Raw genomic sequence first — 55,909 nt, 5'->3', positions numbered from 1 at the left:
ACTATTGTTGACAAGACAATTTCACACCCAGCATATCCACAGCAGTCACAACTGGGTTTCCTAACCGCCCAGGTTGGGGTCCCACCCCCCCACACACACACCAGCACGGCCTCAACAGTCATGGACAGACCATGCAGCCAGCCCGGCTAGTCCCACAAGTCAGTGCACCCCCAGCAGTCACGGCCCCACCACAACAGCAGGGCTTCATAAGAAATACTAAAGGGAACTCTTTAAGTGGAAACGAAAGGGCCACTGCTAGAATTAAGAAAATAGATGAGAGGAAAAAATCTCCCAACAAAGGCAAACATACAATAAAAGTAGTGGATCAATCACTTATAAAATTAGTGTGAAGGTTAAAAAACAAAAATAGTAAAATCAACATCACTGCAATAACTAGCTAAGGGATACGCAAAATCAAAAGACTTAAAATTTGCCAAAAACATAAAACATGGGGGGATAAAATTGTAGAGCTTTTAGAATGCATTGAAACTTAAATGACCAACAATCTAAAATAGACTGCTATATACACAGGCTGTTATACATGAGCCTCCTGTTAACCACAAACAGAAACACCTATGATAGATACACAAAAAATATAGAGAATAGAAGCCAAACATTACACCAAAGAAACTTATCAAATCATAAGGGAAGAGAACTAGAGAAGAAGAAAAGAACAGAGAACTACAAAAACTATCAACGACATGGTGTACGTACCTGTCATGACGTTAACACCTTAAATGTAAATGAACCAAATGCTTCAATTAAATAAATAAATAAATAAATAAATAAATAAATAAATAAATAAGGTGAATGAATGGATTAAAAAAAAAAAGACCCAATTGGGGCGCCCGGGTGGCTCAGTCAGTTAAGCATCCGACTTCGGCTCAGGTCATGATCTCACAGTTGGTTAGAAGACGTCCAAGTTTGGCAAAGCTAATAAATTATTACCTGTACCCCATTATCTCAATGTGAAATGTTCTCCAAGATATTTTATAATGAAATTATCAAATATCAACAATAAAGAACAAATCCTAAAGGCATTCAGAGGAAAAAAAAAAGTGTGTAAGTTACAAAGGAACCACTATTAGTCTATCAGTGAATATCCTGTCAGAAACCCTACAGGCCAGAAGAGTGTAATGATATGCTCAAAATGTTAGAAGACAGTAATTGCCATCCAAGGATAGTCTATGGCAAATTTTGCCTCAGATATGAAGGAGAAATAAAGACATCCCCAAACAAAAGGTGAAGGAGCTGATCGCCACTAGACTCGCTTTATAAGAAAAAATAAAATGAGTTCTTAAAGCTGAAATAAAAAGATGTTAATCAGCAACATGAAAACATATGAAAGTATATAACACAACTGGCAAAAGTGAAAAATATATTGTCAAATTTAGAAAAGTTTAATTCTATAAAAGGGTAGTGTGTTAACCATTTAACTCTGATATAAAGATTAAAGGAAAAAAGAATATTAAAAAAATGACTATAGTTATTTTAATTTGTTAACAAACACACAACATAAAAAGAGGTAAACTGTGACATCAAAAATATAAAAGGGGAAACTATATAAAAGGGAGGAGTAAAAGAGTAAATAAAGCTTTTGTAGACTATTGAAGATAAGTTGCTACCATCATAAAATGGACAGTTTTAACTATGAAATGGTTTATGTAAGTCTTATGGTAACCACAAGGCAAAAATCTAGAGTAGATTCACAGAAGATTTAAAAAAAGAGGAGGAACAGAGCATACCACATGTAAAATCACCAATTTACAAAGGTTGGCAGAAACAGAAGGAAAAAGAAACAATACAAATACAAAATAGCAAGAAAGCAATCAACAAGAATACATTAGTAAATCTTTATGTATCAATAATTATCCCATGTAAGTGGATTGAATTCACAATCAAAAGGCACAGAGTGGCTGAATGACTTAAAAAAAAGGGGGTGGGGGGAGTGCCTGGGTGGCTGAGTCAGTTAAGCGTCCGACTTCAGCTCAGGTCATGATCTCACGGTTCATGAGTCCCGCGTCAGTCTCTGGACTGACAGCTCAGAGCCTGGAGCTTGCTTCAGATTCTGTGTCTCCCTCTGTCTGCCCCACCGCTGCTTGCACTCTGTCTCTCGCATTGTCTCAAAAATAAATAAACATTTAAAAAAATTAAAAAAAAAAAAAACAGATCCAAGTATATGCTGCCTACAAAACATTCACTTTGATTTTAAGGACACAGGATGAAAGCGTAGGGATGGAAAAAGGCATTCCATGCAAGTAGAAACCAAAAAAAATAAAATAAAATATGTGTAACCAAAGTTTGACAAAATACACTTAAATCAAATGGTAAGAGACAAAGATCATTACATAATGATAAAGAGGTCAACTCATCAAGAAGATATAATAATCAAAAATATACATAAACCCCAGCATCAGAGTATGTAAATATATTAAGCAAATGTTAACAGACCTGAAGGGAGAAAGACACAATAATACAACAATTGTAGGAGACCTCGGTACCCCACTTTCAGCAGTATATAGAAAACCCAGAGAGAAAATCAACAAGGAAATATTGGGACCAAAAGAACCTAACAGACATTAATAAAACATTCTATCCAGCAGCAACACAATACACATTCTTCTCAAATATACATGGAACATTCTCTAGAACAGATCATATGATAGAATGCAAAATAATGGTCATAACAAAGTTAAGAAGAATGATATCATGCCAAGTATTTTTCTGACGATAATGGTATGAAACTAGAAATCAAAACACAAGGAAAGCTGTAAAATCTACAACTGTGTGGAAACTAAACAACATACTTCTAAACAACCAATGGGTCAAAGAAGAGACCAAAAGATAAATCAAAAAAAATTTGAAACAAATGAAATGGAAACACAATATACCAAAATTTATGAGATGCTGCAGTTCCTAGAGAGAAGTTTATAGTAATAAATAAATATATTAAGAAATTAGAAAGATTTCAAATAAACAACTTTACACCTGAAGGAACTAGAAAAAGAATACACTAGCAGACTGGATATAGAAAAAACGTACCTCGACATAATAAAGGTTATATATGACAAATCCACAGTACACAACATACCAAATGAAAAATGAAAGCTTTTCCTCTAAGATCAAGAACAAGACAAGGATGCTCGCTCTCACCACTCTTATTCATCATAGTACTGGAAGTCCTAAGTAAAGCAATTAGGCAAGACAAAGAAATAAAAATTGTCCAAATCAGAAAAAAAAAAAAAAACCTGAGTAAAATTGTCATTGCAAATGATACAATTTTGTATGTAGAAAAACCTAAAGACTTAACCAAAAAACTATTAGAACTAATCAAGAATTTAATAAAGTTACAGGATATAAAATCTATATGCAGAAATCAGTTGCATTCCTATACATCAAAAAACATGAAACATATGAAAAGGAAATAGAGAAAACTATCCAATTTACAACATGGTCAAAAACAATAATATCTAGGAATAAGTTTAACCAAGGAAGTGAAAGATCAATAAAACAAAAGCTACAAGACTATGCTGAAGAAATCAAAGAAGACATAAATAAAAAGATATCCGTATCACGGATTGGAATAATTAAAATTGTCAAAATGTCAATACTACCCAAAGCCATCTATAGATTCAGTACAATCCCTATGAAAATTTCAATGGCACTTTCACAAAAATAGAAAAAACAATCCTAAAATGTTATGGAACCACAAAAGACCCTGAATAGCCAAAACAATCATGAAAAAGCAAAATAAAGCTGGAGGCATCACACTTCCTGGTTTCAAACTATAATACAAAGCTGTAATAATTAAAACAGTAGAGTACTGACATAAAAATAGACACACACAGCAGTGGAACAGAATAGAGAGCCCAGGAATAAATCCCTGCGGATATGGTCAATTAATACAAAAAGGAGGCAAGAGCACCCAAAGAGGAAAGGATAGTGTCTTTGACAAATGGTGTTGGGAAAACTGAATACACACATGCAAAAAGATGAAATTAAACCCCTCTTTTATGCCACTCACAAACATTACTTCAAAAAGGATTAAAGACTTAAATATAAGACCTGATACTATAAAACTCCTAGAAGAAAACACAGAGAAGCCCCTCAACGTTGGTCTTGACGATGACTTTCTGGACATGACACCAAAAGCACAAACAACAATAGCAAAACCAACAGGTCAGACTGCCTCAAACTTAAAAGCTCTGCACAGCAAAAGAAACAGTCAACAAAATGAAAATGCAACCTATAGATAGAATGGGAGAAAATATTTGCAAGCCAAATATCAAGTAAGGGGTTAATACCCAAAATATATAAAGAACACGTGTAACTGAAAAACGCAAAAACAAACAATCCAACGAAAAGCAGGGCAGATGAACTAAGTAATATTTTTTCTAGAGAAATCCAAATGACCATCAGGTACTTGAAAAAATGCTCAACATCACTAATCATCAGGGAAATGCAAATAAAAACGGCAACCACATAACATCTCACACCTATTAGAACAGCTATCATCAAGAAGACCAGGGGTACAACATGTTGCTGAGAATGTGGAGCAAAGGGAACACTTGCACTCTATTGGTGGGAACGTTAATTGGTTCAACCACTATGGAAAACAGTACAGAGGTTCTTTAAAAAATTAAAAATAGATCTCTCACGTGATCCGGCAATTCCACTTCTAAAGAAATGAGAACAGGATATCGACGAAATGTACGCAGTCCCGTGATTATTGAAACATTATTCACAATACCCAAGATATGGGAACAACCCAAGTGTCCATCAGTGGATGAGCGAATAAAGAAGATGTAATAAAAATGGGATAATTTTGTATATTAAATTAATTGATTTTCTAATGTTGGCCCATCCTGTCATTCCCAGATAAGTACTGCATGGTCATGATGTATTATTCTTTTACTTTGAAGTCAAATTCAATTTGAAAAAAGCTTATGTAGCATTTGTATCTACATTGATAGGTTGGTATTTTTATCTTTTGCTGTCTGTAGTAAGTAGTATCTAAGGTAATCCTCAACTATCTCTTCCAATAGGTTCACACTCACATGCAAACCTGTCCCCTTGAGGGTGAGCTGGATTTAATTACTCAGATATAATGAATAGAGTCTATTACCTGAGATGGGATGCCATTTTCAAAGTTAGATAAAAAAGACTATGGCTCTTATTTTGAGTATGCTCTCTCACTCTTTCACAGATGACTTGCTCTTGAGCAAGGCAGTTATCGTGTCATGATACAAGAAATCACTGATGCAACAATCATGTCATGATACATGATACATGATACACACTGTATCTCTGTGAAGAGGCCCATGTGGCAAAGGACTGAGGCCTGCCAATGACCACATGAGTGGGTTTAGAAAGAAAACTCCCCCAGCCTTCAGATAAAAATACAGCCTCAGCTGGCAGTTTTGTCTACAACCTCACAAGAGACCTTGAGCCAAAGTCACCCAGCTAAGCCACGCCCAGATTCTTGATCCACAGAAGCCATAAGGTAATAAATGTTTGTTGTTTTAAGCCACTACGTTTTGGGGTATTCTGTTATGCAATAATATGTAACTAATACATCGTCCTTGTGACATTTCTATAATGTGGTTATTCTATTTTATAAAATGTGTTGAGTAGCTATCTTATTCTATCATCTGAATTATTCTCATAAAATGGAAATTATCTATTCCTTGAAAACTGTGAATAAATTCTAGCTTGGATGTGAAAAGATAGAACTTTGACTACTTGCAACTTTATATTATTGGCCAACTTTATTGATTTATACTTCCCTAAAGGTTTCCATTTCATTCAGATATTCTGGGAGTTTGTAGTATTGTGTTATAATATTTAAACTCTTCTCTACCTGTTATTTTAATGGAAAAGAAATAAAGCAAAATAGTAATGATCTTTCAAGTGGTAGAATAATGCATTACATTTATCATCATCTTAATTTAATGGGTTTTCTAATTTTAAAATAAAAAAATACTATTTAGAAATCAGAATAAAAAATAAAATGTAACAGAGAGTATACAAGTATCTATGTGTGTATATGTGAATACATATTTGTTTATATACAGAGAAAAAGTTACTAATAACACAAGTATATTCAGTAGAAAAACAAGAGAAGATGTCAGAAACCTGTAAGGTAAGAAGTGAATGGAAAGAATTGGAAACAGAGCATATACTACTATTTTCCTGAGACGAAGGCGGGGACATTGGGGTTTTACATAAAAAGTAAACTAAAGAAAAGAAAGGTTGGGGCTCCTGGGTGGCTCTGTTGGTTAAGCATCTGACTTCAGCTCAGGTCATGATTTCACGGTTTGTGAGTTCAAGCCCCACATCGGGCTCTGTGCTGACAGCTCAGAACCTGGAGCCTGCTTCGGATTCTGTGTCTCCTTCTCTCTCTGCCCCTCCCCCACTTGTGCTCTCTCTCTGTCTCTCAAAAATAAATAAATGTAAAAAAATAAATAAATAAAATAATTTTTAAAAAAGAAAGGTAATTTTATGTTTTGTTTTTATTTTTTTTTTTCAACATTTTTTATTTATTTTTGGGACAGAGAGAGACAGAGCATGAACGGGGGAGGGGCAGAGAGAGAGGGAGACACAGAATCGGAAACAGGCTCCAGGCTCCGAGCCATCGGCCCAGAGCCTGACGCGGGGCTCGAACTCACGGACCGCGAGATCGTGACCTGGCTGAAGTCGGACGCTTAACCGACTGCGCCACCCAGGCGCCCCTGTTTTGTTTTTAAAGTACAGGAACTTGAGGATGTTTAGAGACTGCAAATAAGGAAATATTTGATTAAGAAAGATTGCAGCAACAAGAAGGAAAAGAAATCACTGATGCAACAAGGACTCTAAAGCTTTCAACACTACTGAGTACAGGGAAGGAAGATAGACAATTAACACTTGATTATAAGTTATTTATTGAGTATCTAGCGCCTTTCTTGAGAGCTGTATCCAATAAAACCCAGTAATTCCTAGGTCTAATTTTACTATTTCATGGTAAATTAACTCCTTTATCCTTCTGCTGTGGCAATGTGTACTTGCATAGCTTGATAGCTATCTGGTTTTCTTCTCTGTGTTCTTTTAAGGAAAGGAATTTAACAAAGTGCCTTATTTTTTCTTTCTGAGGCCCTAAGCAATTTGGTGATAAGCTACCTTTCAACATTCATCTTGTGCCCACCAACCCACCCCCTGAATGCAGTGAACCTTACTCCTGCCCTTCCTTTGATGTCCCTGATTGCCAGCCCATGGATCACATAATGTTCTTGGGCTTCCCGGGCAGCCTTCCAAGCCCACCTCCTGGCTCCAGATCTACCTGGATGGGAAACAAATATTTATAGAAAATGTCAAAGCATCACTGAAAATTCTGCCCTCAGTGTTCCACAAGGAAACTTGGAAGACTTGTGCTCATGAATTTGATTGTTTTGCAACACAAACTATACTTCCAAAGCTTTTCCTCATAATCAAGAAGACAAGAATTCCGAGACACATGAGAAAAATCAGTAACTCCTGAATTGATGATCAGAGATGCTAAATATTCCAGGTCAGACAGGTTTAAGTAAATGGTGCAGTCATCAATAACCAGGACATATCCCAATGACCCTCCAATCCCTCTGTGGAGTTTTTAGGATACTGGGAGGCATTTATTCCCAGGTACTATTTTCCCAGTAACATCAGGGGAAAAAACATGAACCCAGACTTAGGGAAAGTCATCCCCAGAGCTCTCAGCCCACGTGGCCCTACTAAGGCTAAGGCTTTTGAGGTTTACCTCTTTCAGGACCTCCAGTAACAGCACTACACGCCTCCACCAATCCTGTATCCTGAGTTAGCTCAAGATGTCATTTTCAAAGTCTCAATAGTCAGGGAGGACCCTCTCAAATAATGTAATTATATGTTCCATTCAATGAAACCCTGAAGTAGAAGCAGCACCTAAAGGAAGCACAGCAGAAAGGAGCTGGAGTAAGACCATCTAAGAAATATAAAGATCAAATAAGATCATGAATGTGAATGCACTTTGCAGTTGCTAAAACTGATATTTTTACTATGTCTTCTTTAAGCATTCCCTAGCAGCTCCCAAACTACTCTGGTGTTCCCTTATGTTCATTTCCTTCGTGTCTATGAGGTAATTTGTGCCACTTTGCCAGACATATGTTCATATTGCATTGCCATTGATTTTTCTATATTACTTGCTGTCCTAAGTGCATCAAAGGTGTGCTCTTCCTCTTTGATTCCTCTCACATTGCATATAACTGTGATGTGTAAACAATTTGTATTCACTAGGACTTTAGATATAAACATTAGTTGATTTAATTTGGTCGGGTGGACAGAGAGGCAATCAAGCAGAAGCTTTTCTATGTCTCAGTAGTCTGTGTATGGTTTCAAATGTAATTGCATTGTCTAAGTCTGCTAATACAGACTCAAAAAATATTAATAAATAGACATGCTGTTATACTAGTGTCTCTTCCCGTTGTTGGGAAATAAACTGAATACTTTAACTCTGTAAATGCCTTAACCTTTACAGTTCTGTCAGTAACCATAAGACAATGATTTTTCACAGACTATCTCTTCTGCCTTCACCATAGCTGCTCCTTCTCTGTAAGTGCTTTGCATCCTATGATCTTCATCTACACCCTGTCAACATTTGACAAATGTACTTTGAATGACCGATAGTCCTGTCCGTTGCATGCTGTCTCCTGATATGAAGGCTCATTGGAACACAGAAATGTTCCTGCTACTAAAAGGTTCAATAAGCATACGGCAACTCATCTCTTGAGTACTAAATACACGAAGAAGTTCTCTTCATCCCAGCTACTGATTCTCTCTAACTGGCTTATTCAACATGAGGCTCTTGCATTCCATCCTTGGAGTCCTTGCCTTGCTGTCCATAGTTCCTCAAGGTAAGACGCAAGCCTTTCATTACAAAGACATGAAAATATAAATGAAGGAGAATACAAAATCTCCTAAGAGTTAGACAGGTGCAGATTGTACCACACAATGTGAGAGAGGAGTGCATTGGCCCTCACAGGAATGGAGGGTTGGATGGATGCGAAGGGCAGATTCATAAGGTGGTTCCTTTCAGTGATTTCACTTGTTTGTGAACTCTAACTTGAGGACTGTCATTTGATCCAAAGATGGTGAGAGGATGTTCACAGAACAGAGGAGATTGGGGGAATCAAAACAGTGGAAAGTGAGTAGTGATTAGAATGGCCAAGGGTGAAGGGGAAGCTGCCCCGTCATACTCTGTGGGTTGCAGAACTCTGATCACAGATGAAGGTAAAGGCCTCAGTGGAAATTGCTTTGTGTATGATGGGAATTAAGATCCCATCTTAACAATTATCCAAATTACCACTTATACAGGGGATATTTATTGAATAATCAATCTAACCTTCCCAAGTTAATTTTTAAATCCACTAATACTACATAATAAAAATATATTAATTATTGGATTTACAACTGGGATTTACATTATTATCTATTGACTTATCTATCTTTTCTGAGGCACACATTGCCTCAGAGCACATTTTAATAGCTAACAATTCAAGATTTCCCTCATTGTTCTTGTTTATTTGTATTTGTATTTTTCATGATATACAACACACTCTTTTGAAGTCCGCAATGTCAGTGGTTTCCTACGTATTCATAAAGTTGTACAACCATCACCACTAGTTCTAGAACATTTCACCACCCCAAAAAGGAACTCCATGTTCACTAGCAGCCATTACCCATCCTCCCCTCTCCTCAGACCCTAGAAGCTGCTAATCTATTTTCTGTCTCTATTAGTTTACCTGGTTTGATGTAGTCATACAATATATGACCCTTAGAGTCTTTTTCTTTCCCTTAGCACGTTTTTCAGAGTTCATCCAAGTTGTAGCATGCATCAATGCCTTATTTCTTTCAAGTGATGAATGGAAGTCTATTGCATGGATCCACTACCTTTCATTCATCTATTCATCAGTTACTGGACATTTGGGTTGCTTTGGAGCTATGATGAATGATGCTGCTGTGCACACTTACATCCAAATTTTTGTGTGGATATATTTTCACATCTCTAGGGTACACAACTTGGGATAGAATTACTGTGCTATACAATAACTATGTTTAACTTTCAGAGAAGTTATCAAACAATTTTCCACAGTTGCATGCTTCCTTTTACAATCCCACCAGCTATGCATAAAAAGCCAATTTCTCCACATCTTCACCAACATTTGCTATTGTCCATCCTTTTTATTATCATTATCTTAGTTGCTGTAGCAATATCTCATTGTAGTTTTAATTTGCATTTAATTTGCAATTTAATGATGTTTGTCATCCTTTTTTTATGAAATTTATTGTCAAATTGGTTTCCATACAACACCCAGTGCTCATCCCAAAAGGTACCCTCCTCAATGCCCATCACCCACTTTCCCCTCCTTCCCACCCACCATCAACCCTCAGTTTATTCTGTTTTATCTTTTCATGTTTTATTGGCCATTTATATATCTTCTCTGTAAAAGCTTCTATTCAAATCCTTTACTCATTTTTTAATTAGGTTGTCTTTTATTGTTGAGTTGCCAGTTCTTTATATATTCTGGACACTAAACGTTTATCACATATAGGTTAGCAACTCTTCTCTCCCATTCTGTGGGGTTTTTTTAAATATTTTACTGGAAATGCTTGCTGTGCCAGTGGGTTTCCAGGTTCCATCTACAAACAACTCAAATTCAATTGGCTTAAACAATAAAGAAAATATATTATTACTCACAAGAAACCTGAAGGTCAGACAATTCTGAAATTGGCTAATGCAGCAGATCATCTATACCATCATGTGTTTGAAGAGTGTCAGATTTATCCTTAACTAGCTTTTCCCATGGCCTCAAGATAGCTGCCACTGTTCTAGAAATCATATCCGGACCCACCACATTACACTAGAGTAAAAGGAAAGCATTTCTTCTCATACCAACAAGGAACACTTTCTCTCAAGTTCCCCAGAAATGGGTTACATACCCACCCCCAAACTAATTGCTGGAAGAGAAATAGAGAACACTATCATTGGCTTACACTTAATACAGATTTATGCCTAGGATATCTAGAAAAATGGTAGACAACCAAACATTAGGACTCTGGCCACAAGAACATATATTAGGATTATGGCACCTAAGCACATATATGGATACACTATTGTTTAGTTTTGTCACCTTGCTTTAAAATTGATATAAATGAAAGTATGTATGTACATTTTGTATCTGGCTTACTTTACTCCATATGACATGTATGAAATTCAACTATGTTGCTGTATATGACACATTCCTATATAGTGTTCAGAGTAATATGCCACAATTTATTCATTTTACCATTGATGAACATTTAGATTGTTTCCAGGATTTGACTGCTATAAATACTATCACTGCTATGAATTCTTGATAAACGATTGTTTTTTTTTATCCCATAGGCCCCATTTTATTTGAGTTTTTAAACAGAAGCCCCACAATGAGCACGGGACTATGCATACAATTAACATTAGTTGTCTAAGAACTTTATTTTTTTAATATGAAATTTATTGTCAAATTGGTTTCCAGACAACACCCAGTGCTCATCCCTACAGGTGCCCTCCTCAATGCCCATCACCCACTTTCCCCTCCCTCCCAACCCCTATCAACCCTCAGTTTATTCTCAGGTTTTAAGAGTCTCTTATGGTTTGTCTCCTTCCCTCTCTGTAACTTTTCTTTTCCCCTTCCCCTCCCCCATGATCTTCTGTTAAGTTTCTCAGGATCCACATAAGAGTGTACAACCAATCCCTCAGAAATACAAGCAATTAGCAGGGAATAGTATGAAAAAGTATATGCCAACAAACTGGACAACCTGGAAGAAATGGACAGATTCCTAAGCACCCACACCCTTCCAAAACTCAAACAGGAAGAAATAGAAAATTTGAACGGACCCATAACTAGTGAAGAAATTGAATCAGTCATCAAAAATCTCCCAACAAATAAGAGTCCAGGGCCAGATGGCTTCCCTGGGGAATTCTGCCAGGCATTGAAAGCAGAGATAACACCTATCCTTCTCAAGCTGTTCCAAAAAATAGGAAGGGAAGGAAAACCTCCAGACTCATCCTATGAAGCCAGCATTATGCTGATCCCTAAATGATTCTTGTTGTATATGTGAACACCTATTTATCAGGTATATAACTAGGAATCAAAGTTTTGTCATAGAACATGTATATCTTCAACTTTAGCAAATAATGCCAAAGAGTTTCTCAAGTAGTTGATCAAATTCACACTATGTTCAGCAGCAAAGAACAGCGCTGACTGCTCCACATCCCCAGTAAGTTTATATGATCAAGGTGTTAAGTTATAACCATTCAAGTATATGCATGGTAGTAACAGAGTCTACTTTACATTTAAATTTCTATATTAGTAATAAAATTGAAGACAGTTTCATTTGGTTTTTGGCCATTTTAATATCAATTCTCAAAGTACCTTTCAAGTATTTTTTTCATTATTCATTGAGCTATTTGATATTTTCTCAGTGATCTGTAGGGTTGCACTATAAATTCTGGATGCAAATGCTTTATTATGTGCTTTGTAAATATCTTCTGCTCTATGGCTTGCCTTTTTACCCCCTTTATGATGTTATTGTATAAAAAGGAATTTTCAATATTAATGTAAGTCCAATTCATCAGACTTCATTTTACCTTGGGCTTTTTGTGTTCCTTTTTCACCTAAAGGCCATAAAGATATTCTCTGAATATCCTCTTCAAAATGCTTTTCTTTTTTTCAACGTTTTTTTTTTAATTTATTTTTGGGACAGAGAGAGACAGAGCATGAACGGGGGAGGGGCAGAGAGAGAGGGAGACACAGAATCGGAAACAGGCTCCAGGCTCCGAGCCATCGGCCCAGAGCCTGACGCGGGGCTCGAACTCACGGACCGCGAGATCGTGACCTGGCTGAAGTCGGACGCTTAACCGACTGCGCCACCCAGGCGCCCCCAAAATGCTTTTCTTTATCTTCCAAAAGGTTTATTATTCTCCTGTCAAATTTAGATTGTAAATCTCCACCTCGTATTGATTTTCATGAAATTGGGGTCAAATTTGTTCTTAAATTTGTTTTTTACCATATATGTAGCTAATTGACCCAAAAATTTTTCTGGAGAAAACTTTTTTCTCAATGACTTACAGTGCCCTTTTGTCATAAATCTAGTATATATTCTAGGCTACCTACTCTGTTCCATTTGTCTTTCTTGGTACAAATAATATACTATTCTAATTAATGACAATATATAATGTCTTCATATATGGTAGAGAAACATATCTACATTTTTTTCAAGGAGTGTCTTGAATATTCTTGCCCCTTTGAATGTCCACATAAATTTAAGAATAAGGTATTCAAGTACACATACATATTCAGTAAGAATTTTCATGAAGATTGCAGTGAATCTAGAGGTCAATTTCAGGAAAGAGGACATCTTTCCAAAATTAAATCTTTCTGCAGCTTTGTAATATTTTGAAATCAGGAAGTGGAATGCCTCCAGCTTTGTTTTTGTCTCCCAAAGTTGCTTTGGCTATGCAAAGTCTTTTGTGGTTCCATATGAGCTTATAAAGGAATACTATAAAAAATTATATGCCAACAAATTAGACAACCTAGAAGAAATTGATAAATTCCTAACATACAATCTTTAATAAAGTAGCAGAAAGACAAATAAAAAAAATCAACCTCATTTACAATTCCACAAAAAAAGTATAAAATACCTAGGAATAAACTTAAACCAAGGAAGTGAAAGATCTGTACTCTGAAAACTATAAAACATTGATGAAACAAATTGAAGCTGATATAAACAAATGGAAAGATAGACCATGCTCATGGATTGGGAGAATTAATATTGTTAAAATTTCCATATTACCTAAAGCAATCCACAGATTCAGTGCAATCCTTATCAAAATATCAACAGCATTTTTCACAGAACTAGAAAAACTAGTTCTAAAACTTCTACAGAACCACCAAAAATCCCAAATAGCCAAAACAATCTTGAGAAACAAAACTATAAAGTTTGAAATATCACAATGCCAGATTTCAAGATATATTATAAAGCTGCAGTAATCAAAACAGTATGGCACTGGTACAAAAATAGACACATAGATCAAGAGAACATAATAGAGAGCTCAGAAAGAAACCCACAGTTACATTGTCAATTAATTTATGACAAAAGAGGCATGGATACACAACAGAGAAAAGACAGTCTCTTAAATAAATGCTGCTGGGGAAACTGGACAACTACACACAAAAGAATGAAACTACCACTGTCTAACACCATACACAAAAATAAACGCATAGATTAAGGACTAAATGTGAGACCTGAAACCATAAAAATCCTAGAAGAGAACACAGGCAGCAATTTCTTTGACACCAGCCATAGCAATATTTTTCTAGGTGTGTCTCCTAAAGCAAGGGAAGCAAAAGTAAAAATAAACTATTGGGATTATATCAAAATAAAAAGGGTTTGCACACTGAGGGAAATCATCAACAAAATAAAAAGGCAACCTACTGGGGGCACCTGAGTGGCTCAGTCAGTTGAGCGTCTGACTTTAGCTCAAGTCGTGATCTTATGGTTCATGAGTTCAAGCCCCACATTAGGCTTGCTGCAGTCAGCACAGAGCCTACTTTGGATCCTCTCTCCCCTAATTGCTAACCCCCCCCCACTTGTGCTCTGTCAAAAATAAATAAACATTTAAAAAAAGGTAACCTACTGAAAAGGAGAAGATATTTGCAAATGATGTATCTGATAAGGGGGTAATATGCAAAATATATAAAGAACTTACACAACTCAATGCCACAAAACCCACAAATAATCTAGTTAAAAATTAGACCAGAATAGACATTTTTCCAAAAAAGACACACAAATGGCCAACAGACACATGAAAAAGATGCTCAAGAGCATGAATCATCAGGGAAATGAAAATCAAAACCACAATGAAATATCACCTTATACCTGTCAGAAAGCCTAAACTAAAAAGATAAGAAATAACAAGTGTTGGCAAGGATAGGGAGAAAAAGAAACCCTCATAACACTGTTGTTGGAAATGTAAATTGGTACAGCCACTTTGAAAAACAATATGTTTTAATTCTATTTAAAAATAGAATGCTTATATGATCCAGTAATTTCACTACTGGGTATTTACCCAAGGAAAATGAAAACCCTAATTTGAAAAGATATATGAACCTTATGTTTATTGCAACATTAGTTATAATAGCCAAAATATGGAAGCAACCTAAGGGCCCATCAACAGATGAATGGACAAAGAAGATATGAGATATATGTAAATACACACAAACACACACAGACACACACACGAAATTTTCACAGCTATTAAAAAAAAAAAAAGACAAGATCTTGCTATTTGTAACATGGATGGACCTATAGATTATTATGCCAAGTGAAATAAGTCAGACTGAGAAAGACAAATACCATATGATTTCTTTCATATGTAGAATCTAAAAAAATAAAACAAATGAGTAAACAAAAAGTAGAATCAGTTCTGTAAATACAGAGAACAAACTGATGGTTTCCAGAGAGAAGGGGAATGGTAGGGGGAGGGGTGATGGACAAAATGGGTGAAGGGAAGTGGGAGATACAGGTTTCCAATTATGGAAAGAGTAAGTCACGTTAATAAAAGTCACAGCATAGATAATATAGCCAAAGATATTGTAACTGCATTGTATGGTGACAAATGGTAGCTACGCCTGTGGCAAGCATAGCACAATGTATAGAGATGTTGCATCACTGTTCATACACCTGGAACAAATGTAAACTATCCTTAAAATGATTTTTTAAAAAAGAAAACAGAAATACTTCAAATAAACAAGCTCACTCTATATCCAAGAACTAAAAAGAAAAGCAAACTAAGGCCAAAGTCAGCTGAAGGAAGGAAATAAAAAAGACTAAAGTGGAAAGAAATAAAATAGACACCAGAAAAAAAATAGAAAATATCAGTGAAATGAGTTGTTTTTCTGAAAGTATAAAATGTACAAACCTTTATCTAGACTACCTAAGGAGGAAAAAAGGGGTTTTAAATAAATAAAATAAAAAATGAAAGAGCAAACATTGGAACTGATACCACAGAAATCATTGGATCATAATTGTATCATTGATCATTCACTATGAATGATTATATGCCAAAAAGTTGGATAACCTAGAAAAAATGGATAAATTTCTAGAAACATACAACCGACAAAAACTGAATCAGGAAGAAATAGAAAACCTGAACAGACCAATAATAAATAAAAAATTGAATCAGTGATCAAAAACCTTCCACACAAAGAACCCTAGGAACAAATGGTTTCATTGGTGAGTTATACCAAATATTTAAAGAAAACTTAACATCAATTCTTCTCAACTGTCCAAAAAATTGAAGAGGAGGGAACACTCCCAAGCTCATTTCATCTGGCCAGATTTACCCTGACACCAAAGCCAGGTAAAAACACTACAAAAAAGTAATAAAACCACAGTCTAACATTCCTGATGAATATAGATGCAAAAACTCTCTACAAAATATTAGCAAACTAAATTCAACAACACATTAAAAGTATGCTACACCATGATCAACTGAGATATATTCCTAAACTGCAAATATGGTTCAACATATCCAAATCAATACATATAATACACTAAATTAATACAATGAAAGACAAAAATCATATGATATTCTCAATAGATGCAGAAAAATCATCCAACAAAGTACATCTATTAATGATAAAAACCCTCAACAAATTTTGTATAGAAGGACAATAATATGGACCACATATGACAAACCCACAGCTAATATCATACTCAACTATAAAAGGTTGAAAGCTTTTCCTCTAAGATCAGGAATAAGACAAGAGTTTCCACTCTCACTATTCTTATTCGACATAGTTCTGAAAATCCTAACTAAAATAATTAGGCAAGACTAAGAAATGAAATGCATTCCAAATTGAAATGGTTAAGTAAAATTGTCATTATTTGCAGGTGATATAACCATAGAGCAAACCCTTACTCAGCCAAAACCTTTTGGAATTAATCAACAAATTCAGTAAAGATTCAAGATATAAAATCAACATACAGGGGTGCCTGGGTGGCTCAGTTGTTTGAGCGTCCAACTCTTGATTTTGGCACAGATCATGATCCCAGGGTTGTGGGATTGAGCCTCACATTGAGCTCCATGCTCAGCATGGAGCCTGCTTGAGAGTCTTTCTCTCTCCCTCTGCCCCTCTCCCCCACTCTCTCTCTCTAAAATTAAAAAAAAAAAATCAAAATACACAAAACAGTTGCTTTTCTATACACAACAACTAAATATCAGCAGAAGAAATAAAGAAAATTATCTCATTCACAATATCTCTAAAAAATGTAGGTTTAGTTCAAAATGGTGGCAAAGGAAGATCCTGAATTTACTCCATCTCAAAGATACAACAAATATACAACCATATATGGAATAATTTCTTCTGAAAAAAACTAGGAAACTGGCTGAACAGAGCATCCACAACAAAGGACAAAAAGAACAGCATTGAGATGGGTAGGAAAGGCAGGGCATCATCTGGCCAAGTAAGCCCCACCCTGGGTGTGGTGATCCACAATTGGGAGATCTCAAAAATATGGAATTTTTTCCTGAGAAGTAAGGGATGTGTGCTCCACATCAGGGACTACAACCCTTAGATTTTTCACAAGCCCCCTAAATACTAGTCTTTGAAAAACCAATGTGAAATATGTCCAGGAAAACCATTGAACTCTAGGGAATATGAACCCATTCTTATAGGGTTTATGGCAGACTTGCTCACCCTGGGAGCCAAGGCAAAAATAACAACATGAAAAGAGCCTAAACCATATGTGAAGAAAATCTAGTTATTAATTTTAAATTGCCTGCCAGAACTTTCCCAGGGATAGAGACACTAGTGGATGCCATATTTGTGACCTCATTCTAACTTGCTAAGGTTGGCACTGGCATGTGACATTTTGAAACTATCCTTCTAACTTTCGGGAGACAGTGTGCATAACCAGCTGAGAACCCTACCAATCCTTGTAATACAAATACATAGCTGGGTCAGGCAATGGTTCAGCCCACCTCCATGTCCCAACACAGCCATGTGTCACAGTCAGGCTGACACCAGCCCTACCCAATCCCATAGTGCAACTATGGGTCGCAGCCCCACCCACCCTTCTACCACATACACACTCCACAACAGCAGACAGGTGTGTGCAGCCCACATAGGAGAAAACCTTTGAACATGCCAACTCTAATAGTCAGAGGACATTGCATTCCTGGGCTCCAAGTGACATCTCCTAAAAAAGGCTGCTCCTTCAGGACTAGGAAAGGTACTTAATCTGACCAATAAATAGAAACAAACAGAGCCAGGGAAAATGAGGAGACAGAGAAATACATTCCAAATGATAGAACAAGATAAAACATAAAAAAAAAAAAGCATTAATAAAACAGAAATAAGAAATCTACCTGGTAAAGAGTTCAAAGTAATGATAATAATGATGTGCAGTGGACTCAGGAGAAGAATGGATAAACACAGTAAGATCCTCAACAAAGAGATAAAAAATATAACAAAGTTCCAAACAGAAGTCATAGAGATGAAGAATACAATAACTGAACTAAAAAATATAGTAGGGGTTCAACAACAGACTGGGTGAAGCTGAAAATCATATCAGAGAGCTAGAAGACAAGCAATAGAACTCATCCAGACAGAGCAGCAAAAAGAAAAATAATAATAATAATAATAATAAAGATAACTTAAGGGACCTTTGGGACATCAAATGTAATAACTTTTGCATTACAAAGAACCAGATAGGAAAAAGAAAGGGCCAGAAAACTTATTTGAAGAAAGAATGGCCGCAAACTTCCGTAATCTGAGGAACAAAACAAACATACAGATTCCCAGGAAGTTACACATATGATGAACCCAAAGAGACCCAAACCAAGACACATTATAATTAAAATGATAAAAGTTAGGGGCGCCTGGGTGGCGCAGTCAGTTGAGCGTCTGACTTCAGCCAGGTCACGATCTCGCGGTCTGTGAGTTCGAGCCCCGCGTCAGGCTCTGGGCCGATGGCTCGGAGCCTGGAGCCTGTTTCCGATTCTGTGTCTCCCTCTCTCTCTGCCCCTCCCCCGTTCATGCTCTGTCTCTCTCTGTCCCAGAAATAAATAAAAAACGTTGAAAAAAAAATTTTTTTTAAAAAATAAATAAAATGATAAAAGTTAAAGATAGAAAGAAAGAATCTTAAAAGTAGCAACAACTTATTACATACAGAGGAAACCTCATAAGGTTATAAGCAGACTTTTCAGCAGAAACATTGTAAGCCAGAAGAGAGTGGCACAACATATTAAAAGTGCTGGAGGAAAAAAGTTCCAGCCAAGAGTTCTCTACATGGAAAGATTTTAATTCAGAACTGGAAGAGAGATAAAGAATTTCAAATACAAGCAAAAACTAAAGGAGTCCATCACCACTAAATCAGACTTATAAGAAATGTTGAAAGGTCTTAAGTGGAAAGAAAAAGGCCGTAATGAGAAGAAAATTATGAATGGAAAAAAAATTCCCTGGTAAAAGCAAATATATACTAAAGTCAGTAAACCAACCATTTATAAAGCCAGTATGAATATTAAAAGACAAAACTAGTAATCAATAATATCGACAATAATTACTTAAGGGACACCCAAAATAAAAGATGTCAAATGTAACATATACACAAAATATAGAATGGGGAGTAAAAATGTAGTTCTTTTAGAATATATTTGAACTTAAGTAATCATCCACTTTAAATAGACCTCTATATACATAAGATGCTTTGTATGAACCTCATGGTAATCACAAACCAAAAACCTATAGTAGATCCAAAAAAATAAAGGAAATCAAGTATAACACTAAAAAAGTCATCAATTCACAAGGAAAAAGAGCAGGAGAAAAAGAAGGGAAAAGAGAACTACAAAACAACCAGAAAGCAATTAATAAAATGACAGTAAATACATTTAAGTATAATAATTACTTAAAATGTAAATGGATTAAATGCTCCAATCAAAAGACATAAGAGGTCTACATTGATTTAAAAAAAAAAAAAGATTCATCTCCATGCTGCCTAAAAGAGACTCCCTCCAGGCTGAAAGACACATACAAACAGGAAACAATGAAAAAACTTTCTATAGCAGACTTCCCTGGTCCAGCCAGTGAACAGAATTTTCATTCCAACATTTGAGCATATTTAAAGCTAATTATTGGAAAATTGATTTTCCTTACTATAAATATTTGCCAGAATCTGCCATTACAGAAAGAATTTAAACAGTTTATTAACCTTCAGCAAACCATCATCTTTAAGATGTATGCTTGGAATTTATTCCTCTTAGTTCTTTCATTTCTACCCCCTTTCCAGGACAGTAAGAATTTTTTTTTTTTTTTTACGTTTTTTATTTATTTTTGGGACAGAGAGAGACAGAGCATGAACGGGGGAGGGGCAGAGAGAGAGGGAGACACAGAATCGGAAACAGGCTCCAGGCTCCGAGCCATCAGCCCAGAGCCCGACGCGGGGCTCGAACTCACGGACCGCGAGATCGTGACCTGGCTGAAGTCGGACGCTTAACCGACTGCGCCACCCAGGCGCCCCAAGAATTTTTTTTATTCACTGTATACTCCAGTTTCTATAAACATGACAAGCATATAAGCTCTGTGCTCTCATTATTTGTGAAACAGGTGAATCATTATCATATACTTGCTAAAATCCTAAACTTTTAATTCTTTTACATATAGTAGATAGAAATACATTAAAATATATTCTATAAATTCATTGCAACAGCTCATATAAATTTCAGCAATCAGTCCACTGTAAAAGTGCATATGTAAATTATATTTCTTGGGTTTCTGAAGAGTTCTTTAAAAACAATATTAGACTTGGGACTCCTGGGTGACTCAGTTGGTTAAGTGTCCGACTTCAGCTCAGGTCATGATTGCACGGTTTGTGGGATGGAGCCCCACATCAGGTTCCTGCACTAACAGCTCAAGAGCCTACTTGTGCGTTTCCCTATCCCTCTCTCTCTGCTCCTTCCCTGCTCATGCTTGCTCTCTCTCTAACTCTTTCTCTCTCAAAATAAATAAATAAATAATTTTTTTACTAAAATAAAACTGTTTGGGAAACTTTCTTCTGGTTTCTGGTTTACCATGTAAGGAGCTTAGAACCATAACTGCCATTTTCACAGAAAGAGAAAAGCGGAATGAACTGAAAGCCAACAACTCTTTCTTTCGTCTCTCAGAGAACTGAAGTCACAGAGCAAACCACAGCCCCCATAATTAGAGAGATAGAAAAGTGGATACAGAGAATTAAAACTTACCAGGACAGAAGCTCATGTGCATTTTCCATGAGAACAAGTACCAGGGTAATTGACAAATTTCAGGAAACTCAATATAAATTCGAGAGTTAAAACCTAGAAATTAAGAAAAAAAGTCTTAGGGGTGCTTTCACACTACTATGAATTTTACTTCCTGGAGTGCTAACAGGTTTTTACAATGATTATTAGGAAGAAAATCCTTTCATAGGTCCAGCAGAAAGAGATGAGAGTAGTCATTTTGAAATATACCCAGATGAATCTGTTCTTAACAAAGCCTGCCCTCAAAAGAAACTATATCACCAGAACCTAACCAACTGAGGTTTTACCAGGGCCAGAGTGACCAGGTGAAAGTGAAATACCCAACTCTAGCCTGATCTAGGTTTCCACATGGGGGAAGGAAAATGCCCAACTCCAGTCTCCTCTAGACTCTTGTCTCACCTAAGGATGGGAGAGGGGAGTACTGAGAAACAATTTGTGAAGGTCATAGCCCTTCAAGGGGCACAGTATCACTAACAACTGATATCTAATCATAGGACTATAAAATGATTTCTCTGCCCCCCACACCAAAATATTACAAAAGGGGAATACAACTGGAAGAACTGCGTGTCTCAGACCTTATTCAAGAAGTCATCTTGAGGTAAATCCAAAGGCATTTGGGAATATAAAAGCAAAGAAATCAGAAGAAATTTTCACTTCTAATAGCTACTGTTAAAGTGAAAAGTAAAAACAGCTTAACCCCTAGCAAGAGAAACAGAAAATCTCACACTAAAGATTTATTTATCTCAATTCCTTTAGCCCATTACATCATGCTCAGCTTTCAGTACAAATTTATAAGATAGTTTGTACCCTTTGACCAACATTTCCCCATTTTCCCTACCCCTTAGCCCCTAGTAATCACCACTGTATTCTCTGCTTCTATGAAATCAGCTTTTTTTAGATTCCACATAGAAATGATAACATATATTATTTGCCTTTCTCTGTCTGATTTATGAAACAAAAAATATCTATGACAAACAAACTTGAGGGAATGTGTTACTAGTAGAAATGCCTTACAAAAAAATGTTAAAAGAAATTTTTCACTTATATTGAACAGTAAAAAACCGAAAGTTTTCCTCTAAGATAAGGAACAAGGCAAGGATGCTCACTCCTGCCATTTCTATTCAATATAGTACTAGGAATCTTTACCAGAGCAATTAGGCAAATAAAAGAAATAAATGGTATCCAAATTTTAAAAAATTATCCTCATGCACAAATGAAATGATATTGTATGTAGAAAACCCCAAGACACCACCTACAACTCTTAGAAGTAACAAAAGAACTGAATAAGTTATAAAACACAAAACCAACATACAAAAACTGTTGCATTTCTATACACAAACAACACTATTCAAAAAAGGAACTATGAAACCAATCCCATTTATAATAACTTCAAAAGAATAAAATGCTTAAGAATACAAATTAACCAAGGAGATGAAAGATTTGTACACTGAAGACTACAAAACATCGATGAAAAATTAAAGAAGACACAAATAAATGGAAGAATATCCCATGTTTGTGGGTTGAAAGAATATTGTTAAAATATTCATACCACCCAGAGCAATCTACAGATTCAATAAAGTCCTTATAAAAATCCCAATGTCATTTTTTACAGAAAGAGAAAAACAACACTAAAATACTGTTTAAAGAAATACTTACAACAAAGATTAAAAATTTTTAAATAGAAGAAAATGAAAGAATGAAAAGAAGGAAGGAAGAAAGGAAGGAAGAAAAAAACTCTAAAAGTCAGATGAAACCACAAAAGTCTGTGAATAGCCGAAGCAATTCTGAGCAAGAAGAACAACGCTGGAGGTGCTCTTCCTAATTTCAAAATATATTACAAAACTACAATAATTTTTTAAAATGATACTGGCATAAAAAGACCTGTAGACCAATGGAAGAGAATACAGGACCCATAAATAAGTCCATGCAGATACAGTGAACTGATATTTCACAAAAGTTCTAAGACTACATAGTGGAGAAAGGATAGTCTCCTCAACAAATGGTGTTAGGAAAACCAGAAAGCCACATGCAAAACAGTATGTATATAGAGAGAAAAATCTATTCAAAATAGATTAAAGATTCAAACATGAGACCTGAAACTATAAAATTCATAGAAGAAGACAGAGGAAGAGCTTTATGACATTGGTCTTCTTGGCAATGATATCTTGGATATGCACCAAAGCACAAGCAACAAAAGCAAAATTAGACACGTAAGACCGCATCAAACTAAAAAGCTCACAGCAAAAGGAACAATCAAGAGACTGAGAGGACAGCCTGCAGAATAGGAGAAAATACTCAATAAAGGGTTAATATTCAAAATATATAAGAAACTCACGCAACTCAATAGCCAAAAATAATAATAAACCAATTTAAAATCAGGCAAAAGATCTGAATAGATATTTTTCCAAAGAAGATATACAAATAACCAGGAGGAATACAAAAAAGGTGTTCTCTATCACTAATCATAAGAGAAATGCATATCAAAACCACAATGAGGGGCGCCTGGGGTGCTCAGATGTTAAGCATCTTACTCTTCATTTCAACTCAGATCATGATCTCACAGTTTTGACATCGAGCCCCAAGTTGGGCTCCACACTGGGTATGAAACCTGCTTAAGATTGTGCCTTTCCCTCTCTCCCTGCTCCTCCCTGCATGCATGCATGTGTGCACACGTGCACGGGCGCTCTCTCTCTGTCTCTCTAAAATAAATAAATAAATAAATAAATAAATAAATAAATAAATAAAATGTTAATTAAAAAAACAAAACAACAGTGAGATATCACCCCACACTTGCTACAATGTCTGTTATCAAAAACAAAAACAAACAAAAAAAGACTGAAAATACATCTAGTAAAGGGAACCTTTGTATGCTTTAGGTATGCATGTAAATTGGTGCAGCCATTATGAAACCCAATATGAAGTCTTCTCAAAAAATTAAAATTAGAACTACCATATGATCTAGTATGTCCACTTCTGAGCATATATCCAAAGGAAATAATATCAGGATGTTGAAGAGATATCTGTACCCCCAGGTTTACTGCAGCATTTTTCACACTAGCCAAGATATGAAAACAACATAAGTGTCTGTCAGTCAGTTGATGAACAAAGAAAGAAACTGTGGTGTGTACATTTATAAAGGAATATTTATTTTTGAGAAACAGAGAGACAGACAGACAGAGTGAGAGCAGGGAAGGATAGAGAGAGACAGAGACACAGAATCCAAAGCAGGCTCCAGGCTCGGAGCTGTCAGCATGGAGCCCAACACGGGGCTTGAACTCAACAACTGTGTGACCATGACTTGAGCGAAGGTCAGATGTTTAACCAACTGAGCCACCCAGTGCCCCTATATATAAAGGAATATTATTCAGCCTTATGAGTATTAAGTGGGGCACTTGTTTTAATGAGCACTGGGTGTTATATGCAAGTGACAAATGACTAAATTCTACTCCGGAAATCAATATTGCACTATATGTTAACTAACTAGAATTAAATAAAAATTTGAAGAAAAAAAAGGAACCTATTCCATTTGCAACAATATGGACAAACCTGAAGAACAGAATGCTAAGTCAAGTGAGCGAGACACACAAACACCAATACTGTGTGATCTCATTTACCTGTGGACTATAAAAAAGTTGAACTCAAGGAAGTAGATAGGATAATGGTGGTTGCCAGGGTGAGGAGAGCAAGGGGAATGGACATATTTTGGCCAAAGGGTACAAAGTTTCAGTTATAAAACGAACAAGTTCTAGAGACTTAATGTAGAGCATCGTGACCATAGTTAACAGTAATGTACCATATACTTGAAATTTGCTGAGAGTAGATCCCAAGTGATCTTCCCCCATTTCCCCCCCCAAAAAAAGAAGGTAACTATGTGAGATGGTGAGTAGGTTGATTATCTTGTGGTGGTAATCAATTCATAACGTATATTGTATCCAAACATTGCACTATACATTTTAAATTATACCATTTTTCTTGATCATTCCTCAATAAAGGTAAAACACACACACAAGAAGAAAATGTGATACATACAGAAAATAAATCATTATTCTGAGAAGGAAATTTTGCCATTTGTGACAACATGGATGAACATTATGCTAAGTGAAATAAGCCAGACACAGAAAGACAAATACTGCATGATCTCACTTATATATGGAATCTAAAAAAGTCACCCTAATAGTAACAGAGAATAGAATCATTGTTACCTGGGGCTGGTGCAGAAAACAGGAAGTTGTTGGCTAAAGGGTACAAAGTTTCATTACACAAGATAAATAACTTCTGAAGTTCCACTACACACAGAGTACTATAACTAACAATACTATATCATATACTTACAAGAGGCTAAGAGGATAGATCTTACACTAAGTATTCTTACAATAATGACGACAACAACAACAACAACAACAGTAATAATAATGGAGATGGGAAGAAATTTTGGTAGTTGATAGCTAGGTCTATGGCCTTAATGATGATGATGGTTTTACAGGTATAGACCTGCCCCCAAACATATCAAGTTGCATATATCAAATATGTATAGCTTTTCGTATATCAGTCATAGCATAATAAAGTGGTTAAAAAACAAAAATAGATTAAAGAAAGTGTCTCTTTATTTTTAAAAAGTGTCTATCAAAATATTACAACAATGAAAGACATTATATAATTACAGTATCTCCAGTATGCAACCCCCATTGTATTAATGACTGTAGCCATTGTGCATCAATAGCTGCTATTATCTCCAAAAGAGAGACAACTAGACATTATGCGCCCTCCTGACCAAACACCTACACACAACACCAACTACAGTACAGCTAGCTCCGGGAATCAACCAGTCTCTGAACCTAGCTGGCAATCTGCCAAAATATGAAGGACACAAGAACATGTTGAATTCTCCAAAAGTATGCAATCAAAAAAGTATAAACTGTGGGAAACATGGCAGCTTAAATATCTCAAGTTCTTTAACATAAAATTGTAAAGAAAGGATTTGGAAAGACATGGAGATTTAAAGGGAATACCAAAAATTATAAGAAAAAACCTAAACTTTAGTGTCTAGGCATGAAATCCAGGTAACAAAACTATTTTCCAAAACAGGGATGAGATTCACGAATAACTAGAGAAAGTCTTCTGATTCATTAGAGTTAGTTCTAAATGTTATCAGACAACATAACGTCAAGCAATCTTTTGATCATAATTTCTATTTTTGAAATACTGGTTCATAAAAAATCACAGTATTATCCACTGGCAGGATAGTAGTAAATTAGATTGGAATCTACATCTACAAAAGACACTTCTGAATGTCATTGTTTCAGATTTTTAATACTGCCTTAAAAAGGCCTGTTACTCTTCAACTATGTCAGTATACTTTGAAATATAAAATAATTATAATTGGAACAGTTATTGTAAATCTAAGTAGATAATTCCTAAGGCAGTATTTGTTTAGTCAGAACATATTTTCATTTCAAATATATAACTAAAACTTCTCACAAAGTCAGAACACAACTCATAGTTTGAACAGAAACTTCAGTGTTTAAATCTTAACATTCAGTAAAATAAACACTACACATTAGGTTGCTCTGGAATATAAATCACTCATTTAAGTAAATGGGATATCATTCCTAACTTGTGTTAAAAGTGAAGAATTCCTTTTTTATGTGAAGGCTTGACCAAAACCAGTTAGTCCTATTACGGTACAAATCAAACTCTACTTACACAACACATTTATTAGAGATTTGGATACAGATATAACTACAGTTGGAAACTAGATGCTCCTTAGCTTGGGGGCAGTGAAAGAAAAAGGCATACTATGGATCAGGCCTCCGTTTTTGTTACTTTATTAATAACAATGCTTACTTTATTTAATTAAGAATGTCTCTTCCACTGGAAATACTCTTCTAATTTAATAATGCTAGACAGTGGGGAAAAAAAAGATGGGCCCACTTTTTAAAAAATTCATACTTTATAAAGTTATGTAACCATATTGATTAAGTATAGAATGACTCTTCATTTTATGCTCTGAAGACAACCAATTTTTTTTATGTATTGACTTGTCAATTCATCTTTCACAAGTGATTAAGAAAGATAAACAGATCTTCTGACTTTACAAATAAGAATATGTGAATAAGAATATATATATTCTGAGAAGTTATGTCCCATGATCTGACTTATACTTCTGATTTATAATGTAACTAAATTTTTAATAAACTGCATTAATTTTACATTTTAAACTTAAATCATCCTTGCTATATACTGTTCTCATTCACTTTACTTTCAATTTTTACATTTCTATAAATACTCAAAAAACAAAACTCCTCAATTTAAAACCAAATTACATTGGAGTTCTGAGGTTAGAGTATAATTTTTAAGATATTTTGTTAAAATGTAAAAACCCTGAAATTACAAACAAAAAATTGGTAATTTTACAATATATATCTAATTTTTTTTAATTCTGAATTGTTTTTATACAAGTAATCAAGTGTTATTTTTTTCAAATTAAACTCCTTTATAGGCTAGAAGAAGGTGTGTGGTTTTGCCCATTAAAAACCAATATAAATATCATTTTTTTTATGCTGGCACTTCAACTATTTCAAAGTAGTCATTTGGTAGAATCACATAGCCTCTCTCTGATATGTCATCCTTCTCCTTCTGGAAGTGAACAACCTCCTTTAATTTTTCAAGTTGTCATTCTTGTCTTCTGCATCAGTGCTGTGTGGTCTTAAGCTTCTTTCGGAGTTTTTCAACCTGTTGTTCTAGCTGATGAATCCTTTTTCTCTGGTGCATTGTATCCTCCACAGTATAGTTGTGGTCACATAAAACCGAGAGATTATCAGGGGTCTGAAAGGGAGGCATTAGTAATCCAATAGCAGCATCAACCTGGGAAATGGGAGGTGTTAAAGGAGGCAGGGGAAGCTGTTCTTGTGGCTCCAGAAGATCTTCCTTCTTGTCGTGGCTCAGTACGGAGAAATATCATGGGCACTGCATTCTCTTTCAGCAACTTGTTGTTGCACTCCCTCTTAAAGCAGTCTGGAGTAAAGTGTTCTGAACAAATACTGCTATATTTGGTGGGTTTAAAGTTTTTTCTTCTGATAGCTGCCTCCCATTTTTTACAAAGACTGGGTCTTGAATCAGGAAACTTGTGGAAAGAAACAGGCTTATCCTTATATTGGATCTTGCAGCCGTAGGTGGAATAGGACTGCACCATCCTTCCAGTTTTCAGTCACTTCACTTCTGCTGCTCCAGCAGGCAGAAGCTATCAGTGTTGTCGCACTGGGCTTTGACACCCTCGCTTCTTGTGTAGCTTTGGTCACCAGATACAGTGATGATAACCTCTCTCCAGTGACTAATGTGCCCATTTTGTTGTTTGCATTAGCAGAAGAACCATAGCCATCGCCCATCTCCAAGATGGTGGAGGCAGCTTCACCCTCATCTCTCTTTTCTTTTCTTATCTTTCCTGTTCTTCTTTAATCTACCAAGCTTCTTTCAACAACCAAACCAAACCACTCCTGGGATCCAGCAGCTTTTATTTGATTTTTTGGTATTGTTTTAAATTTTTTAATTTTTATTGGTTACTCTTTAATTCCTTTTCTTCCTTCAAAGTGATGAAACAAAAGAATTTACCCCAAGAGAAAGAACAGGAAGAAATGACAGCCAGGGACTTAATCAACACAGATACAAGAAAGATGTCTGAACCAGAATTTAGAATCACTATAATTAGAATACTAGCTGGGGTTGAAAACAGATTAGAATCCCTTTCTACAGAGATAAAAGATGTAAAAGCTAGTCAGGATGAAGTAAAAAATGCTATAGCTGAGCTGCAATCTCAAATTTATGCCACGGTGGCCAGGATGGATGAAGCAGAGCAGTGAATCATAGATGTAGAGGACAAACTTACGCAGAATAATGAAGCAGAAAAAACTATTGAAACTTAGGCAAAAGAGCATTATATAAGAATTAGAGAGCTCAGTTGCTCATTTGAAAGGAATAACATCAGAATCATAGGTGTCCCAGAAGATGAAGAGAGAGAAAAAGAGGTAGAAGGGTTGTATGAGCAAATCATAGTGGAAAACTTTCCTAACCTGGAGAAAACCCAGACATCAAAATCCGAGAAGCACAGAGAACTCCCATTAGATTCAACAAAAACCAACAATCAACAAGGCATATCATAGTCAAATTCACAAAACACTCAGGCAAGGAACGAATCATGAAAGCAGCAAGGGGAAAAAAAAAGTCCTTAACCTACAAGGGAAGACAGATCAGGTAAATAGTAGACCTATATACAGAAACTTGGCAGTCCAGAAAGGAGTGGCAGAATATATTCAATGTGCTGAATTGGAAAAATATGCAGCCAGGAATTCTTTATCCAGCAAGGCTGTCATTCAAAATAGAAGGAGAGGGGCGCCTGGGTGGCTCAGTCGGTTGAGTGTCCGACTTTGGCTCAGGTCATGATCTCACAGTACATGAGTTCGAGCCCCACGTCAGGCTCTGTGCTGACAGCTCAGAGCCTGGAGCCTGTTTCAGATTCTGTGTCTCCCTCTCTCTCTGAACCTCCCCCATTCATGCTCTCTCTCTCTGTCTCAAAAATCAATAAAGGTTAAAAAAAATTTAAAAAAACAAAACAAAACAAAACAAAATAGAAGGAGAGATAAAAAGTGTCCCAGACAAACAAAAATTAAAGGAGGTCATGACCACTAAACCAGCTTTGAAAGAAATTTTAAGGGGGACTCTCTGAGGGGAGAAAAGATGAAAAAAAAAAAGAACAAAAGCAACAAAGACTAGAAAGGACCAGAGAACACCACCAGAAACTCCAACTCTACAGGCAACACAATGGCAATAAATTCATATCTTTCAGTACTCACTCTAAAAGTCAATGGACTAAACACTCCAATCAAAAGACATAGGGTAACAGAATGGATAAGAAAACAAGATCCATCTGTATGCTGTTTACAAGAGACCCATTTTAGATCTAAAGACACCTTCAGATTGAAAGTAAGGGGATGGAGAACCATCTATCATGCTAATGGTAATCAAAGGAAAGCCAGAGTAGCCACACTTCTATCAGACAATCCAGATTTTAAAATAAAGACTCTAACAAGAGATGAAGAAGGGCATTATATTAATTATATTATAATTATATCATAATTAATATGATATATACATATATGTATATATGATATATACATCTTCCACCAAGAAGATGTAATAATTGTAAACATTTATGCTCCAAATGTGTAGCACCGAAATATATAAATCAATTAATCACAAACATAAAGAAACTCATTGATAATAATACCATAATAGTAGGGGACTTCAACACCTCACTTACAACAATGGACAGATCATCTAACCAGAAAATCAACAAGGAAACAATGGTTTTGAATGACACACTGGACCAGAAGGACTTACAGATATATTCAGAACATTTCATCCTAAAGCAGCAGAATATACATTCTTCCCCAGTGCTCATGGAACACTCTCCAGAATAGGTTCCATAGTAGGACACAAGTCAACCTTCAAAAAATACAAAAAGATGGAAATCATACTGTGCATATTTTCAGACCACAACGCTATGAAACTCGAAATCAGCCATAAGAAAAAATTTGGAAAGATAACAAATACTTGGAGACTAAAGAACATTCTACTAATGAATGAATGGGCTAACAAGAAGTTAAAGAGGAAACTAAAAAGTACATGGAAGCCAATGAAAATTATAACACCACAGCCCCAAACCTCTGGGACCGAGCTAAGGTGGTCATAAGAGGGAAGTATATACCAATCCAGGACTTCCTAAAAAAGGAAGAAAGGTCTCAGATACACAATCTAACCTTACACCTTAAAGAGCTGGAAAAAGAACTGCAAATAAAACTCAAGCCCAGCAGAAGACAGGAAACTATAAAGATTAGAGCAGAAATCAATGCTATCAAAACCAAAAACAAAAAACAAAAAAAAAAACAGTAGAACAGATCAATGAAACCAGAAGCTGATTCTTTGAAAGAATTAACAAAATTGATAAACTCCTAGCCAGTTGATCAAAAAGTAAAAGGAAACTACCCAAATACATAAAATCAAGAATGAAAGAGGAGAGATCACAACCAACCCAGCACAAATGCAAATAATAAGAGAATATTGTAAGCAATTATATGCCAATAAAATGGGCAATCTGGAAGAAATGGACAAATTCCTGGAAACATATAAACTACCAAAACTGAAATAGGAAGAAAGAAAATTTGAACAGACCCATATCCAGTAAAAAAATGGAAATAGTAATAAGAAATCTCCCCCAAAAACAAGAGTCTAGGGCCAGATGGCTTTCCAGGGGAATTCTACTGAACATTTAAAGAAGAGTTAACACCTAACCTTTTGACTCTGTTCCAAAAAATAGAAATGGAAAGAAAACTTCCAAACTCATTATGAAGCCAGTACTATCTTGATTCCAAAATGAGACACAGACCCCACTAAAAAGGAGAACTACAGACCAATTTTCCTGATGAACATGGATGCAAAAATCCTCAAGACACTAGCCAACCAGATCCAACAATACATTAAAAGAATTATTCACCACGACCAAGTGGGATTTATACCTGGGATGCAGGGCTGGTTCCATATCCGTGAAACAATCAATGTGATACATCACATCAATAAAAGAAAGGATAGGAACCATATGATCCTCTCAAAAGCTGAAGAGGAAGTATTTGACAAAATACAGCATCCTTTCTTGATAAAAACCCTCAAGAAAGTAGGGATAGAAGGATCATACCTCATATCATAAAAGCCATATATGAAAGATCCATCGCTAATATCATCTTCAAAGGGGAAAAACTGAGAACTTTCCTCCTAAGGTCAGGAACAAGACAGGGATGTCCACTCTCACCACTGTTATTCAACATAGTATTGGAAATCTTAGCTTCAGCAATCAGACAACACAAAGGAATAAAAGGCATCCAAATCGGCCAGGAGGAAGTCAAACTTTCACTCTTTGCAGATAACATGATACTCTACATGAAAAAAATTCCACCAAAATACTGCTAGAACTGATCCATGAATTCAGAAAGTCACAAGATATAAAACCAATGCACAAAAATGGTTGCATTCCCATACACCAATAATGAAGCAGCAGAAGGAGAAAACAAGGAATCGACCCCATTTACAATTGTACCAAAAACCATAAAATATCTAGGAATAAACCTAACCAAAGAGATGAAAAATCTATATACTGAAACTATAGAAAGCGTATGAAAGAAATTGAAGAAGACACAAAGAAATGGAAAAACATTCCATGCTCCTGAATTGGAAGAACAAATATCGTTAAAATGTCGATACTACCCAAAACAATCTACATATTCAATGCAATCCCTGTCAAAACAACACCAGCATTATTCACAGAGCTAGAAAAATCCTAAAATTGGGATGGAACCATAAAAGACCCCAAATAGTCAAAGCAATCCTGAAAAAGAAAACCAAAGCTGGAGACATCACAATCCCAGACGTCAATACATATTACAAAGCTCTAATCATCAAGAAAGTATGGTATTGGCACAAAAATAGACACTCAGATCAGTGGAACAGAATAGAGAACCCAGAAATGGACCCACAAACACGTGGCCAACTAATCTTTGACAAAGCAGGAAAGACTATCCAATGGAATAAAGACAGTCTCTTCAGCAATGGTGCTGGGAAAATTGGACAGCGACATGCAGAATAATAAACCTGGACCACTTTCTTACACCATACACAAAAATAAACTCAAAATGGATGAAATACTTAAACATAAGACAGGAAGTCATCAAAATCCTAGAGAAGAGGGGAAGCTGGGTGGCTCAGTTAGTTAAGCACCAACTTCGGCTCAGGTCATGATCACACATTTTGTGAGTTCAAGCCCCTGTGACAGCTCAAAGCCTGGAACCTGCTTTGGATCCTGTGTCACCCTCTGTCTCTGCTCCTCCCCCACTCATTCTCTCTCTCTCTCTCTCTCTCTCTCTCTCTCTCTCTCTCTCTCAGAAATAAAATAAACATTAAAAAAAATTTTTTTAATCCTAGAGGCAAAAGCAGGCAAAAAACCTCTTTAACTTCAGCCACAGCAACTTTTTACTCAACATGTCTCCAGAGGCAAGGGAAACAAAAGCAAAAATGAATTATTGGGACATTATCAAAATAAAAAGCTTCTTCACAGCAAAGGAAACAATCAGCAAAACTAAAAGGCAACTGACAGAATGGGAGAAGATATTTGCAAATGACACAGCAGATGGGTTAGTATCCAAAATCTATAAAGAACTTCTCAAACTCAACACCAAAAAAAGAATCTGGTGAAGAAATGGGCAAAAGACATGAATAGACACTTTTCCAAAGAAGACATCCAGATGGCAAACAAATACATGGAAAAATGCTCAACATCACCCATAATCAGGAAAATACAAATTAAAACCACAATGAGATACCACCTTACTCCAGTCAGAATGGCTAAAATGAAAAACTCAAGCAACAACAGATGTTGGTGAGGATGCAGAGAAAGAGGATCTCTTTTGCACTGCTGGTGGGAGTCACTCTGGAAAACAGTATGGAGGTTCCTCAAAAAATTAAAAATAAAACTACCCTACGACCCAGCAATTGCACTACTAGGTATTTATCCAAGGGATACAGGTGTGATGTTTTGAAGGGGCACATGCACCACAATGTTTATAGCAGCACTATCGACAATAGCCAAAGTATGGAAAGAGCCCAATTGTTCATTGACAGATGAATGGGTAAAGAATATGTAGTATATACACACTATGGAGTATTACTTGGCAATTGGAAAGAATGAAATCTTGCCATTTGCTACTATATGGATGGAACTAGAGGGTATTATCCTAAGCAAAATTAGACAGAGAAAGACAAATATCATATGACTTCACTCTTATGAGGAGTGTTTTAAGATACAAAACGTGAACATAAGGGAAGGGAAGCAAAAATAACACAAAAACAGGGAGGGAAGGGTGCGTGGGTGGCTCAGTCGGTTCAGTGTCCAACTTCGGCTCAGGTCATGGTCTCACAGTTCATGAGTTACAGCCCCACATCGGGCTCTGTGCTGACAGCTCAGAGCCTGGAGCCTGTTTTGGATTCTGTGTCTCCCTCTCTCGCTGCCCCTCTCCCACTCATTTTGTCTCTCTCTCTCAAAAATAAATAGAAATATTAAAAAAAAAAAAAACAGGGAAGGAGACAAAACATAGGAGACTCTTAAATACAGAGAACAAACAGAAGGTTGTTGGAGGGGTTGTGAGAGGGAAGATGGACTAAATGGGTGAGGGGCATTAAGGAATCTACTCTTGAAATCATTGTTGCACTATATGCTAACTTGGATGTGAGTTTGAAAATTAAAAAAAAAAAACTAAAAAAATAACAATAATAAAATTTTTAAAAATTAAATTAAAAAATAAAAGTAAAGAAATGATCTCTATAAAACTTAGATTTCTTGGAGGGCAAAAGATAGAAGGAAATGCCTATGTGACATAGAAAGAGAGAGAGAAGTGGGGGTAAGAACTGGAAACCGAAGTGAGAAATTATGACTTACAGGAATTTGTGTAATCTTAGAAACTTCCTCAGTAAAGGAGATATGGCTTTGAGCCTAAATATACTGGACAGTTAGAACCAAGATTCAACTTCCTTATTGTCAGTTGATGATTTCTTTTTATTTCACCAAGAAAGTAAAAGCACCAAGAGATAACTTCTGCATTTTCCCACCACCATATGTCTTCCCCTAATTTTACCTTCCTCTGCCTTCTCTTCATTTTCTGGTTTAAAGTTAGCCCTCCACGAGGTGTCATGGTTGCCTCGAGAGACTAGTAGGAGTTTGCACCTGTGGTGGAGAGAGTCCCAAGCCCACATCCAGGAGGCTGCGTCTTGGGAGGAGATGACTTCTCCGATTCCTCGGTGATGGCTGCATCTGGGAGTGGTATGGCTCAGAAAACCTGGGAATGGGCCAATAACGTGCAGGAAGCATGTTGTTCATGATATCGATGAAATCTAGAAATGCAAGAAACAGCAGCAAGAAATTCTGATGGCGAAGCCCTGGACTAATGATCGCCATTGCTTTAAGTACTGCAAAATCTCAGCATTGGCCCCCTGCCAGATCAGGAAGCAACTGATCTGAAGTGATGGCCTAATGCTAGGAAAGGTGGATGGTGAAACCATGATCATTATAGACAGTTTTGCTTTGCACTGAAACCCGAGTAAATAAGTGCTCAGGCTGCATATGAGTACATGGCTGCATATATAGAAAATGCCAAACAGGTTGGCCTCCTTGGAAATGCAATTGGCTGGCATCATAGCCAACCTGGCTGTGGCTGCTGGCTTTCTGGGATTGATGTTAGTAATCAAACACTGAATCAGCAGTTCCAGGAACCATTCCTAGCAGTAGTAATTGACCCATCAAGAATAATATCTGCAGAGAAAGTGAATCTTGGAGACTTTGGAACACACCCAAAGGGCTACAAACATGCAAACAATATTATGCCTTACAAGTGTCATATTTCAAATCCTCCTTGGATCGCAAATTGTTTGAGCTTTTGCAGAATAAATACTGTGTGAATATGATGAGTTCCTCTAGCTTTCTTCCGAATGCAAACTATACCACTGGTCAGGTCTTTAATTTGTCTGAAAAATTAGAACAGTCAGAAGCAAGCCCAGCTGGGATGAGGGAGTTTCATGCTGGGTTTGGAAACACATGACAGAAAGAAGACAAACATGCCAAGGCTAAAGTGACAGATGTAGTAAAACTACCATAGAAGCTACCCATGGATTGATGTCTCAGGTTATTGAGGATAAACTGTTTCACCGAATTAACATCTCTTAAACAATCACTAAGTAGTACTTTTGACTGAAAGTCAGTGTGAGAAAAATACTCAAGGAACACTTTAAAGCCAGTTACCAAAATTCTGATTTTAACTAGAAGGTGCTCTGAAGTATTCCGATTATAACATCCTGTAATAAAACTCTTTAAAATGAAAAATAATGTAACTAGATTTCATCCCCACTCACTTGTTAAAGACTTCACTGCTGAAATGGAACATTGTTTCTTGCATCATGAATCCCCACTACTAAACAAACTACCCATTTTACACAGAAATATGCTGTCATATTGTCAGGAAAAACTCTCCTCTTTAGCTCACTGCCCCATTTATCTACCCTATAGAAGAAATCCTCATTTATTGTTATTCACTATCTCTACTTTTCTCTTCTGCCTTCTTTTTGTTGTTGTTATTTTTTTCTGAGCAAGTTCTTTACTGATGTTGTTTTAATTTATTATAAAACACTTCAGACATTAAAATATACAAATAAAAGTATAACTTTTTTTTCTCTTTTCAAAGCCAGGACCTCATTTTTTAAAGACATATGTTCCTCAAAACACTATCACTGCAGAATGAAGTGCAATCCTGATGAACATGCAATTAAATACTGTGCTGACTGGACCATCTGCTGCAAACCAAAGAGAATTCAATTTAGGGAAAAAAAGTGGTGAAAAGTCTATCTCCACCTTCTTCAGATTCTGGGAAAAGAAACTAAAAATGTTTAAAACTCTTTTCTATGTAAGAATAATTAATATGATGGATAAAGGAAATTCATGATAATTATATGTTTAAATGACAAGGTTAAAGTAAATATGAATTTTATAAAGGCTTACACTCTATTTTCATGTGTGTGCTTTTACATTAATTTCTTTAATTTATATCCACACCCATGTTGTTGTTTCACCTATAGTACTATATCCCAGCCCCACAATTTACTGTCTGACCTTGAGCAAGTTCTTTACTCTCTCTATATATCAGCTTCCTTATCTACAAAATGAGATAACAATGATACCTACATCATGGTGTTATGGGGATTATATTACTTAGTATGTGTAAAGGTCTTAAGCAGCACCGACCCCGTGTATGTTCTATATGTGTTAACTATAATTTCATGGAGCCAGAGAATGTGACCTGTTCTATAGCTTTTGGAATTTATTAAAAAATTCTTTGTGATCTAAGTTAAAATTAATATTTGTGAAAATTCCATGTGTTTTTTAAGTAAGGTATATTTTCCATTTATGAGATATACAACCTTATAAAACACAATATATTTATTCAGCACTATTCTACTGCAGTAATCTAGGACTGGGACACTGGTACTGAGGGCTAAGAAGAAAGAAGATATTCAGGATGGATTTCAAAAATAAGATTGACAGAATTTAATGGCTATATGATATAATAAGAAGAAAGTATGAAAGATGCTACTGTGATTTCAAAGCTGACAAAGAAATGGGTAGCAATACAATTCACTAAACTAGAGAGGCCAGAAGAGAAGGTAGGTTGGGAGTGCGGGGAGTGTCAATAAAGAGATGTTTTAGCATAATGGAGTCATGCAAGGGATATGGATATCAGTTCACTGGACATATTTTTAAGAGTCTAATTTTATTTTTTTTAATTTATTTTTGAGAGAGACAGAGCACGAGTGGGGGAGGGGCAGAGAGAGAGGGAGACACAGAATCTGAAGCAGGCCCCAAGCTGTCAGCACAGAGCCTGATGCGGGGCTCGAACCCATGAACCATGAGTTCATGACCCGACCCAAAATTGGATGCTTAATGGACTGAGCCACCCATGCACCCCAACTTTATTCTTTTAATAAATGAGCCTAATTCCTATTATGAACCTCATTCCCCTTCGTCACAGAAACTTAAACTCAGTGTATTCAGAGTTGTTTCCCTAGAATTATTTGGAAGTTTGAGAGGACTTGAGTGGTGAGGCATCTGGGAGAGCATTGATTATGCTAACATTACTAAGATATCATTATCCCTACTTGGTCTTGAGTCACTAGCCAATGTACAACTGCTAAGGTGCTTCTTGTTCTTAATAACATTCTTAAAATTCTTTTGGGGGGCTTGGGGGACAGCTGGCTGGCTCAGTCAGCTAAGCATCCGACTTTTGATTTCAGCTCAGGTCATGATCTCAAGGTTTGTGAGATCGAGCCCCTCATCGGGCTCTCTGTCTCTCCCTGTCTCTCTGTCCACCCTCACTCTCTCTCTCTCTCTCTCTTTCTCTCTCAAAATAAATAAATAAACATTTTTTTTAAAAAACCTCTTTGGGAAAGGCTCATTCTTTTGTGCATAGGATAATTCTGCCACTCAAGCATCATTCTAGTTTACCAGAAATTCCAGTGGGAATATCTATCACTCTACCACATCCTATGGTGATCTCAGTCATACAAGGATTCTACTCTTACTCCCTTCCCATGCTGGGGGAACCCGTGTGAGGGAAGACTACCTCACAATGCTGTGAGAATCTCAGACCTATCTACCAAAGAAAACCAATCAATCAGTGCTATGCTACGCTATGGCCTTGCCACCTCTCTGAGCTCCACTCACCTAAGCAAACACTAGTGTCTGTCCTCCATTACCTGTTCCCATTTCTCTCCCCTCCCACTATATGAATTCCAGAATTGGAGACAGAAACAGTGATGCCCTTCCCCCCAATATCTAAAATATTCATTTTCTTTCATTTTTATTCTATCCTTCCTCTACCTTACTCAAAACTTGGTTTAGGGAAGAAATAAGCTCCTAATTCATCTGCATTCTCCAAAATCTATCATAAAATCTGAATCCAAGAGTTCCTTCCAGTGCCCAAGAGAACAAAGTCTTTTGACATGCAGAAACCTGCTCTTCATTTCTCTCTTTTCAAAGGGAAAAAGTACACATTGTTCAGAACATGGTAATGGTGAATTGTTTTGGACTTTTTAAAACAGGGGGGAAGTAAGCAGATAAAATTTTCTTAATACTCTTAAAATCAAAATCTAAAAAATTAGTAATAAATTTCCCAAACAAAATCCATGTATAGGGTAGCAGCTTCTAAAATGGCTTCCAATGATTCCAGCATCTTGGTATACATGCTCTTATGTAATCCTCTCCTATTGAGTTACTCACCTCTAATGGATGGTATTGAGTTGACTCTTGAACAACATTAGTTTGAACTGCATGGCTCCACTTACAAACACCTTTTTTTTTTTAAAGTTTATTTATTTTTGAGAGAGAGAGAGAAAGCAGGGGAGGGGCAGAGAGAGGGAGACAGAGGATCCAAAGCTGGCTCAGCAGTGAGCCCAATGTGGGGCTCAAACTCACAAACCAAGAGATCATGACCTGAGCTGAAGTTGGAAGCTCAACTGACTGAGCCAGCCAGGTGCCCAAAACACAGATTTTTTTCAATAAATATATTAGAAAAATTTTGGAGATTTGGGACAATTTGAAAAACTCACAAATGAGACATGTAGCAGAGAAATATAAAAAAGAAAAGAAAAAGAAAAAGTCATGTCATGATTGCATAAACTACATGCCAATATAGTCTATTTTATCACTTACTAAACTATAACATATGCACAAATATATTTGCTTTCATTTAACTATTTTTCCTTCCTTTTTATATTTCTTCCTTCTAGTTGTATCAATTTTAAAATAAAAATAAAGATGAAACAGACAGACAAACATAAAGAAATAAACCCAGCATAAAGTTCATTGTAAAAAAAAAAAAGAAAAGGAGAAGGTGCTCAGTCAGTTGAGTGTCCAACTCTTGATTTCAGCTCAGGTTGGTCCCAATGTTGTGGAATTGATCTCCACATCAGGCTCCATGCTCTCTCCCCCTCTCTTTCTGCCCTCCTTTGCTCTCTCTCTCTCTCAAAAACATAAAAAATTAAAAAAAAAAAAAAAAAAAGGAATTCATCAACCCATCCTCACAGCTATACCAGCAAGTGTAAAATTTGCACTTTTTGCAAAATATCTTTTTTTTAAATATTGTATTTATTTTTGAGAGAGAGAGAGAGAGTGCAAGCTGGGGAGGGGCAGAGAGAGAAGGAGACACAGAGTCTGAAGCAGGTTCCAGGTTCTGCTGACCCACGTGGTGCTCGAACTCACGAACCATGAGATCATGACTTGAGCCAAAGTCAGATGCTTAACTGACTGAGCCACCCAGGTGTCCTTGCAAAATATCTTTTTATGTCCTACTGAAAAATGTAGCTTTTATGTGGGTGCAGAATTGCTATAAGAAAGGCTTACCTGTAGACTCTCATGTGATCAGAGAAAAAAGCAAAATTAACTTAAAGCAAAAGGAAGGTTAAGAATCTAGGGCTGAAAAGTTTAATGCTAACAGAGGATAATTTGATAATAGAAAGAGGTATGGTTTTTAAAATGTCAAGATAACAGGAGAAGCAACTTCAGCTAACCAAAGGGTAGCAAACAAGTTCTCAGATGCCATTAAGAAAATGTACGTATTCTAGCATACAGGTTAAAAAAAATGGTCAAAAATATACCTATGATATTTTGTTAATGGGTACACAGTATAAAAAGATGTAAATAGGAGCACCAATAACATAAACTTTAAGGGTAAGAAAATAAATGTGTGAACTTTTTTATGCAATCGAAGTTGTTATTACAGCTGAAAATAGACTTATAACTATAACATGTACTATGACACCTTCATTATAATCACAAGGCAAAATCCATAATAAAAACATAGATAATAAAGAGAAAAAATAATAGAATACTACTATAAAAAAATCAGCTAACAAAGAAAGATAGCAAAAGAGGAAAAGAATTTAAAAACTACCAAAAACATCATAAAGCAATTGACAAAATAGTGATAGTAAGTTCTTACCTCTCAAAAATTTCTTCAAATGTAAATGGTTTAAATTTTCCAATTAAAAGACATAGAATGCTTCAATGGATAAAGAAGTAAGACCCAGCTCAGCTATATGGGCCCACAAGATACTCAAGCATTAAGGACACTCATCATCTGAAATTGAAGGGAAAAAGACATTCTATGAAAACAGAAAACAAAAGAGAGCAGAACTAGTTATATTTTTACCAGACAAAATAGACTTTAAGTCAAAAACTGTAATCAGAGACAAAGTCAGCATATAATGAGAAAAGGGTAAATCATACAGAGGATATAGCAATTATAAATATATATGTGCACAATATTGGAGCACATAAATAAACAGACCTGAGGGCAAAAATAAAGAGCAGTATAATAATAGTAGGGGAATTTAATACCCTATTTTCAAAAATGGATAGATCATCCAGACAGAAAATCAATAAGGAAATAATGGACTTGAACTGCACTTTAGCCCAAATGGACCTAACAGACATCTACAGAACATTCTATCCAACAGAAGCAGAATACATATGATTCTCAAAGAAAATTCTCCAGAATAAATAAGTCAGAAAAACAAAACTAGCCTTAAAATGTAAGAACATTAAAATCATAGCATGTTTCCCAAATGCGATGTTATGACACTAGAAAAAAAGTCAAAAATTGGCTAATGTGGGGGAAATTAAACAACACTCTTCTGAAAACACAATGAACCAAAGAAATAAAAAGATAAATAAAAAAATATCCTGAAACCAATGAATGAACAAACCACACACCAAAACTAATGCAATATAACAAAAGAAGTTCTAAGGGGGAAGTTTATAATGATGAACAAGCACATTAAGAAAAAAGATACCTCAAATAAACAACCTAACCTAACACCTCAACTAGAAATGAAAACAAACTAAGCCCAAAGTTAGCAGATAGAAGACAATAATGAAGATTAGATTGGAAATAAATTAATTAGACACTAGTAAGACAACAGAAAAGATCAATGAAGCTAAGAATTTTAAAAAAATAAAATAAAATTGACAAACATTTGGCTAAACCAAGAAAAATAAGAGATGACTCAAGTTAATAAAATTATAAAGGAAAGAGTAGACATTAAAACTGATAACCACAGAAATGCAAATTACCATAAAGACTACTATGAAGAATTGTATACCAATAAATTAGATAACTTAGGAGAAATAAATTCCTAGAAACAGACAATGTATCAAGACTGAATCATGAAGTAATAGAATGGCTGATAACCAATAACAAGCAAGGAGATTAAATCAGAAATCTAAAATCTCCCCATAAACAAAAACCCAGGACAAGATGATTCCACTGATAAATTCTACCAAACATTTAAAGAAGACTTAATAGGCGCCTGGGTGGCTCAGTCAGTTAAGCGTTCGACTTCGGCTCCGGTCATGATCTGGCGGTTCATGAGTTTGAGCCCCGCGTCAGGTTCTGTGCTGACAGCTCAGAGCCTGGAGCCTGCTTCAGATTCTGTGTCTCCCTCTCTCTCTCTGCCCCTCTCCCACTATGCTCTGTCTTTCTCTCTCTCAAAAATAAATAAACATTAAAAAAAATTCAAAGAAGACTTAGTACCTTAAATAAAAATAAATCTTCTTGAATATTCCCCAAAAAATTGAAAAAGAAGTAACACTTTCAAACTCATTGTAAAGGCCAGCGTTACCCTGCCACCAATACCAGTCAAAGAAACCACAAGAAAATTATAGGCAAATACCCCTGATGAACAAGGTGCAAAAATCATCAAGAAAATATTAGTTAACCAAATTCAAGAGCACATTACAAGGATCATACCCCATGATCAAGTGGAATTCATCCCCAGGATGCAAGGATGGTTGAACATAGGCAAATCAATAAATGTGATAAATCATATTAACACAATGAAGGATAAAAATTATGTGATCATTTCAATGGAAGTGTTTAACAAATTCAACGTTCTGTTATGATAGAAACTCTCAACAAATAAGGTATAGAAGGAATGTTCCTCAGTATAATAAAGGCCATATAAGACAACCACACAGCTAACTTCATACTCAGTGGTGAAAAGCTTTTCCTCTAAGATCAGGAAAAGGACAAGGGTGCCCATTCTCACCACTTCTATTTAACATAATACTGGAAGTCCTAGCCATCACAATTAGGCAAGAAAAAGAAATTAAATATATTCAAATCAGAAAAGAAGTAAAATTGTCTCTGTTTACAGATTATATGAGTTTATGTATAGAAAACACTGAAGACTCCACCGAAATAACTTCTAGAACTAATAAGTGAATTTGGTAAAGGATACAAAATTAAAATAGAAAAAATATTTACGTTTCTATATACTCACAAAAAAACTACTTGAAAAATGAATTAAGAAAATAATCCCCTTGGGGTTCCTAGGTGACTGAGTCAGTTAAACATCAAATCTTGATTTCAATTTAGGTCATGATCTCCCAGTTCATGAGTTTGAGCCCCGCATCTGGCTCTGCACTGTCAGTGCAGAGCCTGCTTGGGATTCTCTCTCTCTCCTGCCTCTCCCCTGCTCATGCTGTCTCTCTCTCAAAACAAATAAATAAACTTTTAAAAAGAAAGAAAGAAAACAATCCCCTTTTTAATAGCATCAAAGGAATTAAATACTTTGGAACATATTTAAATAAGGAAGTAAAAAGATCTCTACACTGAAAATTATAGAATATTGATGAAAAAGTGAAGAAAACAAATAAATGGAAAGAAATCCTGTGTTCATGGACTGGAAGAATTAATATTGTCAAAATGTCCATAATACCCAAAGCAATCTACAGATTCAATGCAATCCCTAGTAAAATTCCAATGGCATTTTTCACAGAAATAGGAAAAAATGATCTTAAAACTGCTATGGAAGCACAAAAGACCACGAATGACCAAAGCAATCTTAAGAAAGAACAAAGATGAAAGCATCACTCTCTTGACTTCAAACAGTATAGGGCTTTAGTAATCAAAACACTATGGAATTGGGGCACCTGGGTGGCTCAGTCGGTTAAGCGACCGGCTTCAGCTCACGTCACAATCTCACGGTCCGTGAGTTCAAGCCCCGCGTCGGGCTCTGGGCTGATGGCTCAGAGCCTGGAGCCTGCTTCCGATTCTGTGTCTCCCTCTCTCTCTGCCCCTCCCCCGTTCATGCTCTGTCTCTCTCTGTCTCAAAAATAAATAAAAGCGCTAAAAAAATTAAAAAAAAAAACACTACGGAACTGGCACAAAAACTGGCACATATCAGTGAACAGAATAAAGAGCTCAGAGCTAATCCCACACATATATAGTCAACTAATATTTGACAAGGGTGCCAAGAACACATAATGGGGAAACTATAGTCTATTTAATAAATGGGGTGTTGGGAAAACTGGATATCTACATGGAAAACAGTGAAACTGTATTCTTCTCTTACACCATATACAATAAATTCAAAATATATTAAAGATTTAAATATAAGACCTGTAAGCATAAGACTCCTAGAAGAAAACATGGGGGGAAAGCTCCTTGACGTTGAGTTCTTGGCAATAATTTTTTGGATATGACACCAAAAGAACAGGCAACAAAAGGAAAAATAAACAAGTGGACTACATCAAACTAAAAAGCTCTGTACAACAAAGGAAACTATCAACAAAATGAGAAGAATGAGAGAAAATGTTTGTGAATCATATATCTGATAAGAGAGAAATATCCAAGTTATATAAGGAGCCCATACAACTCAATAGAAAAATAACAAACTAATTAAAAAGAGGCAAAGGACTTGAATACAGTCTTCCAAAGGAGACATTCAACTGGTCAATAGGTAGATAAAAAGGGCTTCAACATCACTAATCATCAGGGAAATGCAAAGCAAAACCCAATGAGATATTGCCTCACACCTGCTGGAACAGCTATTATGAAAAAGACAAGAGACAGGAAGTGTTGGCAATGATGTGGAGAAAAGGGAACCCTTGAGCACTATTGCTGGGAATGTAAATTGGTACTGCCATTACAGAAAACAGTATAGATTTAATCAAAAAAATAAATCAAAATTTAATCAAAGAATTAAAATTACATGTGATCCAGCAATCCCATTTCTGGGCACATATCCAAAGGAAACTTTATCAATATCTCAAAGAGTTATCTGCACACTCATGTTTATTGCAGCATGATTTATAATAGCCAGGATATGCAAACAACAGAATTCCACCAGTAGCGGGAGCAGAGAGCGGGTCCCAGAGAGCCCTGAACAGCCCCACCACCACCACCCGCCTAGGTACCATCACACCTGGGAGGAGCTGCCACAGCCGGCCCAGTCACCATCACTGCAAGCATGAGCAGCAAGGCAGAGTCTCAGCAGCTGCCCGACACCCCCAGCACTGCCCACACCAAGCTGGGCATCACCAGGCAGCGGCACAGGGAGCGGTGACCCCCATGGCCTCACATCCACAGTGCCTTCCAGCAGGGACAAGGTCATCCAACCAAGGTTTTGGGAAGAGTGAAATGGCTCCGTGTAGGAAGACAGATATGGGTTTATCAAGAGGAATGACACCAAGGTAGATGTATTTGCACGCCAAACTGCCATAAAGAATAACCCCAGGAAGCACCTTTGCAATGGAGGCAGGGGATGGAGAGACTGCAGAGTTTAATGTTGTTGAAGGAGAAAAGGGTGCAGAGGCAGCAACTGTGACTGGCCCTCGTTGCGTCCCAGTGCAAGGCAGTAAATATGCAGCAAACCATAAGCATTATGGATGTTATGCATGTCACAGAGGTCCTCCACGCTACTGCCCTCAGAATTACCCGAATGGTGAGAGTGGGGAAAAGAACCAAGGATCAGACAGCGCTCCCTAAGGCCAGGCGCAACCGTGCCAGCCCTAAGGCAAGTGACGATTCCCACTTTACTTACATGCGGAGACCCTATGGGCGTCAACCAGTCTTTCAACCCTCCTGGGCAGGGAGAGGTGATAGAAGGAGCTGTCGAGCAGGGTGCAGGAGAGCAAGATAGACCAGTGAGACAGAATATGTATGGGGGGGGGGGGCGGGGGGGGGATTATAGACTATGATTCTGTAGGGGTCCTGCTGACTGAAGGCAACAATGCAGAAGATAAGGGTAATCGCGATAAGACCCAAAGCCAGCGGTCACTTCAATGTTGGTACCGCTGCAACTTCAATTATAGAAGCCGAAGCCCAGAAAACCCTAAACCACAAGATGACAGATAAAAGCAGCCAGTTCACCAGCTGAAAAATCATCTGCTCCCAAGAATGGGCAGGGCAGGGCTAAGTAAATGCCACCTCACCGTCTTTACCATCATCCAGGTTAGTCTTCCAACAATAAGAAATGGATAAGGAATTCCAACTATAAGAAATGAACAAAAGATTGGAGTTGAAGACCTTAAGTACTTGTTTTTTGTCCATTGACCAGATAAATAGAACTATCTATGCAGCATGGGGTTTTATCACTTTTACCTAAAGATGTCTCTTTTTGGTAATGACAAATGTGTTTAAAGGAAAAAAAAAAACTGGTTTTTCTCAATACACCTTTAAAGGTTTTTTAATTGTTTCATATCCTGTCAAGCCAAGATTTTTAAGAACCTCATTTTTAATTTGTATTAAAAGTCTCTAACTTCATTTTTTCAAAAAAAGTCAACAAATGGCAAGTACCTGTTAATAAAGGTCTTCAATAATTGTCAAAACTAAAAAATAGTAATAATACAAATTTTTAAAAACCATGGAAACAACCTCGGTGACTGTCAATACTAAGTAGATAAAGAAGATGTGGTATGTTTATGCAATGGACTATTATTCAGCCATAAGAAAGCAGGAAACCTTGCCATTTGGGACAACATGGATAAATCTAGAGAATATTATGCTAAGTGAAAAAAGCCATATATAGACAAATACTGGCTGATCTCACTTATATAGGAAATCTCAAAAAAGTGAAACTCAGAACCAGAGGTAAAGTGGATATTGCCAGAATTTGGAAAGTGGGGGAAATGGGGAGATGTTAGTCAAAGGTAACAAACTTTCAGTTATAAGAATACGTTCTAAGGACCTAATGTGCAATATGGTGACTCTAGTTAATAAAATATTGTATACTTGAAATTTGTTAAGCAAGTAAATCTTATATATTCTCACCAGAAAAAAATTGTAACTATTTTTTTAATTGTTTTAATTAAATGTTTAATGTTTATTTTTGAGAGAGAAAGAGACACAGCGTGTGAGCAGGGGAGAGGCCGAGAAAGAGGCAGACACAGAATCCGAAGCAGGCTCCAGGCCCTGAGCTGTCAGCACAGAGCCCAGCAAGGGCTAGAACTCACCAACCTCGAGGTCATGACCTCAGCCTGAAGTCAGCCGATTAACTGCTTAACCGCTTAACCCACTGAGCCAACCAGGCGCCCAAATTGTAACTATTTGAGGGGATAGATATGTTAATTAGTTTGATTGCGGTCAGCATTTCACAATGTATATGTACTTCAAATTATCACATTTTACTGCTTAAACATTAGCAACTTTCATTTGTTAATTATACCTCACTAAAGCTGTTGAGGAAAAGTCTTGAAGAATGGTTGGGATAACAGATATGTTCATCATCTTGAATGTGATGACGGTTTCACAAAAGTATGTGTGTCAAAGCGTATCAAATTGTACACTTTAATATTTAAATTTTTATGTCATTTATATCTCAATAAAGATTTTTTTAAGTTTATTTATTTACTTTGAGAGAGAGCAAGCACAAGCGAGGGAGGGGAAGAGAGAGGGGAGAGAGAGAGAGAGAGAGAGAGAGAGAGATTGAATCCCAAGCAGGCTCTACACCATCAGCAGAGACCAGGGCTCATAACCCATGAACCATGAGATCATGACCTGAGCCAAAATCAAGACTCGGAGACTTAATCGACTGAGCCACCCAGGCACCCCAGTAAAGATTTTTTTTTAATAGTGATAGTTATAAAAAATGACCTTGACAGAATATTATGCAGCTTTTAAAATATCATTTGTGAAGAGTTTATAATGAGACAAAAAATACTTATGGTATATATCATGCTACAAAAACAGCATATCTGAGTATATTGTTTAGAACTATGCAAAACAAAATATCAAACAATAAGCCAGGCATAAATGAAATTTCTTTAAGAAACACACAGCTAGTTTCTGAGAGATGAGGCTCACGTGTTAACTTTTCCTTCCTTGTCATTTTTAGTATTTTATAAATTTTCTAAAATTGGCATTTAATTTTTCTTGTAACATGAAAAACCCAAAAATTCAAGGTTATTTCCTTGAAAAAGAAAAACTATAGTTCTCAGGTCTCCATTAATACTTTTGGGAAATCCAGGTGGGGGAGCAGTGCCTTCGTCAACAGGAGAAGCGGCCACACCAGAAAGAGCTGGCTGTTTTTTTCCTCACACAAGCATGGCCAACTCCACTGCCTCGGGGAAGATCAGTGTAGCATGTGTACCCAGAGCAGTGTATACTTCAGACCTCTCAGGTTTGTACGGGACGGTGTGTTCCACCTTCGCTTTCTGCACTCTGACAGCCAGTGTCAGACCCTGCCACCTTTATCCTCAACAGAAGCTCCCGGCCATGAAACCTCTCGTCACTGTCCTTGTCTTGCTCTCCTGTGTGGACCCAGCTCTGGCAGGTAAAATGGGACTCTCCCTGGGGAACCATTTGTCTAGAAGAGCAATTCCACTAAGCTAACCTACAAATGTCCTCCTACCATGGACCCTTTTATTTTCAAAGTGGAAGCATCAACCGGTTTGATGTTAGCAAGACCTGGGCTTGAATCTTGGCTCTCCAACTTGTTAACTGCGCAGCTTTAGGCAAAAGTCAAAGCTTCTCTGAACCTTAGTTTCTTCATTCACAAAATGGAAACAAAACTAACCTCTGAGTCTTGCCAGGATTAAGTGTGCTGATGTATAGAACAGGCCTATACATAACAGGTACCTGACTCCTGAGAGTTTTCATAATATTTTCATTAGTAATACCCCATCCTGTTTTGCCACTATTGTTTTGTCCCTAATTTAGGAACACGTCTAGGCATAATAGTCCATAACAGAAAATAGTGATAACACAATTTGTTAGCTTTCTAATTTACTGAAATTTATAATTTGTAGATTCCTTAGATACATGGAGAAACAGATTTGGAACTACTTGTTCCAAGAGAATTAAGGGGCTTTACGTGCTAAAAGAAATATCTGATCAGGGACACATGAGAGAATGCTGACTGGCCTCAAACTGTAGCTTGACCACATTCATGACTGATTTTTAAAATCTCTCCTGAATATTCTCTTCACTCAGTGCTATTGAATCAGTTCAAGTCCATATGTTATAGGGTCCCATTTAATTTCTCATCCGCCCTCAAGTAATCTCTGGGCAGGTGAACCAGATTTTCTGGTCACCTGACTCATTAGGCTGGATTTAAGAATCCATACAACCCAGGCCTCTTGAAGCTATTGATGGGACCAATTCCACTATGGTTTATGGAAATGGATTCATGGCTTCTAGACAATTGAGATAGTCTACAATATTCACTTTAGTGCCTTATACATTCCCAAAGCTGTCATTTCCGTAGGAATTTCTTGTCTTGTTACATAGCCCACTTCACTTCATCTCCCTGGGCTTTCATCTTGCCAGGTGAGTAACCCTGATCCCTTTTTTGCCCTATAGGACAATTACCTTCCAGGACATGATAACTTGCACAGGATCGGGGCTGACTCAAAATTTCTACAGATGACCAAAATACTTGACATTCTTTTCCTTTTAATACCTTCTTACATATGGAAATAAAGACATATCCATATTTTGACAATTCTACAGAGTAACATGTCCATAAAATCATAAGCTCAGCTCAAAATGCCTTGGGTCCCAATAAGACATTCTAAATCTTCAGAATATATTTTATCCTCCACTGAACTCATCATAGCATTCTGTTTTGCAAATGATTCTGTCTTCTGCGCTCTCATAGATATTTTGTGTTTCTTCTCTCTTGGTCTAGATGGAAAATTCTTTGAGTTTAAGGTCTACATTGCATTCAAATCTTATAAAAACTGGCTTGGGAATGAATACATAATTAAATAGTGAGTGAATGACTACATGCATAGGTAACTTGATTGTTTAGAGTATATTAACTTACCAATTTGGGCAAACTTCCAAGCTACTAATTGTCTCAGCTCAGAGTGCCATAACAAAATACCACTGATTGTGTGGTTTCAACAAAATGAATGTTCTCAGTTCTGTAGGCCGGACAGTCCAGATCAACCGCAGGCTGATTGTTTCTGATGGGAGTTATCTTCCTGGATTTTAGACAACCAGCCTCTCTCTGTGTCTAAGAGCCCCACCCTTAGAGATGCAATTCACTTTACCTCCCAGAATTCCTCTCTCCAAATAGTCACATTGGGGGTGAGGGTTTCAACATACGAATGGAGGATGAGGGATAAAGTGAACACGATTCAATTCATAGCACTAGTTCATCCTTTTTCAACTACAGAATCAATCATTATGATTAAGACTTGATTAAGTCCCCTTGGAATCCAGTTTGATAGAAATGGAGGCACTAATTCTGTGACTTTTTGGACTAAATAATTATTTTTGCATTCATCTTCTTTCCAGGCTTGAATCCACTGTCATCAGAAATGCACCAGAAATGCTATGGGAATGGTATCTGTAGACTTGAGTGCTCTACAAGTGAAATGTTAGTTGCCTACTGTATGTTTCAGCTGGAGTGCTGTGTCAAAGGAAACCCTGAGCCCTGACACAAGACGCCAGTGAACGCCAATTAACTTGAAAGTAATTGACATCCTCTCCACCAACCTTCACACAGCCAGGGAATTTAGATTAAACTGTGACACTGTGATGTGCCCACAGTTGTTGGTTTTTAGCATTTTTTACATAAGCCATCAGAATCTTATGATTTTGCATTTGAAAAGCTGAGCTGCAGCCTTACTCAAGACAGCTAAGCTTCTCATGAAAACAACTTAGGATATGTTTTCTCGCTTCAAAGTGATATCCATGCTCTTCTCAGTGCCTATTTCTCTCTTAGAAAGGACACCTTAATTATTTATAGAAGCTTCAAATTACAGAAACACCCAGTCCCTTCAGTTCCCCCATTTTCTTTCTCTTTGTACCGCCCATCTTAGAGAAACAGATCTGCCCTGGCCCCCTGATGACTTTGTAGGTTTCTCACAAAGACCACATAGGTGAGGCTTAACTGCAGGCTGGCCCAAGTCTTCACTGAGTCTGACCCTGTAGTTCTTCGTGAAACACAAGGGAAAAGGCTTTGTGGTAATGGGAACCCACGAAGTAGGTTCTCAGCCACAACCATGATTTCAGAGAGTGAAAGCACGGGACTTCCCCCCTCAACCTCCTTAGGGTTTAGTTACAGGCTACCAGACCACTTGGCTATGGTTTGCAGTCAACTCCTCAGCAGCAGAGTGGCCCAACACCTCTGCTACCTCTCATCTGGCCCCTCTGCTTGGGGGTCATCCTGTGGCACTAGGAACTAACACCACACTGATCTTACTTTGCCGTGCGTGTAAGTAATAAATTGTCTGAATCCATTTGGACTCACTGTTTTCTTTACCAGTCAACCCTATGAAGGTGTCCAGGCAAACCTACAAATTCTATTATGGTGCTGATTATCCCACTGACTACAGTGATGCTGCTGCACGTCTGCCTAACTGCTTAATACCGTCAACCTATACACAAATGCATGAGTGCGGAGTTCTGCACTTGCTGTTCAGGATAAGGGGCGCAGCGGCCGAGGGGGTAGATTCTGGTTGTCTTCTTTAACTTCAGTGCTGAACACAGCATGGTCCCTCTAGTAATTCTGAGAAGATGGAGCTGTAGCTGCAAATAGTCGATTGGCGATCTAGTACATGGCCGAGGAAACAACGGCAAAGTCCTGGCTTGAAATCACAGTACTGCCCTTGCAGCCACTCTCTGCAACTGGACAGAGAAGAAAGGAGAATAGTAGATGAGAAAGAGGAGGGGTTGTGAGGAGCTCTACCCTCCCAGACGCTCTTCAGTCTTTGAGAAAATCCAGTGTTTGTGACTTTAGAGAGGAAGATACTAAAAATATGGTAGAGTGTGTCCTCTTCTCAGAGGCCCAAACTCACCTGCAGAGTCAGTAGGGGAGATGGGCCAAATGGAATAGCATTAGAGATGGCCTGGAATGGCAGGCATGGTTATTAAGTATCCAGAGTAAGGAATGCATCCAGACAGGGCCCAGGAAAACTATTGGACTCTGAAGGAGGCAAGGGAATCTTCATCCAAAGAGCACTGGATCTTATCAAAGTGTGACTCCAGACCTCCTAACATCCCAGGTAGCCTTAGGCTCGCTTCTCATTTTACTCTTTCACCTCAGATGTACATCCTCTATACACACAGATAACTGAAATTTGAAAGCAATTCAGTCTGCTGAGGAGCCTCTCTTTCCAAATGGATCAAAGGACACCATTCTCTCTTAGGGAGGTGATCGTCAAAGCAACAGAGAAAACATGAGTTATCTCCGCTGGAACAATCAGAAACTCTCTGGAATCTGGTTAAGTCTTGAACAAACAGAAATTCCCACCACTAAGGAAAAAAAAAAAGAAAGAAAGGAAAAGAAAGTTGGATAGGCCAACAGTACGCTGCCTTTACCTTACTGTTCCATAAACCCAAACCTCTACATTCATATACCCTGTCAGGAAATGAACTCTGTTATTAACAATGGTAGCTGTAAAGTGTTTTATTCTTTTGACATAAGGTGTGAATATTACACAAGCAACTTCTGGCTTTTCTGGGATTCTGTAAATATGGAACCTGAAAAGAAATTGGGTAACTATGGTTAGTCTCTGTACATGGACACATCCAAAAGAAACTTAATTCTAAGATCCAAAACATTTTTTTAAATAACATATTTACCAAATCTCTCAGTAAAGCCACAAAATGTGGAAGGGTATTCTCACAATAGAGAGCAAACTTCCGTTAGAATTCTTTTCGGATATCACTCCCTGACATCCCACTCATCTGGTGGCAAAATTGCAGTCTAAAAATGATACATGGTGTCCATCAATAGATGAATGGATAAAGAAGATGTTGCGCGCATGCACACACGCACACACACACACACACACACACACACTGGAATATTAGTCATAAAAAAAGAATGCCATTTGAGACAACATGGATGGACCTAGAGGGTATAGTGCTAAGTGAAATAAGTCCGACAGAGGAAGATAAATACTATATGATTTATTTCACTTATATGTGGAGTCTAAAAAATAAAACAAATGAACAAAACAGATTCTTTTTTTTTTTTTTTAATTTTTTTTTCAACGTTTTTTATTTATTTTTGGGACAGAGAGAGACAAAGCATGAACGGGGGAGGGGCAGAGAGAGAGGGAGACACAGAATCCGAAACAGGCTCCAGGCTCCGAGCTGTCAGCACAGAGCCCGACGCGGGGCTCGAACTCACGGACCGCGAGATCGTGACCTGGCTGAAGTCGGCCGCTTAACCGACTGCGCCACCCAGGCGCCCCCAAAACAGATTCTTAAATGCACAGAACACACTGGTTGCCAGAGGGGAGGCAGGTGGGGAGATGGGTGAAATAGAAGAAGGGGACTAAGAGGTACAAACTTCCAGTTATAAAATAAATAAATCACAGAGATGAAAAATACAACATAGGGAATATAATCAGTAATATTGTAATAATGTTGCATGGTTGACATCTGAGGACTACACTTATCATGGGGAGCACTGAGTGATGTATAAAAAATGACATCTGGGATGTCTAGCAGTTGCACTAGAGATTCTGAGAAGACCCAAGAGCAAGAAAAAGTTCTGTCTTTAAGGAAATTCGTTTTTACTTAGAGCTGACTTAAATAAGTAGATTTGATGTCTCTCAATCAGCCAAGGAGCTGATGAACTAGAACTGCCTTTAAAGATTCAGAGATCATGGCAACAACCACAGAGATAGATTTTTAACCCAGCCTTCTCCTTTTGCTCCTTTTAGTGGAGTGAGACAAGATAGGGTAGAGAAAGAGAATCCATTACCTTCCCTAGTGCTCTGAGTGACTCTCTTCACCAATTGCTTCCTGTGACCATAAGCCAGGGAGATAGAGACATCCTCGATCTCTCTCCTTTTCTCGTATGTCACACAAAAGTGGGACAGCCTCCATAGCTTGAACGTGTCCTAAAATCAGCTAGAATATAAAAATAATCTTGCCTCATTAAACTAAAATCCCATAAAGAGCAGGATGTTGGTTTTCTGATGCTTTGTATTTCAGAACATTTTCATCATTCAGGATTTGCATTTCAAATCCTGTTAGCTTGTTTAAATATTGGAAACCTCCGTTCATTTGTATATCTGATCCAATGTGCAATCCATACCCTTCTGACTCAATAACTGTGAATTATTTGCTTTACTCCATCGAGTTCATTCTCTTTTTTATTTTCCCAAACAGCTATTTTGAATTCTTTGTAAGGTGAATTGCAGATCTCCTTATCATTGGACTCAGTTATTGGAGATTATTGTGATCTTTTGTGGTGCCATGTTTCCTTCATTCTTCATGTTCCTTGGAGCTTTGTGTTCCTGATCTCCCATCTCAAGTATCAGTGTCCTCTTCCCATCATTACTAGCTGCATTCAGATGAGAGGTACTTTTTGTTGGTCTTGCTTATATCTGGGGCTTTTTCTGACCTTGTATAGATACACCTGCTCCAAACTGCAGGTACCCTCTTGTAGCAGAATTCTTAAGTTTTTGTCTTCATTCAATTTTCAACACATCAGGATGATTGCTAGAAAACTTATTTTCCCAAATGGACCACTGCAGCCCACAATTGTGATTTCTCCCTTGACACACACAGGCTTTGGTTCCCCACCATGTTCACTCCCACCTACTGGGGCTCACTTTTGCCACCACCCTTAGAAACACATACAAGAAACCAGTCATAGTGTGGAAGGGAAAGGGGAAATATGAGTTTGGCACTCAGGGAATTGGGGGAGATTGCAGACCAGGTGGATTACCACTAGATATCTTAAAATGGCCAAAATTCAGAACATTGACAACAGCACTGTTTGGCAAGGATGTGGACTAACAGGAACTCTAATCATTGCTGGTGGGAATACAAATTGTGCAGCCATTTCAGAAGACTGTTCGAGAGCTTTTTAAAAAACTAAAAATACTCTGAATATGGTCCAGCTATCACACTCATTGGTATTTATCCAAAGAAATGGAAACCTATGTCCACACAAAAATCTGCACACTTGTGTTTAGAGCAGCATTATTGATAATTGCCATCACTTGAAAGCAACCAAAATCCTTCAGTAGATGAATGAATGAATAAATAAACTATAGCACATCCACAATGGAATATTATTCAGCACTAAAAACAAATGAGCCATTAAGCTGTGAAAAAATGTGAAAAAGATTTAAATTCATATTACCAAGTGAAAGAAGCCAATCTTAGGGCTACATACTGTATGATTTCAACTATATGATATTCTGGAAAAGGCAAAACTATGGAGACAGCAAAAGATCAGTTGTTTACAGGGGTTAAAGGGGAGGAAGAGATGAATAAGTATAGCACAGAGGATTTTTAAGGCATTGAAAATACTCTGTATGGTACCATAATGATGGATACATGTCAGTATACAACCGTCCAAACCTACAGTATGTACAACATCAAGAGTGAAGCTTAGGGGCACCTGGTTGGTTCAACCAGTAAAGCATGCAAATCTTGATCTCAGGGCCATGAGTTCAAGCCCCACATTGTGCATAAAACGTACTTTAAAAAAAAAAGAGCGAAGCTTAGTATAAGCTACAAACTTTGGGTAATAATGATGTGTCCATGTAGATTAATCAGTTGTAACAAATGTACCACATTATTTTTTTAATGTTTATTTATTTTTGAGAGAGATAGAGACAGAATGCGAGTGGGTTACGGGCAGAGAGAG

The 55,909-nt window shown here is 37.0% G+C and overlaps 2 protein-coding genes and 3 pseudogenes across 2 annotated transcripts; 4 read left to right on the top strand and 1 right to left on the bottom strand.

Moving 5' to 3' along the window:
• The first annotated feature begins 8,839 nt into the window (after nucleotides 1-8,839).
• LOC131506099 (beta-defensin 43-like) lies at nucleotides 8,840-36,842 on the top strand. Its single transcript, XM_058719700.1, has 2 exons — nucleotides 8,840-8,897; nucleotides 36,691-36,842. The coding sequence occupies exons 1-2, from the start codon at nucleotides 8,840-8,842 to the stop codon at nucleotides 36,840-36,842; spliced, it is 210 nt and encodes a 69-aa protein (XP_058575683.1).
• LOC131506098 (THAP domain-containing protein 1-like) lies at nucleotides 27,900-28,553 on the bottom strand (annotated as a pseudogene).
• LOC131506097 (COP9 signalosome complex subunit 5-like) lies at nucleotides 35,258-36,176 on the top strand (annotated as a pseudogene).
• Nucleotides 36,843-45,191: 8,349 nt separating the features above from the next.
• LOC131506096 (Y-box-binding protein 1-like) lies at nucleotides 45,192-46,262 on the top strand (annotated as a pseudogene).
• Nucleotides 46,263-48,555: 2,293 nt separating this feature from the next.
• On the top strand, nucleotides 48,556-50,726 carry DEFB134 (defensin beta 134). Its single transcript, XM_058719699.1, has 2 exons — nucleotides 48,556-48,613; nucleotides 50,584-50,726. Exons 1-2 carry the CDS (start codon nucleotides 48,556-48,558, stop codon nucleotides 50,724-50,726), a joined length of 201 nt encoding a protein of 66 aa, XP_058575682.1.
• Nucleotides 50,727-55,909: the final 5,183 nt, after the last annotated feature.

This window comes from Neofelis nebulosa, chromosome 3 (genome assembly GCF_028018385.1).
Source record: "Neofelis nebulosa isolate mNeoNeb1 chromosome 3, mNeoNeb1.pri, whole genome shotgun sequence".
NCBI lineage: Eukaryota > Metazoa > Chordata > Mammalia > Carnivora > Felidae > Neofelis > Neofelis nebulosa.
The sequence above is the reverse complement of the archived record's forward strand: the minus strand, read 5'-3'. Positions and strand labels throughout refer to the sequence as shown.

Coding starts and splice junctions, on each gene's coding strand:
- LOC131506099 (XM_058719700.1), top strand. CDS start 8,840: ATGAGGCTCTTGCATTCCATCCTTGGAGTCCTTGCCTTGCTGTCCATA. Junction 8,898..36,690: donor GCTGTCCATAGTTCCTCAAG/GTAAGACGCAAG, acceptor CTCTTTTCAAAG/CCAGGACCTCATTTTTTAAA.
- DEFB134 (XM_058719699.1), top strand. CDS start 48,556: ATGAAACCTCTCGTCACTGTCCTTGTCTTGCTCTCCTGTGTGGACCCA. Junction 48,614..50,583: donor TGTGGACCCAGCTCTGGCAG/GTAAAATGGGAC, acceptor TCTTCTTTCCAG/GCTTGAATCCACTGTCATCA.